Source organism: Acomys minous (genome assembly GCF_964271855.1).
Source record: "Acomys minous genome assembly, chromosome: 1".
In the NCBI taxonomy this organism is placed as follows: domain Eukaryota; kingdom Metazoa; phylum Chordata; class Mammalia; order Rodentia; family Muridae; genus Acomys; species Acomys minous.
In genome coordinates, this window is record NC_140483.1 from 187,064,131 (window position 1) to 187,128,470 (window position 64,340).

Genomic DNA, 64,340 nt, shown 5'->3' on the forward strand with positions numbered 1-64,340 from the left:
GCAGCCAGTGCTCTTAACTACCTTGCTATCTCTCCGGCCCTGTCTCACCATTTTCTTTTACATTTAAATGAGTCCAGGCAGTTCCTTCCATGCAGGCTTCCCCTTCTCTGACTCCCAAAACACAAACACACGATCTGTCTGTCTGTCTGTCTGTCTGCCCCCCCCTCTCTCTCTCACACACACACATACACACACACATTCACTCACTCACCCTATTTTCTTATATCAACTGCACCCTCCATGAAGGGATTCCTGATGCTACGAGCCAATGGGGACGCCTTCCTTGGAGTTTCCATGGTATTTTGAAGCTACATCAGCTTTGAATCTAACTCATCCTTCAAAATCTTCAAATTAAGTGGCTTTCAGGCTGTTCAAATGCATCCTCGTCCCAGATAAAGTCCAGGTTCCTTTAAGAAGGTTCAGAGTCCATCTGACAACAAAGGGGCGCAAGCCTGTAATCCCAAGGGTCGGGGAGGCAGAGAAAGACAGATCTCTGTGAGTTCAAGGCCAGCCTGGTCTACAAAGCGAATGCAGGACTACACTGCCCAGGCTACACAGGGAGAAACCCTGTCTTGAGAAACTCTGTCTCCAAAAACCAAAAACCAAAAACCCAAAACCCAAACCAACAACCACCACCACCACCACCACCAACACCACCACCACCACCAACAACAACAACAAAAAAAAAAAAAAAAGGAAGGAAGGAAGGAAAGAAGAAGGCTCATAGCCTAGCTAGCCATGATCTCGCTCTCTCCAGCCTTGAGACTTCTTCATTCACAGTCCTTGGTCACCAAGACTCTTGGTTCTCCTAAACACTCCAAGATCCCCCTTTGCTGTCATTTTATTTCCACCTAGACCTTTCTTCACCCAATCCGTTGCCTAGCTCAGTGTTAGCATCAGCATCACTTCTGCAGGGAATCCCTCTGAGGTACCGCTAACTTGGGACCGAGTTAGAAGCTGAGGGCTCCGCTCCCACCACACCTCTGCCTTTCTCTCCCCCCACTCAGCACAGCTGAGACTATGCATCTTGTCCAGTTCTCCACAAAGAGCATAATTACGCGGGGTGAGGGTGTCTGGTTCCTTAGCTCTGTTGTAGCATCTGTTTCAGCATGTGTTTGTAAACGCCGGCTCTCGGTGTTTGTGGTTAAGTAGGTGGTTAAGCTTCCATTGCCCGGAGAAACAATCAAGAATAAAGAGATCGTGAGTGGCTAAAGTAATGGAGGGCTCCCAGTTTTATTTCCCTTGCCTATGATTTAGCAATGCTATTAGATCGACGTTTTAATACAGCACTCTGAACTCTAAATTCTAAACATTACCAGTAGTAAATTTAAAAAGAATATGCACATCATATTACACCACAAACAAGAGGCATTTTGCTACGTTGTACATGTACATAAAAAACATTTAACATAGATTGAAAAAAATCATCACTACAGTGCTATGTTCTAAAAAGCAGGCAGATATGCGCACACATGAAGCCCAGGGCCCAATTTTCAGCATGATATAAACTGAATATGGTGGCACATACTTAACATTCCAGCACTCAGAGGCGAAAGCAGGAGGGTCAGAGGTTCAAGGTCATCCCTGGATATATATATCTTTTTTTTTTTTTGAGGCCAGCCTCAGATACATGAAACTTTGAAGAAAGAAAGAAATATAAGTGAAAAGAAGAAAAAGAAAGCTGGAAGAAGCCTTGGAGAAATGAGCATATATGCACCTCAGGGCATAAGCATGACTGGATCCAGCTGCACTGTTCATACTTTCCCCAAACTGAAAGTTATTTAAACTCCTACTCATTGTAGCATGGGCAAATCAGCTGGGGCTTTGTTGATTAAAATGACTTACAGCAGTGAAAATACACTAATATTACAAACAACACAAGTAATTCATTAAAAAAAAAAGAACAGTAAACAGGAACTGCAGAGAGTATAAACTAGTGAATCATTTACATGACATTAGGCACAGGGAATTGAAGCGCAAGTACTAGTTCCCTCAGGGAAGCAGGGGCACAGGGGGCTTAGGAGTGACAGTATTCTATTTCTGCAGTCTGAGTGACAGAGACGTGGTGTTACTTTGTGAAAACTCATTGACTTATGACTGTATTACTTGTGCGGCTTTCCCATGTGTGTTATAGTTCAATATATAAAATTGTTTAAAACTAGCTAGATACATTGCAGTAGTAGGGAATACTGCCCCTTTCACCCGCCCCTCCCCGCCCCCTGTCCCCGCCCCCTCCCCCTCCTCCCCCTCCCTGTCTCCACCCCCCCTCCTCCCCCCCCCTCCCGCCAAGATGACTGGAAATTCTGGCTATTTCTCGTTTGTAGTGGTCTACACACAGCCTACTGAGAAACTGTCCTGATAGCTTTGGCCATAATTGTAAAGAAGCTCTAAGTTTATTTTTATCATACAAAAAAGTTTCACTGAGTATCATTCAGTGCTGATTAACAGTTAAAATTTGGTTAAGACACAGTTTTAACAGGCAGGCACACACTGAGCAAGGGATCTGACAATAAGCTGGGAGGCAGAGTGTATGCGTCAGATGACAAAAATCAGTGGTCAAAGTCCCCTTGCTCACAGCCCCCCACAGCTGACAGCAAACCGGTTAGCCTTCCCTACGCTTATGATTCCCCAGCTTCCGGTTCTCTCCAACTTCCGGCAGGTGTCAGTACCGCAGTCTATGCACAGGGCAGTCCTGCAGTCCTTCATCTGCCAATAGCTACGCCCTAACCTGAGTCAGGGTGTCACTGGTAAGAAATCTCCTTTGGGCCACGCAATGGTTTCTGAGAAGGATCCAGTGACCCGGGCCCCCTCCTTCGGGCACTCATATCCTTGTGCAATTTTCTCACTACAGTCAGGACCTAGTCATTCCGGACCCAACATAGAGAATACACATGAGGTTGGGTTACAAAAGGGCCGACTGCTGACTTCCGGGCTCCATCTCTTCTCTGCTCACTTGCTCTGTGTCCCAGCATCCTTGCCAGCTGGGTAGCTGGGAATAGCCCCGTCGCTGGCTAACAGCCAGGGGGACTTGGAGCCTGGTGATAGTCAAATGATTGTGCGCTGGGTAAGCCTTCTCCCAAGTCAAGCATTCAGATAATAAGCAGCCCAGGGCCAGGAACCCATCTAAGCTGTACCCAGATGAACCTCTGCACTAACGAAATCTTACTATTTAAAGAGCTAGAAGGTAGAGTAATTTGTTACATAGCAAGAATACAGCCTACCTTTGCTCCAGCCCTGCCTCAGGCGAGGGTCTTTCCTGGTATTACCCAAGGCCCCCCACGGTCATAGTCACTGTATTTGTCTCACACCTTGTAGGAATGGCTTGCCTACGAGCTCATCTTTCCCATGGAAGGGTCCAGGAACTCTGCCTTGAGCTTTTTTATTTCAGTTGTTAGAACTAAAGTTGTACTCAGTATGTGTTTGATTAACACATGAAAGAATAAGAAGCCATTTAATCTTGGAAAATAAAAATCTCTTAGAAAAGAAAAAAAGAAAAACAAAACAAAACAAATCTCTTAGATTCTTAATCTTCTAATTTGAAAATGACAACAAATAAAAGTTATGGGAACATTTACAAAGTAAATGAGCATATCCTGAGAAATAATGAGGTGTGAACTATAAGAGAAAAGGAGGGTCCAAGTTTTGGGTAACTAGGTACTCATAAGAGAAATAATGCCAAGATGGAAGAAGCTCATAGTCGAAGATGGAGATGTCTAAACTGAGGTATTTTTGACATGCTCACTAGGTTCATGAGTGGCAGGCTTGACTCTTTGAAAGAAGTTTTTTAGGAGATAGATTTAGGAGCTAAGACTATAGCTACATATATGTAGGTATGTACACACACATATATATGTACTATACACACACACATATATGTACTATACACACACATATATATGTACTATACACACATATATGTACTATACACACACATATATATGTACTATACACACACATATATGTGTACTACACACACACACACACACACACACACACAAACAAGGACAGGAGCCAAAAGCCTAGTATGTTGTGGATTGATAGACACACAGACACACTATGGGGCACTTTCATCCATAGGAGGACAGAAGTGCATACGATGAGGTGGGCAGAAGTGGACAGAAGGTCTTGCAGAACTATAAGAATGTGGCAACCCAGGGAGTGGATATAAATCATGACAAGACAGGGGATAATCAACAATCCAAATGCAGCAAAAGTCAAACCATTACCTTGTGGTGATTTGAATGAGCACAGCTCCATGGGTTCTTATTTGAACACTTGTCTCCCAGTTGGTGGAACTATTTAGGAAAGATTAGGGTGGCCTTGCTGGGGGAAATGTACCACTGGGGGCAGGCTTTGAGATTTCAAAAGACTGATGCTTGCTTTCTGCATGCCTGCCTCCTGCATGCCTGCCTGCCTTCTTTAAGTTTTGCCACATCAATGGAAAAGTAACTAAGCCCTCATCTTTTAATTTAGTAACTGGAAGAACACTGAAGTCTATAGCTAATTATATGTTTCAAAGATGCTGCAATAGTATTCTCATCCTGTATGTTCTTAAAGCCCCTTTAAAAAATTGGGGTCTCGCTTTGTAGCTCTGGCTGGCATGGAACTCACTATGTAGGCTAGCTAAATTTGAGTGCACAGAGATCCACCTGTCTCTGCCTCCCTGATGTTGAGGTTAAAAGCATATGTCACCCAGACTGATTCGCAATGTAACGTTATCACCAATGAGTGATGGGGGCTTTGCCATCTTCCCTTAATTCTGGGTATCTTGTGACTTCTTTAACTAATGAAGTGAAGTAGAAGTGATGTTGTAGGATTTCTGAGGCATAAACACCATTTTTACCCTATTCATTGGCAAATTAGAACATCTCCTGTAAGAAGCCATACTACCCCGAGACCACTGCCTAGAGAGCCTGCAAATAGGTCTTTGACTAAAAGACCCAGTCTTTGCACCACTGTCCTTTCTCCAGAGTTAGATGTAGAAGCCATGGCGAGTCTAGCTCACAGCTATAAAGTCACTCTCAGACTTCAAAGTCCTCCCGGATGAGGCTCTGGTTTAACAGAGTGGAAACAATCCAACTTCCTGACTTTCTGAACTTACAGGCATGATAAGATGGCTGCTTTGTGTCAGGAGCTCCTGACAGTGACTCTAGAGAAGGCAGCGTCCATGGTGTGGCCAGGACAGGTGGCCTGGAAACGTGATGGAGCAGAGGAAGAGAGTGATTGGACAAACAGAAGGAAACGAGGAAAGTCAAAGTGGAGGGTGACAAAAGGGGAGAGCTGTGCAGGGCGACAGGGAAGGATTTGGCTTGAGGGATTTCTGCTACAGCTAGAAGAATGTAATGGAATTTGTCAGGAGAGAAAGGTTCAACAACACGATGGACTTGTGGCCCAGAGAACTGTGGGCTGAAAGAAGTAGAAGGTCCAAAGACCGAGGTTCCTTGTAGGTCAGTGTGTGGGTTAGGGTTAGGGTTAGGGTTAGGGTTAGGGTTAGGGTTAGGGTTAGGGTTAGGGTTAGGGTTAGGGTTAGGGTTAGGGTTAGGGCGAGGATGAGGAGTGACATAGCTGAGCAGAAGGAAGAAGGAACCAGAGAGTGGGATCCCAGCTTGTGGCCAAGACCTTGCTGAGCTCTGGGGCTGGTGGCTGACATAGAATGGAGATGATATCCTAGTAGGAAAGAAAGTTCCAGAAGTTCAAACCGATCCACTGTCAACCCAGGACATAAAATCTCCAGGGATGCCATGGGACTTGAGACAGAGAACAAGACCATGAGTCAGGCCTTGAGTGGCTATGAAGAGTGTAGGCCAGTGGTCCACGCCCAGGATCAGGAGAGGTGGGTAGCCTGAGACTTTAAAAAAAAAACTGAGCATAGACAAGCAGTAGTGTGGAAGAGGCGGACCTGGACAATCCAGTCGCCACTTCTGCCTCTGAGTTTCATGGCTCCAGAAAACATTTTTCCCTTGAAGGTCTGCAGAAGATATGAAAACTTCTGCTAAGACAAACATGAGCGACCCTTCTGTGAGGATGTTGGGGGGAAGGAAGGCAAGGGTGAAGAGGGGAGGGGCCCCAGAACAAACATCAGGAAGAGGGTTCCAGAGGGCATAATGGCCGTGTGGGCATTGGATCAACAACGGACAAGAAATGCAAGGAGTGAAATTAATGGTCAAGGGAAAAGGCAAGGGTTAAGACGGGCAGGGACCGTGTTTGCTCTGGAGCCCTTGTTATAGCCAGGGTCTATCCTAGAGTACGCAGAGGTGACATCTTGTGTTAGGAGGCCTTGGGGGTCAGAGTCTCTGCCCCTGTGGCCAGGTCTTCTCACTTCTCACTTCAGCTCCCTTCCCCTAAGTTCCTCCACTGGAGTCTGGAGTTTCCCATACCTGACAGTGAGACCTAAGGCTAGCTGACTGGCAAGGACAGTGTTGGAGAGAGGACTCCATTGCTGGGGGGTAGAAGGGGGTCATGCTTGCTTGACTCCAAGATCCCTTAGACAGCCCGACCATCTTGAGTCAGGAAGTTACCCAGAGCAGTGGCCCTTCCTGTTATGACTTGTGCTATAAATGAAAAAAGGAAAATATGAGCGAATTCTTGAACTCTCATGAGAGTGGGACAATAAAAAGCCATTTGACCACCCAACTGGAAGCTCATTTTAAATATCTTTCTTCAGCTATTTTAAGACAGAAACAGACAGGCTTCTATTCATAAGTGCGGTGAGTAAGGGCGCCTGTGATAGGGTCACCCTAGAGCCTCCACCCTACTGAGTCCTAGGGCAGCAGAGAGAGGAGTATGATCCTGTCTGTGGACAGACCTACACCCGGCACTCCAGGAGGACACTCCACATGTCCATTTCTCAATCTCTTCTTACATCCTTTGCTTTTCATGGAGTTCACAGGCCCCTCGCAGTGGCCAGAGCAACAGGCTTTTCTGGGCCAAGTGTCAGGCTTCCAGGCTGCCTTCACTGGGCCAGAAGGCCTGTTATCAGCTTCATTTTAGGGATGTGGAACAGTGGTTTAGAAAAGAACATCTCTTCCTGAATTCTCAGAAAGGGAAGCTGGGAGGTGACACAGTCAAGCTCCTTGGTTAACCTAAGAAACCACTCAAGGTTTGCTTTTCTTGAATGAGGTATCGATCATCAGAGCCTTCAATGCCTGTCACCCTGACTCTCTCTACCTTCTTCACAGTGCTTCTCAGTGGCCTTATGGCCAGGCATGGTGGCCCTCACATGCCATACCAATGCTGGGGGCGGAGGGCGGCAGGGGGGAAGACAGAGAGAGCTCAAGATCAGCCTGGGCTACACTGTGTCAAAATTCGCAATGCAATGCAATGCAATACATTGATAAAATGTCCTGTTTTACCTATAAAGTAACCAGGCTCCCTTCATACTAGACCAGTCCTGTGGTAGAGGTCATTTTCCAGGCACCCCCACTCCAACACACCCTGTTACCTCAAGAAAAAGAGAGTGAGGTCAAGAGAGCTAGGGCTGTGCAGGGCTGGGGATCCCTGGGTACTGTTTCTCCTGAACCGTGTGGTCTTGGGGGGGGGGGTCTCTTGTCGCTGTCACTAGCTTTTCTCCTCATCTTTCAGATTCCCCAGGTTAGGATCTGATTGGCTGGCTCCTGATTCTGCCCTGAACCATATAGGTCACGAGTCAGCAGCCAACCTAACTTGACTGCGACTGCCTCTTTTTCTGTCAGTGATGAGCAGCCAGAAGTGGAGTGGGGCAAAACCAACCAGGCTGAGAAACGATGCCCAAGACCATTTGTCAAACTGTCCTTTTAGAAGGAAAAACACCAACATTTTTTTACATACTTCTAAAACTCCACTGGGCCTGAGGCCTTTTGAGGTCTGTTTGTTTGTTTGTGTTTCTTTTTGCTTTTCGAGACAGGGTTTTTCTGTGTAGCCTTGACTATCCTGGACTCACTTTGTAGACTAGCCTGGCCTTGAACTCATGGAGATCTGCCTGCCTCTGCCTCCCTGAGTCCTGGGATTATAGGTGTGTACCACTATGCCCGGTTTGCCTTTTGGGGTCTTTATAAATGTTTTCACTTTGAGAAATTACAATACGCCGGCTCGCACAATCCTTATTGATACACAGCTGAGTTCACTTTTGACCTCCTCTGCATCACCCAAATCTGTCTACCTCTGCGGCTCTACGTGGGCCTTCCGGTGCAGGTGCTGCCTCCTGCCCCACCTGCTGCTCTTCTGGGACTTGTTCTGTGTGCTGTTGCCATGTCTCTTGGCTTCTACTGCCAGCACCCAAGCACAGCCCAGCACTCCATACACAGCAGGATGGTGGTTCAGGGAATGTCACCAGGGTAAACATCTGCCTGCTGGTTTCCTATTCAGACAGGTGGTTTCAAGACTCGGGCTCCTGATAACTCAAAGAGCTTTGCTTGTTTCATTTTAACTCACAGGCCACCTAGCCCAGGATCCAAACAGGAGCATGTAAAGTTGAGACCGGAGAAGGGCAGAGCATGTCTCTCCCACACTCTACATTAGCTTGTTTGGTAACCATCCTTTCCCCTATGGGAAAATACTTCCCAGGAAATTCCATGCTTTTGCAGGTCAATAGACTCAGGAGAGGCCTCGCTTGCATATATGACTTTTGGTGGAGGCTGCTCCTTTCTTGGCAATTGAAAGACTCGAGGCCAACCTTTCTTCTTAGGGCCTGGTGTGAGCAGGGAAACAACACATGATGTTACTTCCCTCTGGGCAGGGCTGGTGTGAGCAGTCATCAGAAGATGCACATAGTGCCAGACAGTGCCTGGCAGCTGGCAGGAGAGTTCAGGATTGTTTTGGAGTTCTGTTGTGTCTTGCTTTCTCCATCTTGATTGTGAGTTGTTTCCTCCTCCTCCTCCTCCTCCTCCTCCTCCTCCTCCTCCTCTTCCTTCTTCCTTTGCTGTTGACTGTGTGTAGAGCAGTGAAAATGAATGAGTGCATTAGTGAAGTGACTGTACAGTAAGCATCTTTACACACTGCCTATGAAAACAGTTTGCTAATAGTGGCCAGAGATATGGGACTTTATACATTATGCTCCTTTTCTCACAGTGACACAGCTACAGCTCCACAAACATAGTGCCTCTCCCATTTCTGCCCTGAAGGCATCTATGCAACATATCCCTTCTCTAACCTTCCTTGAGGTGAGTCAGGGAAAGAAAAGTCCCTGCTGGATGTTTTGGATCCTAAGCTTCTATCCATTACCGCCCAGGCATCATTAATCTATCATCCATCATCAACCCACCCCATCTGTCTGTCACTCATCCATCCATCATCCATCCATCCATCCAACTAAACTCTGAGCCTAAGTTTACATATCCAAAAGATAGGGATAGTTGGTCTGAGGTTTAAGTCACGTGAAACATGTCAACTTCCTGGAACATCATGAGCTCATTAATATTTATTCCATGCATTTATCTTTCTTTACTAAGGAACCAACTTCAGGAGAATTTTAATGCTTTGGACAGTCCCATCCCTGTGACTGAATAATGCTCAGTGCCTGGAGTGTGACGGATGGGTTTAGAGAGGGAGAGGAGAAAGGCAAAGTGAGGGACTTTTGTCTTTCTATTGAGTCTTTAACGGCTTCAAGACCACATGGACAGGGCTAGAGTGATAACTCAGTGGTTAAGAGCACCAGCTACTCATCCAGAGGAACCGGGTTCCACGCCCAGCACCTGTATGGTAGCTCACGACCATCCATAACTCCAGCTCCTTCTTCTGGCCTCTAGGGGCATAGTGTGCACACAACGTACAAACGTGTAGGCAAAAAGCTCCCCTTCCTCCCCGCCCAACTCACACAAAATAATAAAATAATTTTTCAAAAAGAACATCTGGAAGCCAGAGGATATGTCCAAAGTCATAAACCTTACATTTTCGGTGCACTCTCAGCAGCAGTTCTTGGTAGAAAGGGACCTTTATCACTCATCATCACTAGACACTGGGAACCTCAGATTTGCCCAAAAGGAGCCCACAGCCCCATGTAGTAGAGCAATAAGGAAGCCCATGAAGAAGTCTGAACTATGTCCCATCCAAACACTCATAGGGGTGCAACTGGCTGTGAGAGATCCAGAAGGCTCCTCTAGAGACGAGACATCTTGATTTAGAGGGATGGATAGGAGTTGGCTGGACAGCTAATCATTTGTTGTCAACAAGCCTGTTGCTAAAATTATCATTGTTTGGGGAGACAGTGCAATCCATGGCAGAGCTATGGACCCACACACAACAGAGTGGTCACAGTTGATGGGCACTCAGTGACTATGCCCATAGCTGTTCCCTGGCTCTTCTGGGTGAGGCTAGCTTACCCTGTCCAGTCCCCGGATGCCAGCCTGTCCAGTTGCCTGACACCTTGATCACTTTAAGTGGATGGGAGTCTGGAATAACTTTGTCATTTAGAGCAGATAGACCTGACTTTAAACTAGGTCTCTTCCACTTCAACACACAAGGCACATTACCTTGGCTTCTTGTACACTCTGTTTCCCATCTGTATAACAAACAAGGGGCCTCTGCAGTACAGCACTGATGAGAAGCTGCATCTTTAAAACGCTCTGCCCTGGGCCACCCGACAGCTGCATCTGAGCGCACCACACATTTCTGCTCAGCCAGATGACTGCCTCAGAATGTCTGCTGTGGGGATGCTCAGAGAGCTCCGAGACCATACATGGAAGGTACTTGAGACGGTACTGAGTAAGGTCCAACCCAGCCCTCTCGGAGCTCACAGTGTGGGTGGAGGAGGCTGGACACGGGGTGGGGATTGGGGGGTATGGGGGTTGGGGTATGGGGTATGGGGATGGGGGATTGGGGGGATGGGGGGATGGGGGACTGGGGGGGATGGGGGTTGGGGGTTGGGGTATGGGGTGGAGGTGGGATGGGGGGATGGGGTATGGGGGATGGGGGATGGGGTATGGGGGATGGGGGATGGGGTGGAGGTGGGATGGGGGATTGGGGGATTGGGGGATGGGGGTTGGGGGATGGGGTGGAGGTGGGATGGGGGATGGGGGTAGGGGGTGGGGGAAAGGGGGGAAAGAGGGGAAGGCATCTCTGGGTATAGCTCCTGGCACCTCTTCTAGGCCACTTTTCTTGCTGACATTGCAAGCATATTCTAGCAGGCGCCCTTCCAAGCACTGTGGACAGATCTCTAGAAGCCATTATTATGGGACTGGTACCTCGGCATCACTTGGCGTTATTTGTTTATTTGAATTCCTTATCCTTCTTAGGTGTAAATTACTCAGGACTGACTTTCCCAAGTGGCTCATACTGGCATCAATCGGAACACTTTAGCACTGTGCCTGGGACATGAGAAAGTATCCCCCCCTCCCTCCAAAAAAAAGATGGCAAAGGAAGCAATCCATTTTTTCAGCAACATTCCCTGAGTTCAGCCACTGAAGCAGGCACTGTGCGAAGCACAAGGGCACATCGGCAGGGAAGCCAGCAGGTCCCCGACTGACCGAATCAATGGCTGTCTGGTTCATTGACTGGCGCTGCATGACCTCTGAGGACCCAGCCTGCACAGGGCTGGAGGTGACACCAGCATCCTGGTGTGACACAGGCCCTTCTGGGTGTCCTTTGCCTCCTTCCTGCTGAGCCTCAGTGGGAGGCTGCCCACTGTGGTTTACCTTGAGCTGCGCGCTCCGAGCTGGTGGCCTGCTGCTGTATTTAAATAGCAAGCATCTGCATTTTTAATGTTGACTGGAATTGGAAGAGCAGGGATGACCTTTCCAAAGCGATATTGGTTTTTCCATGATTGGGCTGAGCTGGCCTCCTGCAGGTGCTCAAATGGAAAGTGTAAAGTCTTTGCAATATCACGGAAACTGCAGAATCATTCTAGGGCACCGGGCAGTGCTGGCACTCTGAAAGCCCCTCTCCTCCCATTTCACAGTTGTTCCCTTCCCTAAGTCCTCAGCCCAGAGGGCAGACAGTGTGAGGACCATGAGCCCTGAGTCCAAGGAAAGGAAGACAGTGTGCCCAGGAGTGATGAAGCTCGGAGGTCCAGAACCAGAGCCCTGGCCTCAGAACTGCTCCAAACACAGTCTCTGAGCCTCACATCACCTGGAGGCTTGGACTAGTTGCTCACCTCCCCTGGCTTCCTCACTTGTAAGGCAGGACTGAGGAAGCCTACCTCACATATGTTGGTGATGCTTTGTGGACAGTGGCTTGTGTCCTTGTCCCCGCAACTACATGTTTAAGCTGAGAACCCTGGATTCCTGGGCCAGATCTCTTACTAAGGGGTCCAGTGGGCACAGACAGATAAAAGATGCTGAGCTGGTGGGGTGTGTGTGTGTGTGTGTGTGTGTGTGTGTGTGTGTGTGTGTGTGTGTTGAATCCAGGCTCTCACACATCTAAATATGCACTTTCTCACTGAGCTACACACTCAACCCTATAGTTTGGGTAAAAGCAAAAATTATTTTCATATTCACTTCATTTGGATGATCACAAATAAAACATCCTGTGACAGCCTGTCTACATAGGTCGTGGCATCTATATTTCAGTTCTCTGCTTTGTTTTTGTTTTTTTGTTTTTTGTTTTTGTTTGGAGTTTCCACCCACAGTAGGGGTAGGAATGGAACACTGGGTCTTCTACATGTTAGGCAAGCACTCTGCTACTGATCGCTACCCCCAGGCCTTTCTCTATGTTTATTGTAGTAAAATCCACAACACTGTCCCATGGGGTAGCCAACAGACACATGTGGCTATTTAAATAAAATTAATTAAAATCATATAAAATTGAAAATCAGCCCCTTAGTTGCAGTCACCATACCTCAAGGGCTCTGTGGTCAGAGGTAACTAGTGCCCACTGCAGATATAGGACGTTCTGCTTATTGCAGGAATCACCATTGGAGAGTGCTAAGTGAGAGAAAATGAGCGTGCAGGAGGGAGGAAGCATGGCTTGTGGGTAACAGATCGGAGCAATCTTAGTCGTTAAAACAGGGCAGATCTCTCCCATCCACACTAGCGTGTCTATGGCTGTCATCCTCGTACAGGCCCTGTTTAGACAGTCTCGTGGTGAGACTTCACAGTGCAGTTTCTGACGTTTCTAGAAAACAAAGCCTCACGCCGAACCTCCTGTTCCTCTGGCTCTGACAGACCTTCTGTCGCCTCTGCAGAAGTGATCCCTGAGCCTTGCATGCAGGAGCTGAGTTTTATCTGTATCGGGTGGGACTGGGCTCCACTAACAGTTTTCTGTTGAAAGACGATACTTCCCAGTTTCCCTTTCAGACTTTGGAAGCCATTTCTGGCCCTATAGGGGGCCACATCGCATCTTCCTCTATACGCATTTTTGGCCATCCCCTCATGTTGGTGACAAAAGTGCTTCTGGCTGTGAGTACACACAGTCCTACCTAAGGTCAGACCAAGTCTCTCTTGCTTTCATTCATTCATTCGTTTGTTCATTCTGCTGTTTGTCTCTCACAGTTTCTTAAATAACCGAACAACCACAATCCTGCATTTGGATTGGTTGTTGTTTTCTGCAATGGTCTCTGTCTGATGCAAGAGAAGTTTCCTCAATGAAGGGTGAGAGCTACACTTGTCTGTGAGCACAACGACAGATATTTAGGATGCAGTTAGGAGTTATGCTGGTTTGTTATGTAGGTTCTTCAAGATCCAAGATTTCATTAGCCCCGGGTAGGAGGGAAGAGCACACCAACTAATCTAATACAAAACGTCAGCCCTGAAAGCATACATACAAGTGATGTTATACAGGCTGAGCAGGTTGTATTTAAAAGCATACATACATACATACATACACATATATGTAATAACAATTAAATAAAAAGAGGTTGTGGATGGAAAGCAAGGGGTGGGGTACATGGGGGGGGGTTGGAGGGAGAATAGGGAAAGGGAAATGATATAATTATATTAAAATCTCAAAAAACCTGTATGATCACATTTGCAAAGTCTCTTTGTCTTGTTAAGGTGACAGTCATAGGTTCCTGGATTTCCCTGAATGTAGGCATTGTGGGTCTGATCTATTCCAGACAAGCCGATGAGAGTAAGGGAGGATGCCAACGGAAACATGCTATTTTTCCAGAACATTCCTCATTCATGCCCGTCCTTGCACGTGTTCACCCAAATGTGAAAATCGATCTGAACATTTGTACATTCAGATGGAAGAAGAAAGTTTTCTTCTCTGAAAGAGGCAGTATGAAGGTAAGTTCAAATTTGATATGCCATGATGCACTTTACCATTTAAAACTCAGGTGTGTATATTTCATCCCATTCAGGGTGGTAAAGGGCCCTTTGTAACTTGTCACGAAAGTGTCCCATCTTCAACACCCATAAGCAGACCTCACAAGTGTTTCCCGGCTCCCCCCATTCCTCTCTCTCTCTCTCTCTCTCTCTCTCTCTCTCTCTCTCTCTCTCTCTCTCTGTCTCTCTCTCTGTCTCTCTGTCTCTCTCTCTGTCTCTGTCTCTGTGCCTCTCTCTGTCTCTGTGTCTCTCTGTTTCTCTCTCTCTGTCTCTCTCTCGCTCTGTCTCTGTCTCTCTGTCTCTCTGTCGGTCTCTCTCGCTCTGTCTCTGTCTCTCTCACTCACACACACACAGACACACAGACACAGACACACAGACACACAGACACACACACACACACACACGCACATACCACACAGCTGTACAGCAGGGGCTGGTGCTGCCTTGTCCTTCCAACCTTGCCTCCCAACTTCTGCTGCACACCCGTGTGGAGTTGCCCTTCAAGGAGTACCCAAGAGACACCTTCTCTGCCTGAGGATGTTGGTTTAAACAGTTCATCACATCCTTCCTCCTGGACATTCTCCAGATCCGCTAGACTGAGGATGGTCTCTTCTTTTTCCAGAATTTTTTGTTTGCTTGTTTGTTTGTTTGGGGTTGAGACAGGGTTTCTTTGCGTAGCCCTAGCTATCCTGGAACTTGCTATGTAGACCAGGCTAGCCTCGAACTCACAGAGTTTGCCTGACTTAGCCTCCCTAGTGCTGGAGTTAAAGGCATGCGCCACCACTTCCCGGCTTTTCTCCATAATCTTATTCATCTGTTATTCAGCACATTGCCCAATCGTACCCTCTCTATCTCCTAGTCTGTCTCTCTTCACCACCCTCCCATGGTGGTGAATCCCAAATCCTAAGAGGAAAAAAACCAAACAAGCAATATTTTGTATGTGTGGTTGTTTTGTCTTTGTTTTATAAATTTCCAACACATCATAGGACACTGATTTTGTTGTTTTGTTTGTTTGTTTGGTTTCTTCAAGACATGGTTTCTCTGTGTAGCCTTGATTGTCCTGGACTCGCTTTGTAGACCAGGCTGGCCTAGAACTCACAGAGATCCACCTGCCTCTGCCTCCCATGTGCTGGGATTAAAGGCGTGCACCACCACTGCCCGGCAGAACACTGATTTTGTAAGATAAAAATTAAAAAACACATGTATTAGTCTATTGCCTCTAATGAAATACCTAAGGAAGGCTTGTTAGCAATCAGGCACCTCCAATCCGAGCTCCAAGGACTTGGTGACAACAGGGCTTGTCATCACCAGCCACACACGTCCACTGTCACCCTCCCTGCATGCTGTCTCCCTGTACATGCACTGCATTGCCTTGTAAAAGGACCTGCTCCCTTCCCCCACCTCTTTTCCACCACCCCTAATCCAGAGACAGTCTCTGTAACCCTTCCTTAATAAACATCCCACGTGAGACCTGTTGCATAGTGTGACGTTATGGATGCCGTCCTATAGCTTTGCCGCATAACTACAACAAGGCTAATTAAATGAAGAAAAGAAGTTGATGCATCTGGAGGCCCAGGGTATTGTCCCTGGCATCAGCTCAGTTCTGTAAGGACCTTACATAGACAACATCACCTAATGGGCACATGTACAGGAATGACGGGTCACACAGCCAGTGAAGCTGAGGAGTAGCCATACTAGTGCTTTTATTACAGATGCCATGAAACTGAGGGCCTCCCAGGAGAGCCAACTGCCTTCCCCCTTCCCAAGGACTTCTGGAATGACCTAAGGATCTTCCACCATCCTGACTTCTTAGTGGTCCACCTCAAACCCACGGAACTCTGGAAGTGAAGCCACATGCGAACCCAGCAACATGCAAACAAGCTGCAAGCCTGTGTTGTTATTAGGTGCAAGTTGCTACAAGGACTTCTAAGTTCTTACTCAATGTCTGTTCTTTACTCATCTTTATCCAATAGCAATTTACAAAGTGTGTGAGTCTCTAGGCTTAACTTGGAACGGTGCTGTTGCCTGGGCCCTGAGGAAATTCTGCATGTGTTCAACACCAGACACACTTTAAGGAGGCCCTGTAATTCACCCTCCCTGTGCTCTTCCAGCTGCCTGAGGGCACACATGAAGGAGTAGTCTTTACAGAGGAGCCCTTAGAATGAGCCAGCCCATGGTGTCAGCAGGCAGATTTTTCTGTGGACCCAAATTCTTCCTAAGTAGTTTGGGCATGTGACTTCAATTCTGATTTGATACCTGAAGCAATCCTAAACTTCTTTAATTTATTAATTAACTTATTCTCACTATTATTTTGATTTTTCCAAGGTAGGGTTTCTCAGTGTAACAGCTCTGGCTGTCCTGGAATTCACTCTGTAGACCCTCTTGTAGACCAGGCTGGCCTTGAATTCACAGAAATCCACCTGCCTCTGCCTCCCAAGTGTTGGGATTAAAAGCCTGTGCCCTGTTTAATTATTTTTATTTATTTATTTATTTATTTATTTATTTATCTATTTATTTTTTAAAGATTTATTTATTTATTAAATATATAGTGTTTTGCCTGCATGTAGACCTGCAGGCCAGAAGAGGGCACCAGATCTCATTATAGATGGTTTGAGCCACCATGTGGTTGCTGGGAATTGAACTCAGGACCTTTGGAGGAGCAGTGAATGCCCTTAACCTCTGAACCATCTCTCCAACCTCCCCCCTTTTTAAAATATATATATATTAATTTGTTTAAAGATTTATTTAGTTATTTGTACAGTCTTCTGCCTGCATGTACTCCTGCATGCCAGAAGAGGGCACAGGATCTCATTATAGATGGTTGGGAGCCACCATATGGTTGCTGGGAATTGAACTCAGGACCTTTGGAAAAACAGTGAATGCCCTTAACCTCTGAATCATCTCTCCAGGCCTGTTTAATTATTTTTAACACAGAGTCTGACTCTATTGCCCAGGCTGGCATGGAACTCAGCAATCTCCTGCCTTCGCCTCTCAGATGCTAGGATTCTGGGGCGAGTCATCACACTGAGCTTAAGGTTCTTACATACTTGTGTGCCTATGGACCTTACCCAGAGTGTTTTAATATTTACTATTTTAAATACAGGAAACAGAAACCAGGAGTTTTCAGAAGATCTCATGTACTGGCTGGCTTTGATACAAGCTGGATTCATCAGAGAGGAAGGAGCCTCAGTTGAGGAAATGGCTCCGTGAGATCCAGCTGTAAGGTATTTTCTGAGTTAGTGATCAACGGCAGGGAGGGCCCAGCCCACTGTGGGTGGTGCCATCCCTGGGCTGGTGGTCCTGGGTTCTATAAGAAAGCAGGCTGAGCATGCCATGTAAGCAAATCAATAAGCAACATCTTTCATGGCCTCTGCATCAGCTCCTACATCCAGAATCATGCCCTGTTTGAGTTCCTGTTCCGACTTCCTTCAGTGATGAACAGCTATGTGGCAGTGTAAGCCAACTAAACTCTTTCCTCCCCAATTTGCTTTTGGTCATGGTGTTTTGTGACAGCAATAGAAACCCTGACTAAAACACATTGGTACCAGCGTAGTGAGGGTCTTGCTTTGACAGACCTGCTCATGGTTTGTGGGAGGACTGTGGGAGGACTGTGGGAGGACCGTGGGAGGACCGTGGGAGGACCGTGGGAGGACCGTGGGAGGACTGTGGAACCTTGGGCTAGAAGAACCATTGAGTGTTAAGAGCTCAGTGGGCTGTCTGTCCTGTGGGAGCTTGGAAGGAAAGATGGCTGAGAGCAGTGCAGAGGATGGAGGCCTGGCTTCTGGAGTTTCAGAGGGAAGCTTAAAGGCTCTCTGTTGGGCCCCTTGTTATTTTGATTTAAGATCCTGTGGTTCTGGTTAGCCGGGGCTGAAGAATCAGCTGTGATTAACAAGATGCCGGAACAAACGTCTAAAGTGAAGCTTTGCTTTGCTGGCATACTTAACTTGATGCTGGTTGGCTGGAGCTAGGAAATGAGCTTAAGAAGAGATTAGCATCACTGAGGTGACCTCTTCTGGGAAATGTTCTCTGAGAGCACAGAGAAGCTGTGTTCCAGAAGCAGCCAGAATTGGTAATATATAAGAGTTCCTTCCCATGGTGGTACTGGTTTTGAAGGCATGAACGGGTCTCGGAGAGCAACTGAGGCTTGGCACAGGAGAGGCCATTGGTGAAGGTAAAGCCTCAGGGGCAGTTGAAGGCCTAGGGTCATGGCAGAACAGTTTGAGGCTTGACACCATGAAGAGAGCCTACGAGACGCTGTTGTTGACAATGCAGTCCAGTTGCAGCAGAAGACCCAGCGTTTTGGAGATGCCAGTACCATGGGGTGACCATCAAGGACACAGCAGCAGTGGAGTGGAGGCAGCTGGAGCCTGGGAGACAAGCTGTGTGCGCTACAGAGGGCAGAGCTGGAGAAGAGACCTCAGCGCTTTGGAGGAGCCCAGAAGATCGTGAGTGAGTCCCAGACATTGGACAGCTGGAATTTGGTTTTGCTTTGCTTTAATTGTGATTGTGCCCTGATCTTTCCTGCTTGATACGAAAGTATTTTTACTAGAAGGCACAGTTGACAGGCTTTACCTTCTAAAAGACTTTAGATTTAGGAGAGAGTGGCTAGGCTGGGAGGAGGTGGTGCCATCTTTAATCTCAGCACTCGGGGCGGGGGGGGGGGGGGGAGGTAGAGGCAGACAGATCTTTGTGAGTTGGAGGCCAGCCTGGTCTACAGATCAAGTTCAAGGACAGCCAGGGTTGTTATACAGAGAAACCCTGTCTCAGAAAACTACACAGGTGCACACACACACACACACACCTGCATACATGCATCCATGCACAGAGAGGGAGTATTTTAAAGGGTCTGAAATTTCAATGTGTTAAATTTGAAAAGACTGTGGGACTTTCTAAAGCTTTTTTTTTTTTTTTTTGGTTTGGTTTTTTTTGTTTTTAATTTTAGTAGCTCTATTTTCTTTCCACTTTTTCCCTTTGCTCAGGTTTCTGCAGAGCAGCTCAGGACCACTCAGAGGTGGCTTCAACCCACTCGGTGGCCTGTGCTGTGGGAGCTGCTGACTACTCCTCAGTGGCTGGCTGGGCACTCCAGGCCTCAGGAAGGAGCTGCTGAATGGTACAGAGGGCACCTGTGGAAGCAACTTATGCCTAATTAACCTAGGCCTACTCCTAGAGGCTTCTAGCCTCCATACAACCTAGGCCTATCCGCCTGATTGTCTCTGAGGCTTACTCCCTCCGTCTGCTAACCTAGGCCTAGTCCTGGAAGCTTCCAGTCTCTGTACAATCTAATCCGGGCCTAGAATGCTTTCAGCCTCTGAGACTTACTGCTGAATAAGCTCACCCTTTCTAGTTCTTTCTGACCCCAAACACCTCTCCCTGCTGACTGAATCATTCCGGCTTTTCTCACAGGCTCTGAATTGCTCTGCTTGGCCTCAGTCTAATTCCATCCATCTGTTCTAGTCATCTGACTCCTCATTTTCTGGCTTGTCCTCTTTTCAACCTCTCTGTAAAATGCTTTCTCTCTCCCTTGTTCTCTGTGCTGCCCTTAAGTAACTCCCCTCTCACTTCTTGTGACAGTTGGGGGGACCCTGTTCTGTCAAATCTTTCTCTGATTTTTTTTTTCTTCCACTTAATTAGTCATCACTTTCAAATATGGGTGCTTCCTTTTACAAACTCTTTATCTTTGTTGTTGTTGTTTGTTTGTTTTTGTTGTTTTGTTTTGTTTTTTGAGACAGGATTTCTGTGTGTAGCCCTGGCTATCCTGGACTCGCTTTTGTAGGCCAGGCTGGACTTGAACTCACAGAGAAATGTCTGCCTCTGCCTCCTGAGTGTTGGGATTAAAGGTGTGTGCCACCATGCCTGGACCTAAGCTTTTCTTTACCTGATACTTGTTCTGTACAAGGATGGACTTGAATTCAGAGATCTGCTTGCCTCTGTCTCCTGGGATTAAAGGCCTGTGACACTACTGCCCAGTGTGTCTGTATTCCAGCCTAGAAGGGCTTTGGATGTGATCCCTTGCCAGAGCAGCCATAGTTTGAGCTAAAATTCCTCTATAGCCACCTGCACACACACAGACCCGTCTGCCACCTCTGGCTGAGCAGCAGCGAACTCAGGAGCTGGCACTATCCATTCGCCCTGGATTCCTCCTTGGTCACAGCCTTCTCAGCAGCTGCCTGCTCCTTCTCCTCAGTCTCCTCTGGGTCTTTGTAGAAGTAGAGATCAGGCGTAGCCTCCCATGGGTGCTCACGGGATATGGTGCCATGCATGCAGAGTACTTCCAGGGCCAGCCTCCACCACGTCAGACCCATGGAGTGAGCCCCCTGTTGTTGCATGGGATGGCAATGTCCACATAGCACAGAGGGGAGTCTCTGCTACTCACAGCAATGGTGGGTAGGTTGAGGGGCTGGTGGTCAGCCCTGGGACCAGCCTCCACTAGAAGCTGTGGCTCCCTGAAGGGTCCAATGGCAGCAGCAAACTTCAGCATGGCTTGCCGGACAGAGTTCCTGGAGGAGATCACATTGACGTAAGCAAGATTCTCAATGGTAACAATAGCCCGAGCTGCAAGCAGCAACTTCTCCCGGGTTCTCTTCAGATTTACAACGTAGCTACCATTACTTTCCCTTCTGTAAACTCTCTCCTCCCCAACTTGCTTTGGTCACAGCAATAGAAAACCTGACTAAGGCAAGTCAATTATATTCAAACAGTTATAGAAATGTATTGCTCAGGGTATCTGATGCCCTCTTTAGGCCTTTAGGCCATATACAAATATTATGCACAGACACACATGCAGGCAAGTACCCATAAAACAAAATAAAATTTAAAAAGAGATACAATGACAAAAACCTAAACCAAAAAGAGCATTTTTAAAAGATCTGTGACTCAGAAGTGCATATGTGATACTATCTTGTAGTGGGAAAATGATTTACTATAAAATTTGAAGACTTTATAAAAATTAACTATATTTCAAGTCGTCTGCAATGCAACATGATTTAAAAATGTTGTGATTTCTACAGAAACTGTGATTGTGATTTGTGTTGCCTTGCTTACAACGGAAGGACTGATTAATTTCATTTGATGATGCCTGGCATTGAGGGATGGCTGAGTCATTAAAGGGGTCTCACAACTACAAGAAAATGAAAATGTCCAAAGTGTTTTCTCATTCACTCATTTGTTCATTCATTTGTGTATTTATTGAGAACCTACTATTTGCCTGGCATTGCTCCCGCATAGGCAGCTTTGGCCCTAATTAAATTTTCATTTTTGCTTTAAGTCTGATGTCAACGTACTTCTCACCATTGGCAATAGTCACTTTCAATAAAATCACCACAGCACGGAGTTAGCAAATGCCACCCCTGGGGGAAACCAAGGTTAGTATCTACTGGAGGATATTTGATCACATATGAACCCCAAGATTGGGAACTGGAAAACCTGTTTCTTGTCTTGGTGTGGCTCAGCCCTAGAACACACCCTTTTTTATTTTGTTTTGTTTTGTTTTTGCTGTTGTTGTTGTTTATATAGGGTCTCTCTGTGTAGCCTTGGCTGTCCTAAACTCGCTTTGGGGAGCAGGCCAGCTTCGAACTAACAGCGATCTGCTGCCTTTGCCTCCCTGAGTGCTGAGATTAAAGGCGTGTGCCACCACACCCAGCTCCTAGAACACACCTTTAACCCAAGAACTTTCTGCAAACAAGAGTTAAATAAAATTAACCCTAGGCCAAGAGGCTGAGCAAGCAACCAGTTGACAGGGAGTGAACACAAGTAAACAGGAAGGAAGGACCTTGAATTGAAGAGTATTTAAGATAGTGTGGCCGGGCGGTGGTGGTACACACCTTTAATCCCAGCACCCCAGAGGCAGAGGCAGGCGGATTGCTGTGAGTTCAAGGACAGCCTGGTCTACCAAGTGAGTCCAGGACAGCCAGAACTACACAGAGAAACTCTGTCACGAAAAATCAAACAAAAAACTTCTGGGCCTACAGCTGAGTAAGAAGGTGCTTTCTCTGCCTCTTTGAGCTAGCAGGCATCACCTCAGCATCTGGCTCCCAAGTCTTTATTGGTAAAATCAAATGTTTGAAATTCTGTTTAAAAACAAGTGTCCTGTTGCAATGTTTTTATCAACTGAAGAACACTCGAAACTGCTTTGTGTGTTTCAGATAAAAGACACCTCACTCAATGTACTTGTTTTGTTAGCAGGGAACTCAAGAGAGCTAAGGTTTGAACAAAGCTGGCCTGACACAGTGTTTTCTGAAAGGTACTCATAATCTTGCATTTCAGAACAACACTTCAGCCCAACCCTTGGGGCTATTTCTTTCTTTTTAAAAAATTATTATTTTTATTTATTTAAACACTTTACAGCCTGATCCCAGCGCCCTCCCTCCTCTCCTCCCACTCTCACACCCCTCCCCCATTTCCCTTCTCCTTCTCAGAGAAGGAGAGGACCCCAACGGGTACCAACCTACCCGGCACCTCAGACTGCAGCAGGACTAAGCACAGCTTCTGCCGCTGAGGCCTGACAAGGCATCCCATTAGGAGAAGACGATCCAGAGGGAGAGGCAGGAGACCCATATATTGACTAAGCTGCACATCTGCTACTGTAAGGGTCCAAAAATCGCTGAAGGAGGACCCCAGACTCAAATAGTATGTAAAAACAAAATACAAAATAGCGGCTACCCCGAGGAGGAGCTCACAGGCTCTTTTTAAAGGTCTCTAGGGGGATCCTATCTGTGGCTGTGTGACTCTAACTGGGATAGCCAGGAAGGCTAGTGACTCCATTTGGGATTGACTGGTGCCTGTGGAAGCTACCTGACTCTAGCCATGGGCCTTTTTAGCAATGTCTGATCCTCTCACTACATATGTGTAGGGGGCCTAGGTCCAGCCCACGCATGCTCCTTGGTTGGTGGTTCAATCTCTGTGAGTCCCATGGGCCCAGGTTAGGTTACACTGTAGGTCGTCTTGTGGAGCCCTTGACTGCTTTGGCTCCCTCTGTCCTGCCACTCACTCTTCCACAGAACTCTCAGGGGCTGTTTCAGGAGTGAAATCAATGAAAAAAAAAAAAAGGCACAAAAAGGCAGCAACTGAGGCATCACAAAAGGGCACACCTTCACAGAATAGCTGCTAAATCAAGAGGCAGGGTCCCTGCTCACTCCATCTCTGCCGAGAAGGTACAAACTGAGCGACTCACACTTCCTGCCACTGAAGGTATACAGTCGACCTCAATCAAAGTGCTACAGTTGTGTTTTCGGATTGTGGATTCACTTTAGAAAGTAGGTTAATTCAGAAGTGTAAAGACCGTGGGCAATGTGGGCTGAGTCAGGCTTTACGCGATGGTGAAGGTATGCAGCAGTGGGATGGAGAAAGGCGGCTCAGGGTACCGATGGCGTAGCTCCAAGTGTCATGTATTCTGAAGGACAAAGCAGACAGGGTTTGTTTAGAAATCGGATATTGGTGGAGAAGACAGAGGGCAGGAGCTTTTGTTGTGAGTGGCCGTGTACCTGGCGTAGTGTTTTCGGAGACAGAAGAATCATCAGTAAGCTCTGCACCATTGACACTTAAACTTCAAAACTGAATGCACTGGCCTGTTCTACCCAGAGCTGCCCTTTGAGGTACTGGGGTCTTTACTTAAACCAGCTGGCCCTAGGGCAGAAAAAGAACTGCTCTGACCTCAAAATGGTCCCCAGCGACCTGAGGTGGGCAAGACCCCTTGGCAACTGTGGAGCATTTCCCTTTCTTCCACAGGCTTTCCACCACTACTGAAAATACTGCCTACTATCGGGGTGCCTGCATTTGTTAGCTTAGGCCACCCCTGGCATGGCCGGTGGAGGACGATTGTCAGGCATGCTAGAATGATGCAGAAAAAGAAATTGCCCTAGAGGTCCCTTACTCTTCTCCGACCATGGAACCTTCAGCCCACAGTTTCCTGTGTGATGATGGCTGTTCGCTGGAGCTTGGGGGCTCCACCCCAAAGCAAGTGGCCAAACTAAGGCTTTACTCGAAGAAGGGAGTAAGGCCAAATGGGTCCAGGGAGGGTACACAGTTCTCTTATACCAGTGCTTGAAGGGAAAGAAGGGGAGCTAGGGTAGGGGCAGGGAGGCTCAGTGGGACCCTCTGTGTGAAGAGGCCAAGTCTAAGGGCCAAGTCTGAGCCCGTGTCTTTTTTTTTTCTTAAAGATTCATTTATTTATAATTTACACAGTATTCAGCCTGTGTGTGAGCCAGCAGGCCATAAGAGGGTACCAGATCTCATTAGAGGTGGTTATGAGCCACCATGTGGCTGCTGGGAATTGAACTAAGGACCTTTGGAAAAACAGCCAGCACTTCTTAACCTCTGAGCCATCTCTCCAGGACCCTGAGCCTGTGTCTCAAGCTATTCTAACGTTCTTCTGAAAGATGCCCTTGGTGGCTGCACAGCTGTGTGACCTAAGGAGCTGTGGTCATGGGAAGAGGCCTGCTTCATCAATCTCCTTTATCCAGGCCCTATGGGCGTGGCCTCGTTCTGTAGCAAGACTGTGCCTTGGAGTTGGCAACCCTGACTGGAAACAAAGAGGGTGGCCCACAGGCAACTTGGAGCGATGCACAAGATCAACAGCATACCAGCTGGTAAGGAGACAAGGGACCAGACCTGTCAGTTGAAAAAACTGCCCTCTGAAAAAGGAAATAGGCACCCCGTATCTGGACGGCAAGGTTCTTGTCCCTGCATCCAGCGGGCAGCCCCTTTTGTGAACATTTTGAAAGCAGAGCAGTTTCCTCATGACCTTCAGATCCAGAGGCCCAGAGCCAGGTATGCAGAGGACCCTCATACCTACTTGGATAAAGAAAGTACAGAGACTGGGGTAAAGGACTCTCAGAAATACCAAATGACTGCATTTTAGAGTGTCCAACACCTTTATGAATCATGCAAGGCAACACCCTTGTTTATAGACAGAACAATATAAAACTTCCAATTAGTCGATCAATGTGTCTAACGGACATCGGTTGTGTGTCTTAGCAGCTAGGCACTGGGCAAATCTGACATGTGGACAGGAGTGAATGACACCCCTCACTCAGCAGGTTCAGCTATGGGATGTAGCATAACTCGCAGCTCAGGAACACAGTATTCTGACCACAGAGAAAAAAGTGCTCAATTCCACTCATGACTGGGCCTGGGCCAGGCCTGGAGTGGGAGGCCTCATGAGAGGGAGGCCCAGAGGCACTGGGCAACAGAGGGTGCTCGGAGGCGAGGAAGGAGGAAGCCATTAAGAAGCAGTAGTGTCCCAAGATGGTCTTAGACTAAGCTAAAGAAGTTAAACTATTAGAGTTGAGATAGGATAGATATTGACTTTCATTTGGAAATTTAGACCCAATAAGACAGGAAAGACACTTCAAATGGGACGAATGCAGATGGCCAAGTCACTATGAATGTAACATGTATAGAACTCATGATTGTCACATGGTTCTCCCTTCTGTATGTAGTTTGTTTTATACATGTGTAATAAAATAAAAGTAGAAGAAGAAGAAGAAGAAGAAGAAGAAGAAGAAGAAGAAGAAGAAGAAGAAGTAATGAAGCTTCTTAGAGAGCTGCAGGTGATGTGGGGCTTCAGGCACGGGAGGCAATAAAAGTGGAGTGGGGGTGGGGGGAGTCTGGAGGGGCTGGTAGGCAAGTGGGGACCCTCTGAGCTTCTAAGAAGGAAAGTTTAAACAAGCAGGACCACCACCATTAAGAAAGGTAATGTCATCAGGGAAGAAGCCATGAAGAGAAATAGTGGGAAAGGAAAGTAACATCCATGGCCCAAGCAAGATAGTGGGAGCCTGACAGGGGCAGAGAGAGTGGGGATGGAGAGCAGGATGGAAAGACATTCTTAATGGATACTTGCAGGCCTGAGAGGCACATCACCCCACATCCCCATCTACCCTTCCTCCCGCGTAAGGCTGCGGGTAAGGAATGGAAGGATGTGTTTGATGTTCAGCTCAAGTTTCAAGTCTGGATGATTAAACAGATGCTCACATCACTCACTGAGAGCATCAATAGGGCAAGTTGAGGGCATTATTATTATTAATATATTATTATTATTATTATTATTATTATTATTATTATTATTATTGGAAGGATTGAGTTCTGAGCATCCTCACAGGACAGTAGGAAGACACCCAGGGGTTTGGAGCCCAGAAGAGTGGGCTGGGAATCTTCTGGATGTAGGCGGTTGAGGAAGCCATGAAGGTGGACAGTCAGCTTTCAGATGACACAGTCACTCACACCAAGTGAACAAGACATCCAAATGGCCAGGAATGTGTCTGAAATGTCAAGGGCAGGAAGCAAAGAGGAGTGACAGCTGAAGCTGCCAAGTGACAAATCAGCCACAAAGGCATTCCTCCTGGAGGAAGGGCTTGAAGAGAAGAGAGGGAGAGAGGCAGGAGCAGAGGAAGGAGGGGGCACTGCCAGCACACTTCGCCAGGAGACAGTCTCCCCAAGGTGGTTGGGGCCAGAGAGAGAGCCCCCACTGATCTGAAACTGGTTTGGGCTGCTCTGGAAGGGGCCAAGATGGTAGGCTGGATGGCAATACACCCTCTGCCCTTTTGCCTTTTTGGTTATTTCTATCCTATGCACCAGCTGACTTAAACCTAATGGCTTAAATAAACTATTTGGCTTAGGCAGACCAATAGGTATTTCTGGCCCCAGCGGGGAGCCAAAGGAATCTCAAGCCTAAACTGATTCTTAGCCACCTGTATAAGGCTGGCTTACAGTTCAGAGGTTCGGTCCCTTATCGTCAGGGCAGGAAACATGGGGACATGCAGGCAAACGTGATGCTGGAGAAGTTGAGAGCTCTACATCTGGATCCACAGGCAGAAGAAGAAAATTGCCACTCTGGCTATGGCTTGAGCATAGGAGACCTCAAAGCCCCAGTGGCCTCTTCCTCCAACATAGCCACGCCACTTCCTAACACTGCCATGCCCTGTGGGCCTATGGGGGCCACTTTCCTTCCAACCACCAAATCACCTGAGTTAATTATTTTAATCTTCGTAACCGCCTCGAGCTAAGTCCCGCTCTAGCCTGCATCTTCCAATGTAAGAAATAAGACACCGGAAGGCCCAGGAGAAGTTCTGTCATTTACCCAACACCATGCAGTAAAAGAGTGATGAGCCAGCACTGGAAACTGCTTCCCAACTCCCAAGTTTAATCTCCAGGCCCAAGCCACACATGTGTGACCAGACAGGCGAGGCTGGGGACGGCTGCTACCACTGAAGCTATCACCACAATGGAACCCACGCAAAGTTCACTTCTCACTCACGCCACATGTCTCACTCGGGTGGCAAAGTGTGGCCCTTGTGGTGACAGGGTGAAGGGCCACCGAGGTAAGGTGTGGTGGGAGGGGGAGGCTGAGAAGGAATCTCACTGGCTGGCGCGATGCACTTTACTCTTTTCCTTTGTGAAAACCTGACCTTTGTGTGGAGGGAGCAAATAAAATATCCCTTAACACCCTTAATGGCTGTGCACAGATGCTCGGTAAGTGCTGGCTGAGTGTGTCTCACCCAGCTCCGTTTGCAGGCTTCTGGAAGCTGCAAGCATAAGCACTATTCCTCTGCCTGAGAGGACTCAGCATTGCTAATTCTGGTGTCAGGCTTTTGTCTGTGAGGTCTCCCTGCTGCCAAGAGACCACAAAAGGTTCTGGTTATAGGACAGAAGGCATTCCTGAAAAATGTAATGACTGTCTTCCGACCACAGCCATCCACGCCAGGCCACCCTTTTATGGCAGTTTCTCATTTTTACCCTTCTTGTGGGTTTTTCTTGCTTAGTTCTTCCATAAGGTTGTGTGAATAACACACAGAAATATGACAAGCCTGTACGGTGGAAAAACTCTCTCAACCATTTGTAAGCACACATTTCAGTGGCACCACTTATACCCCCCAAAGCATTCATATCCAACAAATATCTATTTCCTGAGTGTTTCACAGCCTGAATCAATCAAAACTGTCTGTTAAGCAGTAAGCTTTCACAGATGTACATTTTTACCCTCACTTCAAAGGGTTAAGCACTTAGCCAACAACTGCATAGAAACTTGGCGTGTGTGTGTGTGTGTGTGTGTGTGTGTGTGTGTGTGTGTGTGTGTGTGACCCATTTCCTCTGGCTTCCAGGGGCACCTGCATTCATGTGCATACACTGTCCGCCCCCCACCCCATACATATAGCTAAAAGTAAAACAATACAAAACAAAACAAAAAACCCTTAAAAAGGGGGAGGGGGAATGGGTGACAGACAGGTTTTGTGACTTTGGACCCCATTGCTGTCTGGGACCTCTGTGTAAGAGCTTTAGGATATGACATACAAGGGGAATAAATGAAAAGGAGCCACGTGATTATCTTGATGGATACGGAAACGGCATTAGATAAAATTCAACATCATGTCATCACTACAACGTGGACAAATTAGATACAGGAAGAAAATACTTCACCAGTGCACCAATTTATGTTTGTAACCCCAACGCGAATGGTGCCGAGGCAGGAGGATGGTGAGTTTGAGGCCACTTTGATTTATATAATGAGTTTCAGCCCAATTAGTGACACCCTATCTCCAAAAGGAAGGATAAATCTGACATAATAGAAGCCATGTGTGCCAAGCCAACAGCTCACACGCTAAACAAGGAAGGCCTGGAATCCCTCTGTGACTGCTTTATTCAACAGTGTTCAAGGAGTCCCACCCAGAGCAACGAGGCAAAAGAAACGGCACTGAAACTGGAAAACAGAAAGTGGCCACACTGCAGATCATATGATGTGGGGACCCGGGCAAATCCCATGGCCCAGAGAGTAACGATCTGTGTGAGGCAAGAAGGAAATCCTGTTCAACACAGCTTAACCAGTGCTGCTCTGACACCAGGCGATTTATTTCAGACATAGTTAAATACAGAACATCTTTAGGGAGAAAGTTCCTTGGTGACATTTATCACAATAAAGCTTAAGGCATGACTGTATCAAAACTTCCGGAAAACAGGCACGTCCCCTCCGACAGGGCACAGGGGAGGAGCTGGCGTGGTCTACAAAGTACCTGTGTCATCTTCCCTAGTCCACTGACTGAAAAGTAGTGCTTTAGATAAAGGTCTACAGAGGAAGAGTCAGGGACAAACATAATAGTCTGGGGAAATTCAGGTGTGGCCTGGTCCTGCAGACAGCACACGTCACCAGGCTGTTAACTACATCCACTCCCAGCTTTCTGGGAGGAAAACAACGAGCATACATTTCCTCTGCTGAGGAGATAATCTGCACCTTTAACGTTCCTGGTTTACCTGGTTCAGTGGTTCTCAAGCTGTGGCTTTCAACCCCAAAGGGTTTGCATATGAGATATCTTGCATACCACATATTTACATTACGATTCGTAACAGTAGCAGAATTACAGTTATGAAGTAGAAGTGAGATAATGTCATGGTTGGGGGCGCGGTCACCACAACCTGAGAAACTGTATTAAAAGGCAGCAGCATTAGGAAGGCCTAGTGCCCTAGTGCTTTATCTGTGAGAGGAGAGCAAGGACCTGGTGCCCTCTACAACACGATCTCATATGAAGAAGAACCCCAGAGACTCCATTAAGGCACTATTATTAGAACAAAGTCAGCAAAGCCGTGAAATAAAAAAGCAGCATGGCTGTCAAATGCCAATAGTTTATCACCTGAAGCAAGAGTCAAGAAAGCAATGCTATCTCCAGGAGCTACAAAATACCTAGGAATGATGAAAGAGATAAATTTTGGTAGCGAAAGCTGGACTGTAAAGAATACATCACACACACATGAAAACGACATGTGGTCGCAGGTCACAATAACCAACAGTGAGAATGTTAATATGACCAGAGCACTCTACAGACATTCCTCATGAAAACCCTAATGACATCACACACACACACACACACACACACACACACAAGTATTATGAAACCCAAAGAAACAAACAAACAAAAAAATTTTTTTTATAACTCTGGAGTTATCTGAGAAGAGAAAAAAAACTCAATTGAGAAACTGCCGCTGTTGGATCTGGCCATAGGTGAGGAGCCAGTGGCGCACTGGTTCTCAACTTTCCTGATGCTTTGATCCTTTAAACACGGTTCCTTATATTGTGCCTACCCAAACCATATAATTACTTTTGTTGCTGCTTCATAACTGTAATTTTGCTACTGTTATGACTCATAATGTAAACAACAGTGTGTTTTTTTGATGGTCTTAGGCAACCCTTGGGAAAGGGTCATGGCTCAAGCTGAGAACAGCTGCTGTAGGGCTATTTCTTAATTAGAGATTGGTGTGGGAGGGCTCAGACCATCGTGGGTGGCACCACTCCCGGGTTCCTGGTCCTGGGTGCTATTATAAGAAAGCAGGCTAACAGGTGGCGCACGCCTGTAATCCCAGCACTCAGAGAGGTGGAGGCTGGTGTATCTCTGTGGGTTTGAGGCCAGCCTGGTCTACAAAGAGAGTCCAGGACAGCCAAGGCTACACAGAGAAACCTTGTCTCAAACAACAAACAACCAATGAACAACAAAAAAGAAAGCAGGCTGAGTAGGTCCCGAGGATCGATCCAGTAAGCAGCATTCCTCCACAGCCTCTGCCTCAGGTCTTGCCTCCTGGTTCCTGCTCTGAGTTCTTGCGCTGGGCTCCCTCGTTGGGCTGAGCTTCAGGATGTCTCAGTCAAATTAAACCCTTTCCTCCCTAAGATGCGTTTGGTCTTGGTGTTATCACAATAGTAACTCTAAGACACCAGTGCTGGAGACACACACACACACACACACACACACACACACACACACACACACACAGCATAAATTCACAATAACGCACGAAAATAAAGTTTTAAAATAATATGAATTAGTAAACTCTAGTAGCTACCTCTGATTCCTAAGTAGCTGGTATTTGAGAATTTTCTGCTGTGTGCTTCTAAATCAGGTCCGATCTCACACATGCAACAACAAGGCTGAGTGACTGTTGGGCTCCCACTGCCCGGCACAGGAGTATAAAATGTGGTTACAGGACTTTTCAGTGTCAAAATAGTAGTGTCTTGAATTTTCACTCTCTTATTTGCCTTCATCTTCTCCACAAAAGTCTTATCAGTTGCTGAGATTTATTGAGACTTACTTCCTGAAAGACATAGAATTAGACTTTAGTTTTAAAGCAATGCTAAGGAAAACATATAAATATGACAGGCCCCTCTCCAACCCCTGGGATTTTGTTTCATGTTGATTAAAACCAAGGATATTTTTCATAAGAGCCTTGAAAACATTTGCATTCCCACTGAGTGATCTCAAGCACTCATTCAGTCTGTGCACTGGGGCCACCAGAAGCCACACAGAACCCCCACTGGCTTGCTCTGGCTCCCAGTGGCTGATGACTGCTCAGGAAGCGGCCTAGAGAATAGTTGCCCATGATGTCACTGCCAAGGCTCCCAAGACAGGCTGTGCCATGGCCACAGTGAGGGAACTGCTGCTTCCTGCAGCCCCTGCCTGCTGCTCTGCTGGGGGATGCATGTGACAGCAGCCTGCAACACTGAGATGGTCACATGCCCCAGATCTAGTATCTCTCCTTTGCTCCCACATCCCGTATGACCGAAACTGGTCCAGGCTCATCAAGCAGGCCCCCGAGTGCATCAGCAGCCCTGACAGCTCAGTTTAACACAACCAAGAAATATCCTCTTTCCAATAAAGCAGACACCAAATGATGGCTCTGAAGAAACCATCTGCTCATGTCACCAGCCAGCGTACCACCTCGAACACCAGCAAGAGACAGTGTCACAACTTTTCCCTGAGACATGCCCCCCCCCCCCCCCCGCCCCCGAGCTGGGCACCTGGTCCATATTTTTATAAATTGCATTTAGAATGTATACTCTACAGATTTTGCCGAAACAAACAAACAAAAAATGATGAACTGAGGTTTCCTGGAAAAGAGGCACACTTGTGTTAAAGACTCTGCACGGTTTGACTGACTGGTTGGTAGTTTGTACTTGTGAGAGCTACAGAGATGCAGATCAGTGTCAGTTAGCTTGTGCTGTCTTTAACCTAGGTAATAGCTGCTCGGTACCTATTTCTGTGTCTGACCTAATATCCTGTGACTGGTGGGTAAATCCTTTTAGAATGGATTATCTTCATCCATTCACTTTCATTGACCAAAAAGCTAAGTCATCAGATAACATCTAAAAAAAAACAAAACAAAACAAAATGAAACAAAACAAATAAACAGCTCTAGAGCAGCTCTACCCCCAACTTGCTATACCAATGTTTCCAGTGATAAGTTTGAGCAGTGCTCGTGAGGCCCTAGATTAGAAATTAGTAATTAGAAAAAAATTTTGAGCATGTTTTAAAGTAAAACACTAAGTTTAACAAACATTTCTAAATAAAAGGGATGTGATTGATGTCAGATTTCCTTACCACTTTTGGGCATTTTAAAGGTTTATTTCTTTTTTATTCTCTGTGTATGTGTGAGTGTCTATGCACCACATGTGTGTCTGGTAGCCTCTGGCAAGTGCTCTAAACAAGTGAGCCATCTCTCCAGACCCAAACACAAAAGTGTATATAATGTTTTCACGATTAACTAAACACTAGGACCTAAATATCACAGAGAAACATTAATCCATGGGTTTAATTTAGTTATCATCCCTGTACTTTATTATTATTAACTTTATTAAGTAATAAAATTGCTTCCTTAACTTCAGGGATCCCACGTACCATTTGAGGCTGCTGAAGATCTCAGCCTATAACTAGTACAAATCCAAGTTCAAAGTCATAGGTTCGGCCTGAAATTCAGTACTTTCAGAACGATGACACCTGAGACTCAGATTCACCACCCTGGCTCCTCTCTTCTTCATCCTTGGTGGATAGTTTAGCTAGGCATAGAGTTTTTAAGGATGGTTTTGCTGGCAATTAAATTTTTCCCTGACTTTTTTTTTTTTTGTCTCAAAAATACATCACTTGCTGCTTTCTGACCTCATACTCAATGATACCAGTAGAATGAAAATGAAGGGATAGGCCAGGTGTGGTCGTGGTGCATGCCTTTCTTCAATCCCAGCACTCAGGAGGCAGAGAGAGGCAGATCACTGTGAGTTCAAGGCTAGCCTGGTCTACAAAGTGAGTCCAGGACAGCCAAGACTACACAGAGAAACCCTGTCTTGAAAAACCATAAAAAGAAAGAAAGGAAGGAATGAAGGAAGAAAGGGAGAAAGAAAGAAAGAAAGAAAATGAAAGGATAGAAAATATGTGGCCGGAGGACAGACGGGTTGGCAGTAAAGCACTCACCTAGTATACTTAAGGCCTTAGATTCAGTTTCAGGTACCAAAGGAATGGAAGCATGCAGGCTAAACAAAAATGAGGAGTAACTGCACCATGCAGATAAAGTAAGCTTTAGATAAGACAGTATAGTTAGAAACAAATAGCAACACTTGCTCTCTGTTTTTGTTTGTTTGCTTTGTTTTTCTGATAGAACAAATAGTGGGAAGACATAATAATCATCCACACAATTATCTACTCGCACCACTAAATTTATACCTGCTAAGAGCTATCTGCTTTAAATATTGTGCCTTTGAGAGGCTGGAGAGGTGGCTCAGTTAAGAACGCTTGCTGTTCTTCTAAGGACTTAGATTCAGTTCCTAGGACCCATATGACAGGTCACAATGTGTGTAACTCCAGTTCTGGGAGATCTAATGCCCTCCTCTCATCTCTGAGGACACCAAGTACGCATATGGTACACATACATACACACAGGCAAACATAAAATAAAAATAAATGTATTTTTAAAAAACTTATAAAATTACACTTTTGGGATTTTGGAATACATTCAGCAAAAACTAAAAGAATTAAAAGAAGACATGACAACTTAAAAATTTTAGCTACAGATTCAAATAGCCTTTTCTCCGTATTTGCATAAGAAGATAGGGGACGTGGATAATACTATTAAAGAGCTCGAGTAAGCATGTGTCGAAGATCCCATGTAGTGACACAGATTGTATAGTAAGTATGTGTGGAAAACTTTTTGCTACAGACCATAAAACACTACAGTAACATTTTTATTAAATTTATTTATTTTATGTATTCACGACATGCCACAGCACGCGTGTGTAGGTCAGAGGGCCACTGTGGGAGTTAGCTCTCCCTCCCACCATGTGGGGCTCAGCAATGAACCTCAGGCCATCAGGCTTGGTGGCCAGTGCTTTACCCACTAAGCCATCTCTCCAGTCCACCTGCCAAAAAAATCAACTCAAAAGAAATCTAATCATTCAAGGAAGGCTTCTGACCACAGTAAAATATTTTAGAAATCAACAGTAGAAATCCGGGAAGTTGGGGCCGGAGAGACGGCTCAGCGGTTTAGAGAACTGTCTGCTTTCCCAGAGATCCTGAGTGCAATTCCCAGCAACCACATGGTGGCTCACAACCATCTATAATGAGATCTGATGCCCTCTGCTGGCCTGCAGGTGTACATGCAGGCAGAGCACTGTATACATAATACATAAATAAATGAATCTTTAAAAAAAGAAAGAAAGAAAAAAGAAAGAAAGAAAGAAAGAAAGAAAGAAGGAAAGAAAGAAGGAAAGAAAGAAAGAAAAGAAATCCTGGAAGTCCATACGCATTAGTAAATACAGCAGATGCTTCCAACTAGCTCTGGTCAAAGAGGTGTTGAGAGATGTCGATGCCTTGAACTAAGCGAGAGCAAAGCTGTGATGAGCCAAAATGTCTGTGGCCTGGAGCCTGGGCAGAAGGTATCACATGGATGTTCATTGTAAAGGAAAAGCATCACCCAGAGCAAGTCCCAACCACAGCCTATGAAAAGAGCAAAAACTGGGGCTGGAGAGATGGCTCAGTGGTTAAGAGCACTGACTGCTCTTCCAGAGGTTCTGAGTTCAATTCCCAGCAACCACATGGTGGCTCGCAACCATCTATAATGTGCACTGTATACCTAATAAATAAATAAATTTAAAAATAAAATAAAATAAAGAATAAAAAAAGAAAAGAGCAAAAACTAAGACTGGGGAGAAATTAATACAACGAAAAGCAGGAGATAGTCAAGAAAATTAATGAAAGCAAAAGCTGATCCTTTGCCAGGGTCAATACAATTTATAAACCTTTGGCTATGTTGAAAAAAGTAGAAAAGACATATAGCCGTAGAAGCAGAAATAAAGTTAAAGACCCTACAAAACTTAGCAGGATTATAAGGAATTTTTTATTATTATTATTATTATTATTATTATTATTATTATTATTATTATTATTATTACTACTACTACTACTATTATTATTATTACTGTTGTTGTTGTTGTTGTTATTTAGAGTGCTTTGAAACAAGGTTTCTCTGTGTATTCCTGGGTGTCCTGGAACTCACTCTGTATACCAGGCTGTCCTGAAACTCAGAGATCCCCCTGCCTCTGCCTCCTGGGATTAAAGGCATGTACCACCACTGCCACGCATATTGTTGCCACAAAATATTATTAAAGTGTTTTTAAATAAATGCTTTTATTGTGCACATGCATCTGGGTGCCCTCGGAGGCCAAGAGGCATCAGACCCTGTGGAGCTGTAGTTGAAGGTAGTTATGACCCACTCAGTGTGGTGTTCTCCTTTGGAAGAGCAGCCACCAGTTCTAGCGGCTGACCTAGCTGTGCAGCCCAAACTAAAAATCCTCTATCGACAAAGTGGACAGAGCAAATGAATGGGTCAGATTCTAAGAAAGAGGTACAAATGAATTCAATAAATTTAGAAAATTAGAATGTATAGTTAATTTAAAAAACCAAACAACATATTATAAATAAGCTAAAAAAAAGATTGATAATAAATGTAAATGACCAAACAAAATCATTAAAAGAAAACCTCCAAATTTAAGAACAATAAGCCTAGTTCTATGCTGCTCATAGGAATATACAGCATCACGACAACAAATATTGATTATAGAGGTTTGAGAAAAGATACAATGGAGAAATATCCTGATGAAAATCAAGCCAGTACACGAATATTGCATCAGATAAGGATGCTTTAGAGGCAAAGTTGATACTGCTGAGGGGGCTCACATGCTTTGAATGTGTCCCTCTCCAAAATCTGGATGCTCCCCGCTACTAGGATGAAGAGGAGACTGTAAGAGCCAGGTAGGCTGCAGGGGTGTGGGGCTGCTCCCTGGTGGATGAAATTCTAAAGAAGCTCCCTGCTGCACCCAGCCTGTTTGCTCTTCTGTCTTCCATCCTGTGCAGATGCAGCTAGAGGGTCCTCGTCAGTGTCTGTTGGTCCCTTGGTCTTGGACTGCCCAGCCTCTGGGCTGTAATGAGTAAATTTCTGCTTTGTGAATAGTAGGTTTTATAAGTCAGGTAAGAATCAACTTAAGAACACTCTACCTTGAAGAAAGATGTAGCAGTCATCTCGTGCTGCTATGACAACATTCTTCAGGCTGGGTGATTTTTGTTTCTCATAGTGCTGGGGTCTGGGATGTCCAAGCTCATGACAGCAGTAGGGTCGGTGTCTGGACAGGGTGTACTTTTAGTGTTCTCAACATAAGAAAGGCAGAGAGCACTGTGTCCTCATGGGCTGGGGGGGGGGGGGACACAGAAGGGCAGAGGGCACCAGAGTGCCTCTCCACCTTTCTCACCGTACACTGATGCAAGCCTGAGGCCCCGCCCTGCTGACTCTGCTCTACTTGAGAACCTTTCCTCTCAACGCCTTAATCTTGGATTTTCAAGTTCCAGTAAGTGTGGTTTGGTGAGACACGTCACCAATGGAAGAAATCCTACAGCACCTCTAGATTCTGAACACACTTAAAATGATTTTCTTTTAATAATTCTGAAACTTCATCTATTAAGTTAAGGTCTTCACATATTGAGTGCTTAGGCTTTTTGAATTCTAAGAAGTAGTAAATAAGATTTTGAAAAAAAAATCATTAATACCGTTAATCGAAAAGTTCATTGTAATACCACTTACAGCAAGCATCCTCTGCAGTCAGATCGTGCTAACCCTGATATGTGTTCGCAGATTCTACACTGTTTCACTTTTAAATCTGTTTATATCTAAACCCACAGCAGACTACCTTAATGTGTGAAAACTTATACATTGGTTAATTGACAAGGGCAAAGGTCAAGAGTGTGTTTAAACATTTACTGTACTTACTGAACAATCATGAAACATGTTGAGGTTTATGAAATATATCCAAGCTGACTTAAGGAGTAGATTCATTTTGAGCGCAGAATACCTTATCTTAGAGAAAAAAATAATATTCAGAAATAACGTAGGTCCAGCCGGCCATAGTGGTACATTCCTGTAATCCCAGCACTTAGGAGGCAGAGGCAGGTAGATCTCTTGTGAGTTAGAGGCTAGCCTGGTCTACAAGGTGAGTCTAGGATAGCCAAGGCTCTGTTACACAGAGAAACCCTGTCTCGAAAAACCAAAAAATAAAATTAAAACAAAACAAAACCCCCCAAACAAAATCAAAACAAAAAATACACGATGGCCAGCTTACTCTGAGAGAATATACATATAAAAATACTGAGAGCAACAGATTTTATCACTCCAGTGAGTAAAATTGTAACTCAAATCCATGCTGATAAAAATAAATGCATTGACACATTCTTATGACAGAATGCCAACCGAAACATGTGTAGTGCATGATATAGTTGGACAGTAACTATTTGACAAGTGTCACATCAATAATTAATAAAAGTGAGAGTTGTCAGTGAAGCCAGGCATGGTGGTGTACATCTCTTTATCCTCGTACTTGGGAGGATTTAGTAGGAAGATGTGGGACAGGCTACATAGTGCACTGTAGGACAGCCTGAGTTACATCATGAGATCCTGTCTCAAAATTTGAAGAATAAACAACCCATAATAACAACTGAAGAATTGTCTGCAGATGCTGCTATGTGTATACAATATTTATGAGGTCAGCAAGATAGTTCAGTGGGTGAAAGGAAGCGCTTGCCGCCATGCCAGGTGAGCTGAGTTCAGCACCCGAGAGCCCACGCTGTTATTTATGTAATTCCTGTGGTGGAAGGAAGGAGCTGACTCCTACAGGCTGGCCTCTGATCTCCACGGGCACGCCGTGATGCGCTGCCCCATGAATAAATAAATGTAAAAAAACAAAACAAAACAGGATACATCCGGTCTCAAGGTGTCTCCACATAGCATGCTAGTCACAAAGAGAACAGCAACTCTGGAGGGGAGAAGCCTGGAGAATGCTGGTTTATCTGGGGTAGAGGCTGGTTTCCCAGCAACACGAGAGACAAGTGCGCAGCATCACTCCCTGACAACTCTGCCGAAGAAACAAAATATGGACCTCACCATGAGGAGACGTCAGATAAGCCTGAGTTGGAGGACATCTTCCAAAACGATTGTTCTGTAACCCTGAAAACGTCAAGGTCTCCAGGGGCTAGGCAGGGTCTTAGGCTGAGGAAGATTAAAGAGGAGTGGTAAGTGCAGCATCGGATTCTGGCTTAGGCCCTAACGCGTCCACGGCAATGCCGGATGAGGAGACTAAGATAACTGGCCAGTGCAGGGGCTTTTCACTACTAACCTCCTAAATTTGACGATTGCGTGGTAGTTATGTAAGAGATCATCTTTCTTAGAAATCCTACAGTGCCAGGCTGGGAAGGAAAGGGCTCCTCTCTAATGTACTCTCATATACACAAAAGCAAGCATGGTAGGGGAGTTTGAATAAAGAATTTCCATAAATTCCTGATATAGTCCTTTAAAAAATTATTTGTGAGTGTGACATATGTGTGCCTGTGCGTGTGTATGTGTGCATGTAGAGGTCAAAGAACAACTTTTTCCATAATTTGGCTATTATTTTCTGTCTATAAGTGTTTTGTCTTCGTGTATATCTATACATTGCATACATGCCTGGTTCCTATGGAGGCCACAAGGGAGTGTGAAATCCCCTGGGGTTAGAGTTACAGATAGTGGTGAGCTACCATGTTGAACCTGAGTCTCCTGCAGGAGTAGCAGGAAGTGCTCTTAACCACTGAGCCATCTCTCCACTCCTGCTGGTACAATTCTTTTTTTGGCTGGGGGTAGTGAGGTTTGAGATAGGGTCTCTCTGTGTAGCCTTGGCTGTCCTGAAACTTGTTCTGTAGACGAGACTGGCCTCGAACTCACAGCAATATGCCTGGCTCTGCCTCCTGAGTGCTGGGATTAAAGGCAGTGTGCGCCGCCACACCAAGCGATACTGATTTTTAAAATGTGGGTTTTAGTTGTAGTTCAAAAATCTCAAATTACATTTATTGATTCTCTCTCTCTCTCTCTCTCTCTCTCTCTCTCTCTCTCTCTGTGTGTGTGTGTGTGTGTGTGTGTGTGTGTGTGTGTGTGTGTGTGCGCGCACGCGCACAAGAATTCAAACCATGACATGTATACAGAGGTCAGAGGGTAACTTGTAGGGCTCAGAGCTCTCTTTCTATCCTGAGTTCCAGAGATTAAACATGAGGCTGTCAGCCTTGTCTGAGAGCGACTTACCTACCGAGCACTTCTCTCTCTCACTCATAGGCAGACCGCACCACAGTCCTTCCACAAATGGTCTCACTGTGTCTTTCTAATGTGCCTTCTGTCCCCACAGAACACGCCACGGGACAGGTTCATGCTTTGTGTGTTTCTTCTGGCCAGATGGAAATTAAAGTGGGAAGTGGCGGTGGTGCTGCTTTTTTTTTTTTTTTTTAATAGCTAAAACACTCTGCATCTTGAAAAGCAATAAAGCACGCTGCAGAAGCCGGGTACATTTCCAAACCTCTTGCTCATTACAGAGATATGCATCTAAGGAACTTTGGGCCGAGTTCTAGGGCAGCTCTTTTGAGTTCGAACAAAAAGGAATCTGTTTCCGAGCTCACAAGGGCAGGTCTGGAAGCTCCATTAATTTAAATAATAATTTCCAATTAATTCCTTAGTCATTTCCTGATTTTCTGAACTAATTGGGTTTCAAAGTGGCAACCCTTAACATTGGGTGAAACTGAGAATGCTGGGACTGACTCTCTGAGCTAAACTTTTAGCCATTCATGAAAATGCAAAACCAGAAGCCGGGACCTGGGTCGAGACGCGTCATCTGCAACAACAGTCTGTTTGTGGTCTCTGGGGTGCAGAGGCCCAGCGCTCCCAGGGGACGGTAAGTATCCAGTGCCGCATGGAATCACACAGGTGCTTCTCCTGGCTGAGGCCCAAGGCCTGATAACACAGGGGATAGCAGTAAGGCCACAATGGGAACAGATCCAAATTCTCTAGCCAAGCCTGTCAGCGTAATTGCAGCTCCATATTGGGGGCTGGGGGCTGGGGGGCGGGGGAGAAAATAAGTTGTGATGTGGGGGTGGGGTAGGGAGGGTCTTCAGGAACTTGTCTTCTTGCCTTCCTCGGCCTTGCTAGCTACTGACCACATTACTAGCAGCCCTTCCCTCGGTGGCTGGGCTGCCTCTACTCCATGGAGTACTTACTACCTGGCTGCTGGGCCCTGCCAAGGCTCGTGTGCCCTCATAACTATTCTGGGTGCGGCTGTTGCTACATGCCCCCCCCACCTCAGCCTCAACTGCCATCATGCATAGTCTTCTGCTGCTAAATAAGGTGACTGTACAGTTTTAGAAAATAAGGAAATGCCTCAACCCACAGGCTAATAAACTAGTCTCTAGTCTATAAAAGGTTTCCCAGAAAGTCCTGTAAACTGAGCTTTCCTGATAAGCAGAGGCAGATTTAACACGAAGCCAACAAGGCTCCAGCTACAAAGTCTGCCACTTGCAGAGGCCCCTGAAGGCTGTGAGACCTAACCATGTGCTTACACTGCCATATGTACTCTTTTCTTTCTTTCTTTCTTTCTTTCTTTCTTTCTTTCTTTCTTTCTTTTTCTTTCTTAAGTATGGTATTTTAACTACCATTGGTTATGGCTGTTGTCTCTCTTGTGGAAGGGGGTGTCCCCTCCATACCACTTTTCTTTGTGTCCATAGTTTTTTTTTTTTTTGGAGAGGAGGGTCTGGGCAATTTTTAGAGAGACTTATTTTGCTTATTTCTCTCTCTCTCTCTCTCTCTCTCTCTCTCTCTCTCTCTCTCTCTCTCTTCTCTCTCTCTCTCTGTGTGTGTGTGTGTGTGTGTGTGTGTGTGTGTGTGTGTGTGTGTGTGTGTGTAAGTAATGTTGGATCCCCTGCAGCTGGAATTGCGGGCAGCTGTGAGCCATAGTGTGGGAACTGGACTTAGGTCCTCTGAAACAGTAGCCAGCGCTCTTCTCAGATGTGCGCTCTCCTGCCCCGTAGGGCAATCTTAGGACCTGGGTAAGGGTGCATGAGTGGGTGCTAAAGATATTCATCTGTGTTAGCTAGAACGGATGTTTCCATGTGGCTCAAAGTCACTCTGATGTTTGTTAGCTCCCCTGGTGCAGAATATGCCCCCACCTGCTCCCTCCCCAACTTCCAGCACATACTGAACTCAAGACAGAAAGTGACAAAGGGAAAAACATGATAGACGTCTTTGCGGGGTGAGGAAAAAGGAGCCTTGGCTGGACCTTGGCCATGGGCAAAAGAAATAGTCCTTCTGGGAAAATCTCACCTTCGTTACAAAGGAAAGCAGCCCTTATCTGCTGTGTGCATATGGTTCTAGAAATTTCTGTCCACTCAAGGAAGCCAGCCAGCCAGGCAGCTGCTTCATTTCCCTTACTTGAAGGAACTGGAACCTGCCATTTCTCAAGAGCTCCATGTCTGAAAAAGTAAGGTTTGGTAAAGGAGGTGCGTAAATGTCCTGAGAGATGACCGGGTTCAGAAAGACCCCGAGGAGAATCTTTCATAAAATGGCACTTCCTTCCAGATTACCCTTTTCCAAGTTCCAAGGTCATAGGTAAATAGTTCATTTACTTGGGGCCCTTCCTTCATGTCAGCTCCTGGGCAAAGTGTCCCCAGTGTGTTTATTCAATGCATTAACCCAGTGAGGGAGTTGCTACAAACTTCAAGTTTGGTGACAAGCCTGTCAGTGTTTCGAGGGGTTCTGTAACCTGCCAAGAGCACCCCGACCCCAGCTCTGAAGTAGTAGTGCAGTGGACTGGATGTGTGGTCACAGCCCTTGAGGGGGTGAGGGGACGGGGTGACCTGAGACCAGGAATTCAAGACCAACCCCAGTAACACAACGAGACCTCGCTGCCAAAGATAAAAGAGGGCTGGGGTGTGTCTCGGTGAGAAACCAGTTGCTTAAAGTGGGTAAAGCACTGTATAACCGTGGATTTGATCTCCAGCACCAGAACAAAGAAAGAAAGAAAGAAAGAAAAAAAAAAGAAAGAAAGAAAGAAAGGGAAAAAAAGAAAGAGGGAGCTGAGCATGGTGGCACATGCCTTCAATCCCAGCACTTGGGAGGCAAAGGCAGGTGGAGCTTTGTAAATTCAAGGCCAGCCTGGTCTACAAAGTGAGTCTAGGACAGCCAGGACTTTTTGTTTGTTTGTTTTTGTTTTGTTTTGTTTTGTTTTGTTTTTTTCAAGACAGGGTTTCTCTGTGTAGCCTTGGCTGTCCTGGACTTGCTTTGTAGACCAGGCTGTCCTTGCACTCACAAAGATCCATCTGCCTCTGCCTCCTGAGTGCTGGGATTAAAGGCGTGCACAGCCACACCCAGCATAAAAGGATTTTAGTTTACACAGGAAGTGGTGGGAATTGGATTGTCAGCACTTTGCAGTCTACATGAAATGCCACGTAGTCATTAATAAATACTGACATCATGAAAACGAGACAAATAATACCAGGCTCTTGGTGAAATAAACACCACCACCTATATTCTTATCAAAATTAAAAATTTTAAAAATCATACAAGTAAATAAAAAATCAAACCTGATTCTCATCAAGCCTCTTTATCAGTTACATAAACTGCAAGAGAGAGAGAGAGAGAGAGAGAGAGACAGACAGACAGACAGACAGACAGACAGAAGATGGTAAGAAGTGTGCTGGGCTGCAGGCTGTGGGCAGTCCACAGGAAAGGCAACCTGGCTTCTGAACAAGTTAATTGCAGGGGATTTTAAAAGGCAGGGGGCGCTGAAAAGGAGAACACATGAATAGAAGGCAGCTTGAGAGAAATAATCAATTTAATGAATGGGTTCTGATCCTAACAAGCACTCAGAACTACTTTAGGATCGAAGGCAAACCCACAGAAATTACTGAATGGATATTTATAAAAATTAGGATGTTGTTCATTTTTCACATAGGTTAATGCTATTGTTGGGGTTTTCATTCTTTATATTTTAGGCACACATACTAAAATATTTATAGAGGAAATATGTTGTCTGGGATTTGTTCCAAAATAAAAAGGAAGGAGATGGCTAGGAATGCAGATGAAAAAGATCATGCTCATGTTGATGACTTTGAAACACAGCAGGGGGTGGATGAGAGTTTAGTATGCATTTATATGTCTTTGTACAAATATAACTTTGCATACATTTTGAAGATATACCAAAAAATTAAGGCCTAAAAATTATATATGATCCTACTTTAATCACATATATTTCTATGACCCAAGGTTGGTTAATTTTCTCTTTGTTCTGAAAAGGAAATGCTTTCAGTATTAAATCATGTATTTAAAGTATTCTTCCATGTTGCAACAACTTTCTTCCCTCTCATGTCACTGAGTATGATTTGCCTTCCTTCCAGGTGCATTGACACCTTCTTTCTCTACAGGTCCAGCCAGTGGGGTAGGCAGCTTCCCAAACAGACTCTCGACTCCTGGTTCTGGAAAGCGCAGCAGCAGGAGGCCAGTGCCAAGGCCAAGATAAGTGTGGAAGAGCAGAGCTTTGGAGACTTCATTCAGCATCTTGGTCCCTTTTGTGGTGGTTTGAGTAAGAACGGCCCACATATATTTGAATGCTTAGTCATCGGGGAGTGATATTACTTGAGAGGGATTAGGAGGTGTGGCCTGGTTGGAGGAAATGTGTCATTGGGGGTGGTTTCAAGAGCCCAGTCTCTCTCTCTCTCTCTCTCTCTCTCTCTCTCTCTCTCTCTCTCTCTCTCTCTCTCTCTCTCTCTCTCTCTCTCCCCTCCACCCCCTGCACCCCGCCCATGGATCTGGATGTTTTCCGTATCGATGATAATGGACTAAACCTCTGAACCTGGAAGCCAGCCCCAATTAAAGAGTTGCCATGGTCATTGTTTCTTCACAGCCATAGACCATGGACCAAATCACCTTCTCACACAAGAGCTTTTCTTTTCCTTTTTTCTTTCTCCAACCATAAATTCCATGATGAAAGAATTCCATGCTCAGTGCCACCACGGCCATGAGGGAAATTAATGCATAAGCCTTGACTATATTTTTCACTTACAGATGGTTTGATGATCCATTTTATGTTACCCAGGGGTTTGAGACTTGCTTTCAAACATCCAAACAGCACCTTCAAATGAGAATAGGTTTTAAACGAAGCAAACTTGAAAAGAAGGCATGTCTGGTATATGCTACCAACACAGCTGGACTGTGACAAAAGGCAGACATAAAATGGCCATCTGATTCAGATGTGCTTTCTAGTCAGCTTTACAGAGACAAAATGGAATAGGATTATCAGGACTGAGGTGAGGAAATACAGAGGTTTTTCAATAATACAGAATTTTGGTTCATAGTGATAAAAGGTTCTGAGTTACAGTTGGCAAGTATGGGCCTGGCATGTGTGGCCCAGAGTCAAATATGCACACAAAGTATTGATTACAGGGTCTAAATGTTGTGCTGTGCTGCTTTCATTTTTGCTGTCAACCCTTATCTCATGTGGACTCTCTCCCAGACCCTCTGCAAAAGTGTGCTCCGAGCGCTGCAGCATGCTGCAGTCAGCAAGGCACACAGCTGAGACGCGGCTTGCTTGATGTTCCGCCAAACCAAACTCAGTCCACCTGACTGTAGAACTCAGGCACGACTCCATTCCACCTCTGACGCTTTTGCTGAGGAAAACGTTCACGCACTGAGTGCTGAATATAAATAAGCAAAGCCCCTGGGAAAGGGCTAACAGTTGAGATTGGAACCTGGAGTAGAACAGCCTTTGAGGGCATCACCCTTTACTTTAGAGCTAAGCCTCCCGACAGCTGAGGCAAAATGAAAAATAGGCATTGAGTGGTGTCTGATTTATTTTTCTTTTCTTTTTTCTTTTTTTATCTGTTTTTTTTTTTTCCGAGACAGGATTTCTTGGCTGTCCTGAAACTTACTCTGTAGACCAGGCTAGCCTTGAATTCACAGAGATCCACCTGCCTCTGCCTCCTGAGTTCTGGGATTAAAGGCGTGCATCACCATCGTCCAGCCGGTGTCTGATTTCTAAAAAGAAACTTTACTGCTCTTCTGTGCCCTAGTGCCAACTCATTCACTCATCAGCAAAATCCAGGTAATTCGCACCCTTCAAAAGACACACTCGAGAGTCTAATGTTTCCATGCCATAGACAGGTAATAAATTGTGTTTGTGTTTGCTTTCTTTTCCTTTTCTTTTTCCCGTTTCTGTTATCTTTCTTTTCCTTCCCTTCTTCCTTCCTTTCTAATTTTGAAAAAAAAAAGAAAGACATGTATTCCTGACACCAAACTCTAAGCTAAATTGTGGTGTGTTGTCTTATAGAGGGTGTCCTATGGGACAATGTCACCATAAGCTGGGACATGCCACAGCCCACATAGCCACTTCTGGTACCAGCCCCCAGCATAGGCAAGGCGTAGCATTCCAGTCTGTGGGAGATGGTGGGTTATAAGCACCACAGGTCTCCTGCATAGCCATGAACTACTGTGCCAAGTGCACAAAAGCAGTAGCATTATTATATGTACAAGCCCATATTGCTCTGTACTCTAATATGGCCAAGAACTGTCAGGCTCAAAAATTTAGGAAAAAATTTTAAACTGTAGGTTTTTAAATTCTATCCACTGTCTCAGTGTATGTTCTTGAAAATTGTGAAAAGTATAAAAATACTCCAGGTGCCTTTAGTAGCAGAGCATGTGGACATGTCTTCACAAAACAAGATGACAATTCAAGACAGGATCCCTTGGTTTCCATGGAGTTGGGCCTGAAGTTTGGAGGTCAAAGCTGTTCACAGAGATTGAAGAAGAGACCAATAGCACAAGGAGAACATCCGCTGTCACATGCCAGCACCCTCACGGAAAGGGTCTCTGTTGTTTGGTAGTCTAGAGCCTCTTTCCCCCACTTGACCAAGGAATTTCAAAGACAGAGTAACTTAACGCAGAGCTCCACATGTTGCTCATGGGAAGTCTTTATCAGCAGCACATCTGTTAACATCCTGAGAAGAGCGTTCTTCCTGATGCTGATGGACTGTAACAACCATGTGTAGGTGACAAACCTAATGTTCGCATTGAGGGACACTCGATCCTAGCCTTGTGACTTCACCTTGCGTTGCATTTGAAATGTTGGTTTCCCTTTAAACCAGGCCCTCTGCTTCGGAAGGGCTCTCTGTGGAAGAAAGTATGTTTATATTTCGAAGTCTTACATTTATCATGAAGAGCTCATTCTGAAAGCATTTTGCATATTTTTCTGAGATTAGAAAACTCAAAGTACAGAGGACTAAAAATTCTTCTTGGGGACTGCTAGGGTGTCTAAGCCAGTGAAAGCCCCTCACAGCCTGGATCTGATCTCCAGAGATCTCGAGTGTTTAAGGTGGGAGGGAGAGAACTGACTCCCAAAAGTTGTTCTCTGACCTCCACATGTGCTCAAGCACACACACACTCACACAGACACACACTCACACAAACACACTCACACAGACACACAGACATTCATATACTCACAGACACACACTCACATAAGCAATAAAAATGTAAAAATTTATTTTATGTATACAAGTGCTGTATCTACATGTACACCTACATGCCACAAGAGCTTATTAGGTCACATTATAGATGCTTGTGAGCCACCATGTGGTTGCTGGGAATTGAAGTCAGGACCTCTGGAAGAGCAGCCAGTGCTCTTAACTTCTGAGCCATCTCTCAGTTTGTGTTTGTTTGTTTGCTTTATCATGGAGTTAGCTGTGAGATACACAAACGCGCGCGCGCGCACACCCCCCCACACACCCACACACACACACACACACATACACAGAAATGTTTGTAAGGCCTCTGGCAACTACAAAGCCAACATCCTAAGAAAGGGACATGGCTGTCCCTCATAGTGGGTTAGAACATGCAGGGCCTTCCAGGAATATTAGCTGTTCCCCAGTTCCTTGCAGCATCTGAAGAGCAAGTGTGTTGGACTGTAAGTTCCCCAAGCTCTGAATCCCCAGGATGGACGTGCAGGCACATGCTGAGGTGGGTAACCCTCTGTGGGCCATTCTGGCTAAATGACCCGAGCCAGAACGCAGTACCCAGGCCTCTGTTGTTGCTTGTATGCTGCTTCTTCAGGTTTAAACCAGACCTTTACGTCATTATCTTAGAGAAAGTTGGTAGATGACCATGGCGCTTCTCGGTTCTACTGTTCTGTAACTGGTTCTTTGGGCAGAAGACACTGAGTGACCAAGGAAGGAGAGTGAGGAGAAAGTTATCCTGACAGTAATGCCCACGCGGGTGGCAACTGTGTAAGCTGGGCTGTGACTCAGGCCTTCTTGCAGGGCGGGGCAACAACACAGCAAGGCCCGTGAGAAACAGCAACCGGAGCTGTTTTGTGCCTATTACAACTGTGAACAAACTTCCTCTTTAGGTCTTCCTTGTCACTCTAAAATGCAAGGACAAGGACTGGTTGTCAATGCAGAGGGTCGCGCCAGACAGGGACACAGTGTCTTGAACAGCAGCAGGGAAATCACCCAATGAGCAAAGCCATCGGCTGTGCCAGGAGATGCACGCTCATCTTGCTACATTTAAATTTTGTGTTGATGTTAGCTGGATTGTGGGAAACTGCCTCATTTTGAATATTGATAAATAAGTGATTCAAGTATTTAGTGTCTTTCTTGTAGATATGCATTTCAGTCCATAGTGAAAAAGAACCTTCTTTCTTTTAAAGATTTTTTTTTTACTTAGGTGTATGAGTGAGGCTGCATGAACTTATGTGCACTGTGTGAGTGCAGGTGCCCAGGTTGGCTAGAAGAGGGAGTCCGATCCTTTGGCTCTGAAGTAACAAACGGTTGTGAGCTGCCCAGTATGAGTGCTGGGAACTGAATTTGAGCCTTCTGCAGGAAAAGTGTCTCTAGCCATCACGCCAACCTCCACTATTTTTTTAAAAGAAGTTTCTCTTTAGATGGTGTTTCAGCTAAATATACTAACTTTAAAACATGTGTAATGTGTATCTGTAGTGGATCTGTACCACCACCACCAGCTGTTAATAGGAGACAAATGGCATCACCTCCCTCCTGGTGGACACATGCCACATCTCTGAGACACTCTTGGCCCAAATCCCTCATGTTGAAATTTATTCAAGTCTCTAGATCTAACTGCCAATTTCTAGGCCACATAAGCAAAGGGTTAAGTGAAGATAAAAATAAGCAAAGTGCAGAGTTATAGGAAACCCTTTAGAACTCTGACCTAGTTTCTCTAATACAGAAGGAAAAGAAAGATAAAAAGATGAGGGCTATGTGATCTGAAGATCAAAAATAGACAATAATATATTAACTGTACAATACATAGTTTTTATTTTGATTCTGATTTTCACTTAAAATATGAAAAATAATTATGAAACAACCAGGTAATCTGAATACACACTGAACAGATAAAGATACTGGAGACAGTTACATTTGAGGAGTGGTTGGGTTGAGACCGGGTCTTCTTATGTAGCCCAGGCTAGCCTTGAACTTTCTGTGTAGCCTAGGCTTGCTCTGAACTTATGATCTTCCACCTGAGCCTTCCAAGTGCTGGGGTCACAGGTGTGCACCATTCCGCACAGCTCAGGCCTGTTGATTTTGTGAGGTTTTCTGATGATTATCATTGTGTTAAAACCGTTCTAATAATTTAAAGATTTCTACATATAGGGAAAATGATGTACGACTTGAGATATGCTTCAAAATAGTCTGATGGAGAAAAAAGGATATAGTGAAAGGGGAAGGCTTGGGAGCTGGTCATGGTTAGGGGTGTGATGGTGGCATGGCCAGTCATTGCCCTGTTCTCTCTCATACAGTAGGGATTTCCCATAACACAAGATTTATTTCAAAAGTAGCATCAAAGGCCAAACACGTTGGCATACGCCTGTAACCCAGTACTCAGGGAGGCAGAGGTAAACACATGGCTGTGAGTTCAAGGCCAACCTGGTCTACAAAGCAAATACAGGATAGCCAAGGCTACACAAGAAACCATCTCTCGAAAAAAAAAAAAAAACCAAAATAAAAAAAAGTAACATCAAGCCAGGTATAGTGGCACTGGACTTTAATCCCAGCACTGGGAAGGCAGAGGCAGGTGGATCTCTGAGTTCAAGGTCAGCCTGGTCTACAGAGTTGGTTTGAGGACAGCCAGAGCAACATAGAGAAACCCTGTCTTGGTTAAAAAAAAAAAAAAAAAAAGAAAGAAAGAAAGAAAAAAAAAAGAAAGAAAGAACGAAAGAAAGAAATAGAAAAAGAGAAAGTAGGATGAATCATTTCTTCTCTTGCAAGGCTTTACCTTGCACATTCTTGAGAAGGGGTCAAGGACGCAGACTTTGCTCACGCTTCTGAAGGTTGAGGTAAGCTTGGAGGTGGCATCCACGGTGAGCTTGCTCATCGCTGATATGTGCTAGTTCCAAGCAGGAACAAGCTGCAGTGGGGGCTATTTAACATATCAAAGCAGGCCTGGCGTCCAGGTTCTCCCAGCCTTTCTCAGTCCCTACCTGTTACAGGGTATGGCTGCCATACCCTGGCCCCTATATTCCTGAACTCTTCAGCCCAGGCACTGGGCTGCCCCTCCCCCAGAGGCTCTTCCTATATAATCCAGACATGTCGGTTGGTTGCCTGCCCCTTTTTGTACCTCTGACCTCCTGGCTTCTGTACCCGGTTCCCCTCTCTCCCCTCTCCCTTCCTCCCGCCTTCTCCCACAAGGCTCAACTCAGTCTGGTCAAGTCCACTCTGGACTCTCCCAGATGTCTCCGCCTCTACCCACGCTCCCCCTTTTATCTACAATAAACTATGTCCTCCACCATGCCTAGGAGCAGTCATGTCCTTTCTGTTTTATTTCTTCTTCTTCTTCTTTTTTTTATTTTTCCATTCAGTATGTTGAACTCTTGAAAACTAGAGAGCCACCTTCCCCCACAACTATCATGTGACAACATTGTTGTTTGACAGGAAGAGGCAAGGCACAGAGGACCACAATGTCAAACCTGGAACACATATTTTTTTCCTCCTTGTCTTCATTTAAAGCCCAGGATGTCTTTACATTTTAGCCTGAACCCAGAAGATTCTGGGCTCCGGGCCAGCGTCTCCCTGTTTTCAGAGCTGACTTTTCTTCCGATTTCTTTATAGAATCCAGAAGAGCAGAAAAACCTGGAACACATTATGTACCTTTGACAGAAATAAAATACAAACATACCATGTCAATATCCCATGGACACCAGAGCCAGATCCTCTTTTTATTTTCAGAAACATAGGGGATGTTTGGCTAGATACCCAGCCCACCACAACTGAGAAAACAGGGCATACTGCACATGAGCCGTAAGCCCTGTTCGGTCTCCTGGGTTTGCTTACCCTACGTTTCTAATGCCTCACCCCACGTGGAATTCCAGGGCTCACATCCCAGATCTCAGGAGGCTTTCAAAGTTCAAAGTTCTCTTGTTCGCAAACTCCCAAATTCCTGACATGTACTAAGTGGGGGCCGTGGGGGCCTTCATGGTAAGTAACTTAGAAAAAAGGCTTGTAATAAAACAAGCATTTTCTGAACAGGAAGAATAACAGACCCAAACAGAGCCCCAGATGGCTTTGTTTGCTGAGCTGTGCTGTGCCTGTTCTGCACTGCCTCCTGAGCTCGATGCTCCTCATTAATTTGCATTTGAGCCAAACCGGCTTTTTATCGGAGAGCCAATTCCCAAGGTGAGGAAGTTGCAGTAATACAAATAAGCTAAGAGGCAAGCACTGAGTAAAGTATGCAAACCTTTACTTAAAAAAAAAAATTGAGGTGGGGTCTCACTATGTTGTCCTGGCTGGCCTGAAACTCACTATGTAGACCAGGTTAGACTCAAACTCAGTGAGGTCCACCTGCCTTTGCCTCCTAAGATCTGGGATTGAAGATGTGCATGTGCACCTGGCTGCATGTGACTCTTCCTGACACCAACTTTCATTAAAGTCCTTGGAAGCTGTGACTAATTTTCTTCCTTTTCTAGCAGAAGAAACTGAATCTTAAATAGCAAATATCACCAGTCACACCTTTGGCTCTCATGTTTGTGCCTATAACCGCCATGATAAACCCATCTATCTATTATCTATCTATCTATCTATCTATCTATCTATCTATCTATCTTAATTAAGAGGCCTTGGATGGGTTTTTTGTTTTGTTTTGTTTTTTTGAGACAGGGTTTCCCTGTGTATCCTTGGCTGTCCTGGACTCACTTTGTAGACCAGGCTGGCCTCGAACTCACAGTAATCTGACTGTCTCTGCTTCCCTGAGTGCTGGCATTAAAGCCATGCACCACCAGGCCCTGGCTTGGAAGGGTTTTTTAACTTTAAAATTGTAAGAAATTTCTAGAGTAGATGTCACGGCTGCTGGATATGATAGGAAAGGGAGCAAGCTGCCCCATGCAGTTGTGCATGCTAAGCACCATCCAACTATAGAGGAAACTATAGTAGTTTAAAGAATAGAATCATTGGAGCTGGGCTGGGCACTGACTCCATGGCCAGGTACCTTGGATGAGCACAGTCTTTGATGTTTCAATGAGCTCCTGTCAATTTGACTCTGGGTAGGTGGTTTTGGGGTGACCAAGCAAGAAAAAGGGGTAAATCCTGTTGAGATACCTGCTACCACATTGGCTATTGTAGTGGGTATGGACATACTGTTCGTGTAGAGGCAATTCCACTGGCCTGCTCTCAGGGACCTCGCAACTGCTTACATCATCAACTGCTGCCATCCATCACCTGCCACCTGTGCACCATATGTGCCAGGTGTGCTCTGCATATAAAAGGACCTGTCCACTCCCTAGCGCTCTCTCTCTCTCTCTCTCTCTCTCTCTCTCTCTCTCTCTCTCTCTCTGTTCCTGACATTCCCTCTCTGTGTTCCCTGCACATACCCCCCCCTCTCTCTGTCTCTGTCTCTCTCCTTCCCTCCCTCCCTCCCCGCCTCTTCTCTCTGCCCTAATGGCTTTACTCCTCATCTGTCTGTCTGTCTGTCTACACATCTGCTTGTCTGTCTCTATCCCTTCCCCAGGTCCTCACTCCTCCTCCATCCCCCAATAAACCTCTTTCACACCATCGACCATCAAAGGTACTCCCGCTGGCTGCATCATATTTCATAACACAAACATTTGTGACTACTTTATCAAGATGGCCACTTTTCTCAGTGTTCCTCCTGTTAGAAGACACTGACCTGTGACCTTTTCCTTCTGAGCCTCTAATACAGGTGTGCCCAAGGGCTCGTCTTTAGGCATCTTCTCTACCTACGTTCTTCACCAGGTGGCATCACCAGAGGCTCAAGGAACAAACACTATCCAGTTCTATGAATAACTCCGTTCTCTCCTCTCGCTCCACACGTCACACCCATGGTGACATCAGCACACTTACTTCTAATAGCTGCATGAAACTTACAGCACTGAAGGCTCCTGGAGTGGAACTTTTGCTTTCTTTGTCTGACCGGCCTCCCTCCTGCGCCCTTTCTACTCATGATTGGCAGCCTTCACATTTCCTCCACCAAGTTCTTGCAATCCATCCCTCCTAGCATCCACCCACCGCACCAGTCCAAAGCCTACAAGTGATGCCAACCCTTTCTTTCAGGGGCGATTTGTCACTCCGGCATCCACGTCTATCCTTTCTGTAACCTCCCCTCCCCACACCCTCTTGTTGCTATCCTTTGTGTGTTGAGTATCATGAATTTGTTGTCTTCAACGCTTATTTTTGAGAATTTTATGCATGTGTACAGTGGAACATGATCATAGCTACTCCCATTTCCTCCCTTCAACTTCCCCATATCCCAAGAAAACACCCCTCCCAATTTAATATCCTTCTTTCTCTCCCTCCCTTTATCCTTCCCTCCTTCCTTCCCTCCCTCTATCCCTTTCTCTACCCACTAAGTCTAGCTAGTGCTGCCCATGCGCACATACATATGGGACTGCAGCAATGGGACACTTAACAGCACACACATGCTCAAAGCAACGATTCTGTCTCTCTCAGCAATTTACCCACTGCCAAAGGACTCAGTAAAGCGCGGGGCCTGGAGATCTCCTCCTCCATCTATGCTATGGCTTGGTCTCACAGTCTTGTGCTGCGAGTTCATGATTGTACTAGCCATGCCCTGTCCAGAGGACAGCATGCCACAGCACATCTGCATCCCCTGGCCCTTGCATTCTTTCCCGAGCCTTGGTGCTGAGAGTTCATGATCGTACTAGCCATGCCCTGTCCAGAGGACAGCATGCCACAGCACATCTGCATCCCCCGGCCCTTGCATTCTTTCCATGATATATCCCGAGCCTTGGTGCAGGTGGCTAACACAGATATCCCATTCAGGATGGAGTACCTGGTCTCTTAGTGCAGCGACGCAGCTCTACACTGACTGCTGTCTACTGTACAAAAAAGCTTCTCTCACCAAGGTTGAAAGCAGCCAGGTCTGTTGCTATAAGCTGGTCAGCACCAGGAATTCAACAGGTCAAGTCATGAGTTATATTTTTTTATTCACCCAGTACTATTTCACCCAATATTTATGTCCCAAACTTCACATGCAGAAAGCGACCTCCATGGTGATGCCTGGGAGGTGCATAGGCTATGAGAGTGGACCCGTCAGCACGGCCACTTAGCACTCCCCAAAAGAAGCCCCAGGGGGCTGATCACCCTCCTACCATGTGACGATACAGACATGGCCACCTCTGAGCCAGACACCAAATCTGCCAGCACCTCAGTCTCAGACTTTCTAGCCTCCAGAAACATGGGAAATAAGTGTCTGTTAATTATAAGCACCCAGGCTGTAGTAATTTGGTATAGAAGCCAAATGGACTACAACAGTGAGAGAAGCTTTGTTTTTTAGGATGTAGGTTCTAGTTTTCCTTTTAAAACGATGTCTTCGTGAGTGAGTCCTGATACCAAGCTTTTATTGCGTACAATGTCTAGTCATTATGCACTTTTAATCCTAGTTCAGCCTTGAGCAAAAGCATCTTAAAGAGTCCGTCTCTTTCCACACATCCACTTCAAAGCTACCCATCCTCGAATGTCGCTCAGAAGCATGCTTTGATAAGGCAGCGGACTTCTAATCACCGAGTTTAAAGGACCCTCTTGCCTCTTTGTTGCCTCTCTGCTCATTGGACATTGCTAGTCAGTCATTCCTCCCACCGTGGTCCTACAGCTCCTGCGTGGAGTACATGCTCTGGCTGAAAGGAGATGGGACTCGTCTGACTACTATATATATGACACCTTAAGAATATGTCAACGCTGTGGGACAGCCTCTTCTAGGAAAGAGAAACATGCAATGAATAGTGTTAGGAGGTCTCCTCCACTCTGTTTTCCATTCAGGCATGCTGGCCACTCTTGGGTCTCAAGCAGGAAGCATTCTTCCAAACCCCAATAATGTACACCCAGTTTAACTAAAAAAAAAAAAAAAAGGTCTGCCTGTTTTGAAGCATCCTTCTTATTCTTGGTGTGTCAGAAAGTGACCCAAATAATATCCCAGCCTCTGTTCGTTCTTTTCCAGTATAGCCCTGTCACTCCCTGTCATTCACTGCAGTCATAAAGCCCTCCCACTTCTGCCTCTTTGGCCTCTGCCTTCTAATCTCATGCCAGGCTTGCTGGAGGAGCCGTTGTTTGGTCGGCCTGTGTCTTCCAGCGCATCCTCTACACTGCATACATCTTCATCATCTCTGTGTCAACTCTTATGTCAGGACTTTGCCAAGAGTATTTCAATGAGCAAGAGTTAAGGCAGTTGAAAAAAAGAGTAAAAGTTATGTTTAATTACATTTTTGAATCTCCACTATATATAAGCCAAAACCAAACCAAACCAAAATGAAACACCCCAAAACCAAAAACAAATGAACAGAAAACATTTTGAAAATGAGATATATGAGATAAAGTTGTGATAAAAAAATATTTGGCAAACTGGGTGTGGTGGCGCACACCTTTAACTCCAGCACTCAGGGAGACAGAGGTAGGAGGATCACTGTGAGCTCGAGGCCAGCCTGATCTACAAAGAGAGTCTAGGACAGCCAAGGACACACAGAGAATGGCAAATCTCTCTCTCTCTCTCTCTCTCTCTCTCTCTCTCTGTTTTTCTTTTCTTAAAAAAAAGCTTTATTTATTTATTTAGTATACAGTGCTCTGCCTGCATATACACTTGCAGGTCAGAAAAGAGCATCGGATCACACTATAGATGGTTATGAGCTACCATGTGATTTCTGGGAATTGAACTCAGGACCTCTGGAAGAGCAATCAGTGTTCTTAGCCTCTGAGCCATCTCTCCAGCCCAGCAAAACTCTTTTTAAAAGTCTTTAAATAGATGTTGGCTTCCACTGGCCTGCAAGCTGAACATTATCTTCTTCCAATCACAGTAGCTTCTGTGTGTAGTGTGCAGTGATAAAGACAACAAAAAGAAGACATTAGGGCAGAATCCTGCACGATTTAAATCCAGCACAGGACTTTGGTCTGATTACTAATTTCTCAGGATTTGTGTGAAAATTCTCTTGCGCCTCAGGAGTATGACCTCTGGGCTGATGACTCCAGCCTCTCTTGTCCTCCAGTTCCAGTTGGGTTTGATCAATAAAACGCAGAGATGGAAGATGAGAGGGGATGTTGTTCAAGGCCAGCTTACCTCCCGATGTTGCAACCAAGCTGCGTACTGCTCTAAGTTGCTCATAGTATATCAAACAGTGGGGTTTTCAGGCTGTGAGAATTCATTTTACAGGCAGCATTTGACTCCATTTTGAGTGCAAACATGGAGCAGGATGACTCTGCACCTTGACGGGCATGTGACCAGTATCATCTGTCCAGCATCACACACAGGAGGTACGGATTGAAAACTTCCTCAAAGTGAAAATGGTTTCACACTCTGTGATGGCTGCTCTTGGTTGTCAACCTGACATTCTTAGGAAGAAGGAAAGTCAGTTGAGAAATTCCCCCATCACATTGGCCTATGGACCTGTCTATGGGGCTTTTTCCTGAGTGCCTACTGATGGAGAAGTGCCTAGCTCACTGAGGGTGGTGCCACGCCTGGGCAGGAGGTCCTGGGTTGCATAAAGCAGCAAGCTGGGTAGAAACAGGAAGCGAACTAGCGGACGGCTCTTCTCCATGGCCTCTGCTTCATCCCTTGTCTCTAGGTCCCCGCCTTCCCTGACTCTCCTCAGTGGTGGTCTGTGATGTGAAAGTGTAGGCCAAACAAATTCTTTTATCTCTCAAGTTGTTGTTTTGGTCAGTTTTTAGCACAGCAACGGAAGGCTGACGAGAACATCTATACATTCTGGAGAGATGACTCTGTGGTTCAATGCATACTGCTCTTGTAGAGGATCATGGGTCAAGTACCAGCACTCTACATCAGGTGACCCACAGCCACCTGTAACTCCAGGTATAGGAGATCCATTGCCTTTGTAAGCATTTGGTCAACATAAACATAGACACACACACACACACACACACACACACACACACACACACACACACACACGTTTAAAATCTTTAAAAATGTATCAAAGCAAATCCAGATTGTATATATTTAACTCATACCAGGAAACCCAGACTTGAGAAGGTATCAAGCATACTAGGCTGAGAAAAGGGTGACACCAACTCACCTGGCCCCTACAGAGAGATCCCTAGTCACTGACCTGTCACCTGATCACCTGATGTGTGTGGACCAAAGAATCTAAAGGCAGAGAATTTCTGGCTGTTCCAGGGGTGTCATCCCAGCTTGGGCTCTGATGCTGACATGGCCTTGTACGAATTGGTTTTTGTCCGTCCACTCGTTTGTCCATCTAGACCTGGTTCCGCACATCCCCTTTATGGCCTCTATCTCCACTTTGCCTGGACAGCTCCACTGGGACCCCATGACCAGACCTACTGGTTTGTTAATATCTAACTGTCTTTGTGACCTCTCTGCTTCTTTTGAAATTCCTTAAACTCTGCTGTGAACTCTAGCCCTATAGCCATTCTTTGTGTGTGTGTATGTCTGGTTTTCTTTATATATTATTATTATTGCTATTATTATTATTATATAATTTTAGTATAATATAAAATATTTATATAAATATGTTACTTTCATTTATATATAATTTTATTTTTATATATTAAATGTATTTTTTTCAAGACAAGGTTTCTCTGTGGAGCGTTGGCTGTCCTGGACTCACTTTGTAGATCAGGCTGGCCTCAAACTCACAGAGGTCTCCTGCCTCTTCCTCCCTGAGTGCTGGAATTAAAGGCTTGAGCCATGACCTCCGGCTTATATGTTTTTATCTATATATAAACACTTCACATATGTATATATAATATATTTTATATAATATTAAATACTGCATAATATGTAGTTACAATATACTATATATCATATATGTTACATACTGTTATTATAGGTTACAGAGTATATGTATTGCAGAATATATATTACTGTCCCTGTATATGTATGTCTATATACACAAGTATGCATATTATGTCATGAGAGAGTTAATGTTAGCAGTTAAGATTGGAACAAAAGAGCCTCTGTTTGCTGTGGGCAGCTATCAAGGAAAATAAGGACCACTTATAGACAACAAAACCCATGTAGCTTGTGAATTTATTCTTATTTAATACATTCAGACATTGTGGAAGATACAACTGTGTCCATCTTTGTTTCTCACATAGTACACTCCTCCCTCACTTGATCTTGTAGGCTTGCATGACTCTCACATCTCTCTTTCCTTTTGGTCTAGAGATGGTAAAGGCTTCCGTCTTTCTCTAATCCCAGGGGGGCTCATCAACTCTTGCTGGCGTTCTTAACTTTGCTCACACTTCCGTCAGTAGTCACTCCTTCTTCTTAAATCCTCTACAGATGCCATCTGTTTTCTGCTGGATTCCTGATGGATGCAGGATTTTAGTCTCCTCACAAAACAGAGCTCATAACACCTAGGTCAGTTGAGAAGATTCAGTGAGACCCCACAAGGCCCATAGGCAGGGAACTCATGCCTAGCCTAGCATGATGGAGAGAAAAGGCTGCCAAGGGGTTGGAGACTCCAGTCTGGGCTACAGAGCAGGCCTGACCTGCAGGTCCCATTCTAGGGCCCCAGAACAGAGGGCCCTAACAGGGACTGGAACAGCTGAGGACAGGGCGTTCGTGGGCTTGGCATTCCACTGGAAGAAAGCTGCCTCTGTGTGGGGCCCAGCTGCTCCGTCCCCCACACTGACCCCTTGTTTCCCAAGGAGGAAGTGATTTCAATTCCAGACCTACTCCTCAGCTCCCATTATTAAATCCCAGTGGCCCGGGGCGGAAGGGTGGTTTGGAAAGAGAGGTCATTTGAATTAGATTTTCAGTTCTTGGATAGCTAAGAGAAACTTGTGAGGGGTGGTATCCTAGTTTAATTTCTGTTGCCGTGATAAAATACTCTGACAAAAGACAAGTAGGAGAGAAGAGAGTTGCTTGTTTTTATAATTCCAGATTACAGCTAATCTTTGTAGCAAAGTCCAGGTTAAGAACTTCACACAGCTAGTCACATCACCTTGTCTGTCCAGAACAGAGACATGGATGCATACACATGCATCTGCTTGCTTGTGCTCATCTCAGTTTCCCTACGCAGTTCAGGACCCTGTGCCTAGGGGACAGTATTGCCAACAGTGAACTGGATCTTCCTATACCAGGTGATGCAAGGGTGTGTCTAGCTAACAAGAGCTAACCGTCACAGATGGTAATAGCAATGATATAGTATGACAGTATGCAGGTAGGCGAACCATTTATTGGTAATCATTTGAACTGTATTCACACTGGGAGATCTAAAGGAAATTAATGTTTTGACAAGCTGAATAAGATAAACTAAGCTGTGGCTTTGTGGAGGTTTGGGTGAGAATGGCTCCCGGAGGCTCATATCTTTAAATGCTTGGCCCCCTCCAATCCCATTGGTGGAACTGTTTGGGAAGGATTAAAGGGTGTGGCTTTGTTGGAGGAGATGTGCCACTGGGGATAAACTTTGAAAAACCCATGCCTTTCCCAGTTACTGTTCTCTCTCTCTCTCTCTCTCTCTCTCTCTCTCTCTCTCTCTCTCTCTCTCTCTCTTTCTCCTTTTCTTTCTTTCTTTCTCTTTTTTTTTTTAAAGACAGGGTTTCTCTGTGTAGCCCTGGCTGTCCTGGGCTCTCTTTGTAGACCAGGCTGGCCTTGAACTTACAGAAACCCAACTGCTTCTGCCTTCCTAAGTGCTAGGATTAAAGACATGTACCACCATGCCTGGCTTCTTCTCTCTCCCTTTTCTGATGGAAGACCCTGCTATTAAGGCTACAATCCACCACGCCCAGATAACTCTCTAAGCTCAGTGCAAAATGGAAGTGTTTCTCAGCAGGGATTCCTCTTTTCTGCCTAACTTTATCTGGAGAGTGTCTTTAGGCACAGATGCCTGACTGTATCTGGATTATGACCCTGCACAGAGCAATGTGACTCAGCACATGAGTCTTGCTCCTTTGCCTGTCCATATAATAATCAGCTACTGTGTTATGACAATCTGTCTTTTTCATCTGTAACCCTAAGAGCCTTTATATATCTCAACCCTGAAACAATAAAATGAGCTGTCTCTCTGAAATTGATCCCAGAAATCTTGTCTGTCATACTCATTGGCCCTCCAAACCCCGTTCACTGCCTCTGCTCCCTTTGTCCTCGTGGGCCAGTGGCCAACAATCCTGGGGGCAGAGAGGACCACATTTTTCCTTTTCTCTGCCTTGTGTTTGTGGATAAGCTACCAGACACTTCCCCAGTGCCATGTCTGCCTGCCTACTGCCATGCTTCTCACCATGACTGCCATGCTTCCCACCATGATTGCCACTGCCATGCTTCCCACCATGATTGCCTACTGCCATGCTTCCCACCATGATTGCCACTGCCATGCTTCCCACCATTGTTGCCATGCTTCCCACCATGGTTGCCATGCTTCCCACCATGGTTGCCATGCTTCCCACCATGGTTACCACTGCCATGCTTCCCACCATGACTGCCATGGGCTCAAGCCCTCTGAAGTTGTAAGCCCCAAATACACTCTTCTGTAACTGTAAGTTGCCTTGGTCATGGTGTCTTATCACAGCCATAGGAAAGTAACTAAAACATGCTTATAGTTCTTTCTTTCTATCATCTCTTTCATATTTGTTTGAAAGAAGAAAGAAAGAAACAAAGGGGAAACTGGCTTCTCCTTCTGTGTAGCTCGGATTGTAAGCGTGCATCACCAAACCCAGCTTTGATCACAATAAAGCACAATCTAATCTGGAGACAAAATGATCAGATTTCAATGCAGGCCAATCTTCCCACTCCAGAAGTTCTCTGGTCTGTAAATTATCTACCACAATTAGGATTCATTCCTAAAGAGGTACCAGGTATAAGAACCCTGAGTTCACCTCCTAAAATCCTGATGTTTAAAATGAAATTTTTTTCTGCCATTCATTTTCCACAAGCATGACCATGAGGAATGACTCGAGTATCAAATCAGGGACACAGAAAAGGAAAGAGAGCTAGAAAGGAAAGTGGGATTCTTCCTAGAATGTGAATAAGGAAGGTTTCATGGCTCTCTGCCTTGGCTCGCTAGACTTTCCAAGGTGGAAATGATGTCCTGGGAACTGTAGGGCAATCCAGTGTGAAGGGATGCCAACTGCAGAAGACACAGGATGCCAGGCTTCTTGACATTCCATGTTGGGTTCCAACATTATCCTTGATAATTCAGAATAAACACAAACTTGAATGTGTGGTGCCGAAAGGGGGCTATATTAGACCAGCCACCAAATCAAATGTCTCAGTCCCTCGAGCCACCCTGTATGACTCTCTGTGGCATGCTAAAGAGCCTGCAGTGCAGCTTTGAATCTTATTTTAAGGACTGCAGGGTTTGGGAAGTTGCAGGTCTAAGCAAATCTGTCCTGTGTCAAGGGAAAGCCTGGGTGGCTTGTGGACTGAAGCCAATAGAAGGATAGGCTGTAAAGAAAACTCTTGGCTAGGGGCTCTGGGTATGTCTTCTAATTCACCTTGAGAGAATGAGGGCAAGAGCTCCTCCATTTTATTCCAGTGTTTTTAAGCCCACTCCCTGTCAGCAGGGATGGTAGGCAGGATAATGGCTCCTCAAGATTTCTAAGACTTTTGACTGGATATGGTGGTACACACATTTAACTCAAACACTCAAGAAGCAGAGGCAATTGGATCTCTGTGAGTTTGAGACTGGCCTAATCCACAAAATGAGATTCTGTTCCCCCCCTCAAATGTCCAAGACTTTTAAATCAAGTTAATGTATTAATATGTTACCCATGTGGTAAAGGAGTCCTGCAAATGTGATTAAGAAGTTTGAGGTGAGATTTATTCTAGACGCTCTAGGGAGTAATCCCCTGTTACCATAAAGCTCTTTGTGTGTGTGTTTGTTTTGGATTTTTGGGACTTGCAGCCCTGCTGACCTCAAACTCTTTATGCCAGTGAGAACGGCCTGGAACTCCTGACCCTACTGCCTCATCCTCCCAAGTGCTGGGACTATGAGCATATGTCACTATGGCAGGCTACAAGGGGCGTCATCAAGAAGCAGCAGGGTTAGAGAAGACTCTATTGGTTACTTTTCTTTCATTGTTCTCACAAAAGGAGTCTGAGTAAGGGCTAGTTCATTTCAGCTCACAGTTTCAGGGGCTACAGTCCAGCCAGCAGGGAAGCTGCGGCCGTGGGAGTATGCTGTAGCTGGCCATGTTGAATTCAAAGTCAGGAAATTAAATGGGTCCAAGTCACCCTCTCCAGCTTTTCTTTTTACTCAGTCTGGGACCCCAGCTCATGGAATGGTGCCATGCATCCAGTCTTTCCTACTCAATTAAATCTCTGAAAACACCTCACAGATACACCCAAAGGGGTGCCTCACCACACCCTAGGTGTTTCTTAGCCTAGTGGCACCGACTATCAAAAGTTAATCATCACGGAGATGTATCAGTGGAGGCAGGGCTAGAATGATGTCACTGCTGGTTCTGAGCATGGAAGGAGGCCAAAAGCCTAGATATGTGGGCAGCCTCTGGAATCTGGGAACACAAGGAAATACATCTCCCCCAGGGAATCCCAGGAGGAGAATACGTCTAATGACACCTTGATTTTGGCCCAGTGCAGCTGATTTCTATATTTTGACCTCAAGAACTATAAGGTAAAACGTTTACAACACCAGTTTTTAAGCCACTGATTTTATTAATTTGCCACTACATGAAACTAATGTTGGTGGTAAGAAAACATTAAGACAACGTTTCCAGTGCCTAGAGATTTGGTATCTTTCACAGGTGTCCTTCACTGTGACAAAGCACCTCAGACCATCACTTTATAAAGAGGAAATGGTTGTTTTGGTTCATGGTTTCAGTCCGTCTTTGGGTGGCCTTGTTGCTTTTGGACTGTTTTGGCGCTAGACATTATGACAACACATGGGTGATGGGTAAGCTATTCACTTCATAAAGCCCAAAAACAAGGGAGGAAGAGGGAACGAGAACACCTTTCTCTTAATTGCACTGTAAATGCTCCAGTTTTTTTTTTTTTTTTTTTTTTTTTGTGACTTCATCGAATTCTCATGACTCCCCAAAGACTACACCTCACGACGGTGCTAAGTAGGAGTTGTACATTCTTGGAAGAAGAGACTAGCAATTGAAAGGAAGTCATTACTTACTGTTAATATCCTTAGAACCATTAAATATTATGACCAGATGAACAGTGCAGTGCCTAAGGATTATTTCTACAGCATGTGACTTTCTGTCCTCTGCCACATCGAATGCCTTTGCTTTGACTGGTTTGCTAGGTAGGTGACTCCTTATTCACCAAGCTCTTGGGTGGCAGTGTAAACCTCCTAGTAAGCATCTGGGCTGTGGTCCAGCAGGGGAGGACTTGCCTAGTGTGTGAAGCTTGGCTGAGAAAAAGAAGATCAACTGTATGGATCAAGGCAGACATTTTACTTTTTCCTGGGCCCCTGTCCATGCCTCACCCCTGCCCCATCTGCTCTTCTTTGGCCTGGCTCTCTTCTAGGCTGAATGGTCCCTATCTCTGGTGCTGGATTAGCTTTAACTTTAGGTTAAGTAATGAATGTCTGGTAATTTTCCTAAAGGAAGTTGCTTTAAAGGGTGTATCAGTTCAGACCTTTAAGTTTTCTTTTCCCTGAAGAGAAGTCACAGCCTGAGTTCATGCAGGGAATAGTCACTCACAGTATGGTTAGCAGTTCCTGATAGACACTCCGACATTTTTTAAACTGGTAGTTGGTTATGGCTAGTGGGATTTCAAATAAGCAGGAGTAAATGCTCATACACATGAGAAGATGCTTTCTTAAAAAAGATTCATTTACGAATGTTTTACCCAGGCATATTACATGCACCCAGTGCATTCCTGGCACAGTTAGAGGTCATCAGATCCTCTGGAATTGGAGTTACTGACAGTTGCAAGCCACCATGTGGGTGCTAGGAGCAGAACCCGAGTCTTCTGCAAGACCAGTAAATGTTCTTAACCGTTGAACCATCTCTCCAGTCCTCAAGAAGACGCTTTCATTGGTGTCCTGGTAATAGCCATAGACCTTACTTTACAGGGGCTCTAACCTACACCAATCTCTGGTCAGTTGCCCCAAGGGGCACAAGGAAAATGGGGACTTTTGGTCAGGAAGCCCCAGGAACTGTATCTTAAGGTCAGAAAAATAAATGAGGGTCCTGGATTTAAAATGACATGTATTGAGTGATTCCCACTTTACCCCTGATTTCTTAATTGTTCAATACTGCAGTTTCAATGCCCTACAAACCCCAAGGCTAGAAAGGTTTGTGTTCTTCACAGGGCTAAGAGATATAGATACACACATGTCTACAGTATCACCTTTTTTTTTTTAAATAAGGAAAGTATTGTTTGGGGAAATTTATCTGGGGGAAAAAACCCTTAAAGTAGAAAATGATTTTTTTTTAAAAAAGCGTTTGAGAAATAATAGTCTGATTGTTGATCTCTTTATAATGTTTTTTAGTTTAATTTGAGTCAAATGGGAAGGTGATTGCTTTCTGTTGCATACGTAACTAAGATGATGATAAGTCCTGTGAAACTGGTCATAACCAATTCACAGTTATAGCCCAGAAAAGTGAGGGAAAAACAAGCAGCCATGGT

General features: G+C 45.4%; 1 long non-coding RNA gene across 1 annotated transcript; it reads right to left on the reverse strand.

Moving 5' to 3' along the window:
* Positions 1-16,902: 16,902 nt before the first annotated feature.
* LOC311593197 lies at positions 16,903-31,230 on the reverse strand. The gene is made up of 2 exons (XR_014777611.1): positions 30,990-31,230; positions 16,903-20,671 (listed from the first exon to the last, which is right to left on the reverse strand). It is a non-coding gene; the product is annotated as an uncharacterized lncRNA (long non-coding RNA).
* Positions 31,231-64,340: the final 33,110 nt, after the last annotated feature.